Raw genomic sequence first — 72,089 nt, 5'->3', positions numbered from 1 at the left:
TTAAACTGCCCTCACAGATGGAAGTTCATTCCTTTGATCTAAAAAAAAGGAAATGATACATTGTAAAGCAATGTGTTTATAGTTATTTAGCAGCCTTAATAATGTTGATAAACATTTGCAGGAGGCTATTATTTATTTTTGACAGCTGTGTGTGACTGGCAGAGAACAGCTGTTAGAATCCAGGACATTCCCTATTAAGATCATTGGGGGGGGGGGGGCTGAATAAAGATCGCAATTTATTTAACGATTGATTGTGCAGCTCTTCTTCCAATTATGGATTATCCCTTAATCCAAAAACAAAAGTTCTGCCCTTGTTCCAACCATGGGTCATCCTTAATTCAAACCAGGGTCGCTTATTGTTCTAATCATGGGTTACCCCTCGTTACTAACACAATGAACCCCTCGTTCCAATTCCAGACATGGTCATCCCTAATTCCAACCAAGGGTCACTTCTTGTTCCAATTACGGGTGATCCCTCTTTCCAAACACAAGTCATGTTCAACAACATGAGTTCCGCCTTCGTTCCAAAACGCAGGTCACCCCTCGTTCCAATTATGGATTATCCCTCATTTCAAACATGGGTCACCCCTTGGTCCATTTATGGATTATCCCTCATTTCAAACATGGGTCACCCCTTGTTCCAACCATGAGAACATCCCTAACTTCAACCAAGGGTCACTTATTGTTCCAAGTTTGTGTCACTCCTCATTCCAAACACAATTAACCCCTTGTTCCAACCACAGGTCACCCCCCGTTCCAAACTCAGGTCATCCCTAATTCAAACTATGGATTATCCCTCATTTCAAACATGGGTCATCCCTAATTCCAACCAAGGGTCACTCCTCATTCCAAACACAATTAACCCCTCGTTCCAAACATAGGTCATCCCTAATTCCAATTATCCCTCACTCCACACATGGGCCATCTGTAATTCCAAACACAAGTCACCCCTCATTCCAACCATGGATTATCCCTCATTTCCAACAGTTCCGCCCTTGTTTTAACCACTTGCCGACCGCCGCACGGCTATATCCTGTGGCGGTCAGCCCCTCCTCAGCAAAGTAAGTGACGTACCGGTACGTCACTCGCCCACAAGCCTCTAGGGGGCGAGCGCGTCCTGCCGGAGGCACGCTCCCGCCCCCGCTCGTTCCCTGACATCCCCGCGCAAGTGACCGGCAGCTCCGAAGTCCACCGGCCACTTGCGATCTCCCGCTGAAGAGGGAGAAAGGCAGGCGGCTAATGTAAACAAAGCCGCCTGTCATTCTCCCCTGTGTAACTTCAGAGATCATACGGTCCTGCTATGTAGGATCGTATGTCTCTGTGGTTACATCACAAGCCACGCCCCCCACAGTTAGAATCACGCCCCTAGGGATACATTTAAGCCACTGATCACAAATAAAGTTAACCCCTTCCCTGCCAGTGTCATTTTTACAGTAACAGTGCATATTTTTAGCACTAATTACTGTAGTAATGTCACTGGTACCCCCAAAGGTGTCAAAAATGTCAGTCAGGGGTCTGATCTGTACACCCCAATATCGCAGTCCCGCAAAAAAAAAAAAAAAAAATTGTGATTACTCGTTAAAAAAAAAAAAAAACAATAAAAATGACATAAATCTTTCCCGTAGTTAGTAAACGCAATAACTTTTGCGCAAACCAATCAAAATACGCTTATTGTGATTTTTGTTACAAAAAATATGTAGCAGAAAACAAATTGGCCTAAAATGTTAAAAAATTTTGATTTTTACATTTTTTTTGGGGGGGAATTTCATATAAAAAAATGTGAAAAATATTGTTATTTTTTCAGAATTGTCGCTCTTTTTTTGTCTATAGTGCAAAAAGTAAAAATCGCACAGGTGATCAAATACCACCAAAAGAAAGCTCTGTTTGTGGGGAAAAAAAGGACTTCAATTTAATTTGGGTACAGCATCGCACGATGGCGCAATTGTCCGTTAAAGTCATGCCCCATACACACATGCAGATTATCTGCAGACTTTTGTCTGCAGACTTACCTTTTCTATGTAGTGCAAGGGCCTGCCGGATTGCATACAAATTGAAAGTGTTTAGGTTTGACCTCATATTATATGGTTTTGGTAAGTCTGCAGACAAAAGTCTGCAGATAATCTGCACGTGTGTATGGGGCATCAGGCATCAGGCAGTGGAAAAATCACAAAATAGGCCCTGGTCTTTGAGCAGCCGAATCCTTCGGGGCTTAAGTGGTTAAACATGGATCACCTGTTGTTCCAACTATTGGTCATCCCCAATTCCAACCAAGGGTCACTTCTTGTTCCAGTTATGGGTCACCCCTCATTCCAAACACAATTAACTCCTCGTTCCAAACACAAGTCACCCCTCATTCCAACTATAGCTCATCCCTAATTCCAATTATGGATTATCCCTCATTCTAAACACCGGCCACCCCTCATTTCAAACACAGGTCATCCCTAATTCCAACCATGGGTCACTTCTCGTTTCAAACACAATTAACCTCTCGTTCCACTAATAAGCCACCCCTCATTTCAATCAAGAGTCCCCCCTTGTTTTAAACGTGTTACTTCTTATGCCAACCACAGGTCACCCCTAATGCCAACCACAGGTCGTCCCTAATGCCAACCACAGGTCGTCCCTAATGCCAACCACAGGTCACCCCTAATGCCAACCACAGGTCGTCCCTAATGCCAACCACAGGTCACCCCTAATGCCAACCACAGGTCACCCCTAATGCCAACCACAGGTCGTCCCTAATGCCAACCACGGGGTCACCCCTTGTTCCACTAATGAGCCATTCCTCATTTCAAACACAAGTCCCCCCTACATTTCAACCATGGGTCACCCCTTGTTAAAATTATGGGTCACCCCTTCTTCCACTAATGAGCCTTCCCTTATTTCAACCATAGGTCCCCCCTAATGCCAACTACGGGTGCCCCTCGTTCCAAACACAAGAGCCACCCCCCCCCCCCCCCGGTTGCACTGATAGGTGCTCTCATTCCCAAGAAGATTAGGGTGAGGTGTGGAGCTCAGAGCCCGCACCCGGTGTCAGTGATGGCGATCTTTGCTCCGTGCCATACTCACTTGAATCCTGCCGCCATCCCTCCACCGTGTGCCCGGACAGGCTGGGCTCGGGTAGTATGAGGCGGTATCCTGAGTTCCGCACCGATCGGAGGAAGTCACACGTGCTGCCTCACAGCCCGCTCCACGCCGTACTCCCCCTGCTGGACACACGAGGAACGGCGCGACGCCCACACTACACGGTGCCTGGCTGAGCTGCTGCTTGCTGTGCAGAGTCCAGTGCTTGTATGAATGGGATCAGAGAAAACTGGATTATATCAGTGTAATGGCATTCTGTTCTTTCTACCATATCATTTCCTCAGTCTGCAAAGAAAGCTAAGAATTTTTTTTGTAAACAAAAGCAGGTTTTAATACAGCTATGCAAGTTGCACCAAATCAGGATAATTTTTCCTAAATGTTCAGAGAGATAAATGTTCTGGGCGTCTTCCCAATTCCCATTCAGGATTGGCAATACATACAGTCAGGTCCATAAATATTGGGACATGGACACAATTCTAATCTTTTTGGCTCTATGCACCACCACAATGGATTTGAAATGAAATCAAACAAGATGTGCTTTACCTGCAGACTTTCAGCTTTAATTTGAGGGTATTTACATCCAGATCAGGTGTGTGGTGTAGGAATTACAACAGTTTGTATATGTGACTCCCACTTTTAAGGGACCAAAAGTAATGGGACAGATTAACAATCATAAATCAAACTTTCACTTTTTAATACTTGGTTGCAAATCCTTTGCAGTCAATTACAGCCTGAAGTCTGGAACACATAGACATCACCAGACGCTGGGTTTCATCCCTGGTGATGCTCTGCCAGGCCTCTACTGCAACTGTCTTCAGTTCCTGCTTGTTCTTGGGGCATTTTCCATTCAGTTTTGTCTTCAGCAAGTGAAATGCATGCTCAATCGGATTCAGGTCAGGTGATTGACTTAGGCATTGCATAACATTCCACTTCTTTCCCTTAAAAAACTCTTTGGTTGCTTTTGCAGTATGCTTCGGGTCATTGTCCATCTGCACTGTGAAGTGCCGTCCAATGAGTTCTGAAGCATTTGGCTGAATATAAGCAGATAATATTGCCCGAAACACTTCAGAATTCATCCTGCTGCTTTTTTTTAGCAATCACATCATCAATAAATACAAGCGAACCAGTTCCATTGGCAGCCATACATGCCCACGCCATACCACCACCATGCTTCACTGATGAGGTGGTATGCTTTGGATCATGAGCAGTTCCTTTCCTTCTCCATACTCTTCTCTTCCCATCACTCTGGTACAAGTTGATCTTGGTCTCATCTGTCCATAGGATGTTGTTCCAGAACTGTGAAGGCTTTTTTAGATGTTGTTTGGCAAACTCTAATCTGGCCTTCCTGTTTTTGAGGCTCACCAATGGTTTACATCTTGTGGTGAACCCTCTGTATTCACTCTGGTAAAGTCTTCTCTTGATTGTTGACACACATACACCTACCTCCTGGAGAGTGTTCTTGATCTGGCCAACTGTTGTGAAGGGTGTTTTCTTCACCAGGGAAAGAATTCTTTGGTCATCCACCACAGTTGTTTTCTGTGGTCTTCCGGGAGGCACATATACAAACTGTTGTAATTCCTACACCTTTCACCTGATTTGGATGTAAATTCCCTCAAATTAAAGCTGAAAGTCTGCAGGTAAAGCACATCTTCTTTGTTTCATTTCAAATCCATTGTGGCGGTGTATAGAGCCAAAAAGATTAGAATTGTGTCGATGTCCCAATATTTATGGACCTGACTATGTATTGTCAATCCTGAATGGGAATCGGGAAGACGCCCATAACATTTATCTCTCTGAACACTTAGGAAACATTATCCTTATTTGGTGCAACTTGCAAAGCTGTATTGAAACCTGCTTTTGTTTAAAAAAAAAAAAAATCTTAGTTTTCTTTGCAGACTGAGGAAATGATATGTTACACAAAGAACAGAATGCCATTACACTGATATGTAGTCCTGCGCCCAGCGCTGTGTATTACGTATGTAGTCCTGTGCTCAGCGCTCTGTGTTATGCAGTCCTGTACCCAGCGCTCTGTGTATTATGCATTCCTGTGCCCAGCGCTCTGTGTATTATGTAGTCCTGTGTCCAGCGCTCTGTGTATTATGCAGTCCTGTGCCCAGCGCTCTGTGTATTATGCAGTCCTGTGCCCAGTGCTCTGTGTATTATGTAGTCCTGTGTCCAGCGATCTGTGTATTATGCAGTCCTCCGCCATTTGCCAATAAAAAAAACAGTAAAAATATTCCCGGATTTCATTTTAAAAATCTGGTCATCTTAAAGCGGAGTTCCGGGCACAGAAGTCATTTTTTAATAAACATACCCCCGGGACAGTCAGGGCTAGCACATTTCACAATGGCTAGCCTCTGATCTGTCCCGAAAAAAGGGGGTTGTGTACCAGCGCTATGGAGTTTTCAGTACAAAATCAATTAGTGGTGTAAGCTGCCTCCAACCTACCTCTGAGGTAGTAGATTAGGGAAAATGCAAGAAATGTTGGACCCGGCGCTACCACTTTTAAATTAGTATTGTGCAAATATGTGCTTTATGTGCTATAAAAGTGCATGTAGTGCAATCAATACATAGAAAGTGCTACGTGCCGTTAAAAACATCAATAGGTTTAACCTGGGCTGTGCTCAGTGTACCACATTAAAAGTGTCATATATCATACATCTGCATAAAGTGCCAAGTGCTAATAATACCAAGTGCCACGTGTTGTGATCCGTGCTAAAAACAATATATGGCGCCGGCGGATGGTCCACCAAAAAGCACCGCTGCTTACCGCACTCTTAAGCCTTTGACTCGACACTTCTTGGTCAAGTTTGGGGAGTTCACTATCAGCTTGAAAGGTGTTCGCCGGGCCGCTTCTGCGTTCCACCGGCTCAAACCACCATTCCCGGAAGTGACGTATTGACGTAAACAAGCCACGCCCTACGCGGTTCGTCATACGACGTCATCTGGAGCGTCAGATATATATACGGTGGCACAGCAGCTTGCAAAGTAAAAATATATATATTTTTTTTATAATTGCAGTTGCCTGGGTGCCAGTGACTGTCAGGTCCACAGAGTGTACTGTGCCCACTGCAGTGCCACTGCGTGCCCACCCACCACTGATATATACGGTGGCACAGCAGCTTGCAAATTAAAAATATATATATTTTTTTATAATTGCAGTTGTCTGGGCTGCCAGTGACTGTCAGGTCCAAAGAGAGTGTACTGTGCCACTGCCCACCCACCACTGATATATACGGTGGCACAGCAGCTTGCAAAGTAAAAAAAATATATATTTTTTTTATAATTGCAGTTGCCTGGGTGCCAGTGACTGTCAGGTCCACAGAGAGTGTACTGTGCCACTGCCCACCCACCACTGATATATACGGTCGCACAGCAGCTTGCAAATTAAAAATATATATATTTTTTTTATAATTGCAGTTGCCTGGGCTGCCAGTGACTGTCAGGTCCACAGAGAGTGTACTGTGCCACTGCCCACCCACCACTGATATATACGGTCGCACAGCAGCTTGCAAATTAAAAATATATATATTTTTTTTATAATTGCAGTTGCCTGGGCTGCCAGTGACTGTCAGGTCCACAGAGTGTACTGTACCCACTGCCCAACACTCCTATAGGGTGGCACAGCACATTGCACTCATAGTCCAACACATTAAAAAAAAAAAAATGACAGGCAGAGGCAGGCCACCCCGCAAGGGCCGTCGTGGTCGTGGTGCTGTGATTTCCTTAGGCCCTAGAATAATGCCCAGTGTTCAGAGGCCACCACAGACCCTGAACTCAAAAAATTCTGAGGACATAGTTGACTGGCTTACACAGGACACCCAATCGTCTACAGCTTCCGCTCGGAACCTTAATGCACCATCCTCCTCCAGCTAAGCTTCGGGCACCTCTCAATTTACCACTCGCCAGCCCGCCGGCACCACCACCAGCACTAGCACCACAGCCGCTTCACTTGATCCGTCAGAGGAGTTATTTTCACATAAGTTGGAAGAAATAAGTGATGTGCAACTATTAGTGCCAGAGGATGTAGATAACGGGGATATGTCTCAGTCAGGCAGCATTATACACATGGACGTACATTGTGATGATGATGATGTTGTACCTGCTGCTGCTGCCTTTGCTGAGTTGTCAAGTGAAGCGGCTGATGATGACGATGTGTCTGTGGATGTCACCTGGGTGCCTGCTCGAAGAGCAGAAGAAGAGGGGGAAAGTTTAGATGGGGAGACAGAGAGGAGGAGGAGGAGACGAGTTGGAAGCAGGGGGAGGAGGTCATCGCAAGGAGCTAGTGGCGCAGTCAGACAGCATGTAGATTCGGCTCCCGGGGTCAGCCAGACAGCACGCCAATCAACGCAAGCTGTTGCCACCACCAGAATGCCGTCCTTGCAAAGCTCAGCAGTGTGGCATTTTTTTTGTGTGTCTGCCTCTGATATCAGCGATGCCATTTGTAACCTGTGCCAAAAGAAACTGAGTCGTGGGAAGTCCAACACCCACCTAGGTACAACTGCTTTGCGAAGGCACATGATCTCACATCACAAACGCCTATGGGATCAACACATGAGTAAAAGCAGCACACAAACTGAAAGCCACCATCCTCCTCCTGGTCCAGCATCTTCAGCCACGTCAACCACTGCTGTCCTCCATGCCCCCTATCAACAACCCGCCCCTCCGCCTCTCACCTTCAGCAGTTCCTGCTCACCTGCCCACAGTCAGGTGTCTGTCAAGGAAATGTTTGAGCGTAAGAAGCCAATCTCACAGAGTCACCCCCATTGCCCAGCGTCTGACAGCTGGCTTGTCGGAACTCTTAGCCCGCCAGCTTTTACCATACAAGCTGGTGGAGTCTGAGGCCTTCAAAAAATTTGTCGCTATTGGGACACCGCAGTGGAAGGTACCCGGCCGAAATTATTTTTCACAAAAGGCAATCCCCAACCTGTACTCTATTGTGGAAAATGAAATCATGTCACGTCTGGCACACAGTGTTGGGGCAAGGGTCCATCTGACCACTGATAGCTGGTCTGCACACCACGGTCAGGGCAGGTATATCACTTACACTGCGCATTGGGTAAACCTGCTGGCGGCTGCCAAGCATGGAATGCGTGGCTCTGCTGCAGAGGAGTTGGTGACACCGCCACGACTTGCAGGCAGGCCTGCTGCCACCTCCTCTACTCCTCCTACTCCATCCTCTTTGCTAACCTCCTCGGCTGAGTCCTCTTCTGCTGTTGCGTCTTGCTCCACACCAACTGCACCCCCCCAGCTCCCCAGGGGCTATTCCACATGCCGGATACGACAGTGTCACGCTGTCTTGGGGTTGACTTGCCTGAAAGCAGAGAGTCACACCGGACCAGCACTACTGTCCGCCCTGAACGCACAGGTGGATCAGTGGCTGACCCCGCACCAACTGGAGATCGGCAAAGTGGTGTGTGACAACGAAAGCAATTTGTTGGCGGCACTGAATTTGGGCAAGTTGACACATGTGCCGTGCATGGCACATGTGTTGAATCTGATTGTACAACGCTTTGTGCAGAAGTACCCAGGCTTACAGGACGTCCTCAAGCAGGCCAGGAAGGTGTGTGGCTATTTCAGGCGTTCCTACACGGCCATGGCGCACTTTGCAGATATTCAGCGGCGAAACAACATGCCAGTGAGGCGCTTGATTTGCGACAGCCCGACACGTTGGAATTCAACACTGCTAATGTTCGACCGCCTGCTCCAACAAGAAAAAGCGGTCAACGAGTATTTGTATGACCGGGGTGCTAGGACAGCCTCTGCGGAGCTGGGTATTTTTTTGCCACGTTACTGGACGCTCATGCGCAATGCCTGTAGGCTCATGCGTCCTTTTGAGGAGGTGACAAACCTAGTCAGTCGCACCGAAGGCACCATCAGCGACATCATCCCATATGTTTTTTTCCTGGAGCGTGCCCTGCGAAGAGTGCTGGATCAGGCCATAGATGAGCGTGAAGAGGAAGAGGAAGAGTTGTGGTCACCATCACCACCAGAAACAGCCTTACCATCGCTTGCTGGACCTGCGGCAACACTGGAAGAGGAGTCTGAGGAAGAGGAGTCAGAGGAGGAATGTGGCTTTGAGGAGGAGGAACACCAAACCACAGCAGGCATCCCAGGGTGCTCGTTGTCACCTATCTGGTACCCGTGGTGTTGTACGTGGCTGGGGGGAAGAACACACCTTCAATGACATCAGTGAGGACGAGGAATTGGACATGAGTAGCTCGGCATCCAACCTTGTGCAAATGGGGTCTTTCATGCTGTCATGCCTGTTGAGGGACCCTCGTATAAAAAGGCTGAAGGAGAACGACCTGTACTGGGTGGCCACGCTACTAGACCCCTGGTATAAGCAGAAAGTCTCTGATATGTTACCTAATTACCGGCAGGCGCAAAGGAATGCAGCAGCTACAAAATAAGTTGAAAAGTATGCTTTACACAGCATATAAGGGTGATGTCACAGCACAACGGGAATCCAACAGGGGAAGAGGTGAAAGTAATCCTCCTCCTACCACCACAACCACGCCGGCAAGGACAGGACGCTTTACAGACGTCTTGTTGATGGAGGACATGCGGAGCTTTTTTAGTCCTACACATCGCCACAGCCCTTCGGGGTCCACCCTCAGAGAACGACTCGACCGACAGGTAGCAGACTACCTTGCCTTAACTGCAGATATCGACACTCTGAGGAGCGATGAACCCCTTGACTACTGGGTGTGCAGGCTTGACCTGTGGCCTGAGCTATCCCAATTTGCCATTGAACTTGTGGCCTGCCCCGCTTCAAGTGTGCTGTCAGAAAGGACCTTCAGCGCAGCAGGAGGTATTGTCACTGAGAAGAGAAGTCATCTAGGTCAAAAAAGTCTTGATTACCTCACGTTTATTAAGATGAATGAGGCATGGATCCCGAAGGGACTGACAGTGGGGGATGCATTTGACTAAAAAAGGCCTGGTGATGACTGAGATGCCTTGGGCTAAAAATGGTCCACACGCTGCTGTATTTAATCATTCTCTGCATGCCGGATGACTTACGTGACGTCTCCGCCACCAACTACGGTTCAAGCCGCAATGTTTTAGTGCACTTTCTGCCTTGAAAACCTCAATTTTTCAGGCCGCTGCTAAAGCAGTGGCTGCAACAATACCTACTTTTTCATGCATGTGTACATGCCTAATTTTTCTGGCCTCTGGTGCTACACTGTGGCTGCAAAAAAACAAAAAACAAAAAAAAAGGCACATACATGTGTCAATTCCCCTTTGTGATTGTTACCTTGTCGTGGTGAAGGGGCTTGCGTATCACAATGAAGCGATCACCTCTAGGAGTGTGTTGGCACACCCCAGATGATAAGGTCGTTGCTTCATTGTGAACAGACCAAAAGCGATCCGCGGGATAATTTTTCATAGAAAAAACATTCATTTTCTTTCATTCTTTCTGCGGAGCTGGGTATTTTTTGGCCGCGTTACTGAATGCTCATGAACAATGGCTGTAGGCTCATGCGTCCTTTTGCGGAGGTGACAAACCTGGTGGTCAGTCGAACCCAAGGCAATATCATCGACCTCATTCCATATGTGTTTTTTCTGGAGCGTGCCCTGCGAAGAGTACTGGATCAGGCTGTAGATGAGCATGAAGAGGAAGAGTTGTGGTCCCCATCACCACCAGAAGCAGCCTTGTCGTTGTCAATTGCTGGACCTGTGGCAACGCAGAGAGAGGAGTCTGAAGAAGAGGAGTCAGAGGAGGAAGGTGGCTTTGAGGAGGTGGAATACCAGCCACAGCAGGCGTCCCAGGGGGCTTGTTGTCACCTTTCGGGGACCCTTGGTGTTGTACGTGGCTGGGTGGAGGAAGAGACCTTCAATGATGTCAGTGAGGACAAGGAACGGGACATGGCTAGCTTGGTATCCAACCTTGTGCAAATGGGGAGTTTGCGGTTGTGCAAATGGACTGACTGACTGACTGTTAAACGGGGAGTTTGGTCTGTCAGAGTTTGGTCTGTCACTGTGAAGCGGGCGTAACCCTTACACTACTTGACCGATACAACATCATACCTGATCGTATTCACACACTGGATGTTTTAAAGCACGTTATTCCAAACAATTTAGGAATGTTAGGTGATTTCTGCCCTTTATGGATCAAAACCCGACTCTGAGTCAACTACGTAATTTTCCATGGGAGTTTTGCCATGGATCCCCCTCCGGCATGCCACAGTCCAGGTGTTAGTCCCTTTGAAACAACTTTTCCATCACTATTGTGGCCAGAAAGAGTCCCTGTGTGTTTTAAAATTCGCCTGCCTATTGAAGTCTATGGCGGTTCGCCCGGTTCGCCGGTTCGCGAACATTTGCCGATGTTCGCATTCGCCGTTCGCGAACGGCGAAATTTAGGTTCGCGACATCACTAATGTAAATACAGGTGTCCCAATATTTTTGGTAATATAGTCAGTGGTGGGATTCAGCCGGTTCGCACCGGTTCGTGCGAACCTGTTACTAAAAATTTACAAGTTTGCAGAACCGAAGCTGAAAGCTGACTCCGATTATGTCACTGAGTCTGTGTAGTCAGGCTTAGAGTTCAGTGTTCAGCAGACCCGATCCGACTCCGCTCTGCCTGTGGCCGCTTTCTCTCTCTGCTGCGGGGGGCAGACAGGAGTCCACACACACAGCACTGGTTGCTAGAGCCGCTTGGCATCTAGCAACCAGTGACCTCACTTCTTTCTCCTCCACGCCGCAGCGCCGCCTACTCGAATTTGGCCCTGCCTCCACCCAAGTTCATTAAGCGCCAGAGTTGTATAAAGTACTCGAAACCCATACTTGAGTAAAAGTACAAGTGCTCGATCAAAAAGTGACTTGAGTAGAAGTGGAAGTGCTCTATCAAAAAGTGGCTTGAGTAGAAATACTAAAGTATTCAACATTTTTTGTACTTAAGTTTTGCAAGTAGTTTTTTTTTTAATTTTGCTACTCAAGTACTGAAAGTAAAAGTACAAGTACTGTGTTATGTAGTTATTAAAGAAAGAAGTCAAAAGTTTGAACATCATATTGTTTTTTATTATTTCAAATGCAGCATTTATTTATACATACAGTAGCTTTTATTTTCATATGCGCTGATAATACACATGTTTTGAGCTTCATGAAACCTGCCATCTACTGTTCTGGCAGTGGTAATTTTTATAATTGTAACGAGTAACTATGCAGCACAAAAAAAATATCGGAGTAGAAGTATTGAAATCATTGAAAAAATGTAGTGAAGTAAAAGTGGAAGTAGGAGAAGAAAATTCTACTCTAGGAAAGTACAGGCACAGCTGCTGCTATTATTTGAAAAAAAGATTCCTATACCATATGTGTCACACTTCCCAGGTGTCAAGAACAAATCCTCCTAAAGAGCGAACACTGCTAATGTGTTCGCTCTTCAGGAGGATTTGTTCCTGACACCTAGGAAGTGTAACACACATTGTATGGGAGTCATGGTAAATGTATTACAAAGAGTTTTAAATACCTAGGCCCCCTCGACCTTTAAGAAGTGACTGTGCTTAACCACTTCTGGACCGGAAAATTTTCCCCCTTAATGACCAGGCCATATTTTGCGATTCGGCACTGCGTTACTTTAACGGACAGTTGCACAGTTGTGCGACACTGCACCTAAATAAAATTGATGTCCTTTTTTTTCCACAAATAGAGCTTTCTTTTGGTGGTATTTGATCACTTCTGTGATTTTTATTTTTTGTGCTATAAAGAAAAAAAGAGCGACAATTCTGAAAAAAAAAAAAACAATATTTTTCACATTCTGCTATATAACATTCCCTTTAAAATAAATTTAAAAATCAAATTTTTTGATCATTTTAGGCCAATTTGTATTCCGCTTCATATTTTTTTGGTAAAAAAAAATCCCAATAAGTGTATTCTGATTGGTTTGCCCAAAAGTTATCATGTCTGCAAACTAGGGGAAAGATTGATGTAATTTCTATTTTTTTTTTTTTTACTAGTAATGACGGTGATACTGCGACATTGCGGTGGACAGATCGGACCCTTAACTGACATTAGATAAAAAAAATACACAATGCTTGAAAGTCAGAACTGGATACTAAAATGTTTTAATCCCACCACTGAATATAGTGTATATTTCTACATAACAATGCTGCAACAATAGAAATTTATATCATAATAATAAATGAGTAGTAGTAGTATTTACTAAATATTTAAACATCACGCATTGCATTTCCCTTAAAGAGGAAGTAAACCCTCCTCTGACACTTTTACCTATAGGTAAGCCTATGATAAGACTTACCTATAGGTACTGTAAATATCTCCTAAACATGTACCGTTTGGGAGATATTTACCTTATATGCAGCCAGTGACGTCACTGGCGCATGCGCTCTGAAGGAACGGCCGCTCGTGCCGTTCCTTCAGAGCCCCGTGCCGTGACTGTCGGCTCCCGCGCGCGTGCGCGGGAGTGACGTCACCGCGGCTCCGGCCAATCAGATGGCCAGATGCCGCGATCCCGGAAGACGGGCGACTGGACATGTCGCCCGTCATAGAGGTAAGCGGATGGCACGGCGGGGGCTCGTTCTAAGGTAAGTATTTCATAATGCGCTAGTATGCGATGCATACTAGCTCATTATGTGTTTCTCTTACAGGTTCCAAAAAGAAGAGAATTTTTTTTTTTTTTTTCAGGTTTACAACCTCTTTAATACTATCCTAATTCTTCTGCAATCTCACTTGAATGAGTGGCTATAAAAATCTCAGCTTCGAGCCACTGCTATACCTCCTGCGGTCACACGATGGCGCTGCTCGGACAGTGTGAGTGACGAGCAGTACCAAAGGTTCCCTCTTGCCGCCGATTGTGGCAGAGTGAGAGCTGACAGGCTGACTTCCGCATAGGTGTAGGAGTTCTATAGGTTCCGGCAGATGCAGTGGCAGAGTGTGAAGTGTACCGGAAGTTTATTGTGTCCGGCTGACAGCTATCCTCTGTGTGCTGTGCTGGGACAGGGATGGTGTGGACATCATGCTGCTCTGCTGCCTCTGTGATCTCCTCCTGCTGCTGGCTGCTGTGGCGGCTGTAGTGCTGCTGCTGGTGAGTAGAGGGGCTGGTAGTGGAGGGGGGGCTGCCCTGTGTGTATGTATGTGTATATATATATATATCACACACTATGTAGGTAGGGATGAATGTCCTGTGGATGTCACTTCCCCCAGCTGCTCCTGATTGCTGGGGACAGCTCTGTAGATGAGTTGTGATTCCTCCAGCCTGTCTATGGTGACATCCATCTCCCCTCTCACTTCCTCCTTAGAGGACATTGTGTACAGCAGATTGTACAATGCATGCACTGACTTTTCAGGCTGTAGGGCAGCACAGTGACTTATTGATCAGTTCTTCTGTCTTGCAGCACTGGGGTCCCTGATTCTAACTATCTGCATGGAGTTTGCATGATCTCCCTGGGCTTGTGTGGCTTTACTCCAGATACTCTGGTTTCCTTCCACAATCCAAACATGTGCAATTCGATAAATGATCTCCTGTATACATTGATCCTTGTATGTATGTATGTATGTATGTGCAAATTGGCTGTACATGTGTGCTATCACAATCTGTGTGCCAATCTCAAGCTGAGCAACTGGGGAGGAGAGACCTGGCTACCCACCTCTAAAAAACATTCCATGGATAAGGCTTCCAGACATGGTGCCCAGAGAGTCAGATAAGACTGGATGGATATATACATACATGAGTATATTTATTTATTATTACTGGTCTTTTTCTTGTTCAATATTTTTATTGAAGTTTATCATAAGGAACAATAGGAAAAAAAAATATAATCAGTATCTGTCATACATTAGGACATAGGAAACAGAATCACATGAGTGGGTGCAATTGTCAAAACAATCATTACAAATATGTGTGAAAAATGTAATCTCTTCCAAAAGCTCAATATAAGGTAAGGGGTGTTATTATCTAAACCTCATAAATGAACCTAATTCAAAGATATAAAAATTAGAAAGTAAGTTTCAATCTAGCAGTGCTATCATGTAGTTTCTCTGGTAGTGAGGGTAAACCTTCATAGTTGAGATTGACTTGAGACTGAGCTGTAGAAGGATTATTACAGGTCTTTTTTATGGCACTGACTGTTTACACATCACTTTCTGTACATGTTCATTACTTAAGCCTCGTACACACGCAACGATTGTTGGCAGACCGATCGGCCGACTTTTGTCCAGTGTTGTTGTGTTGGTTGAAAAGTGCTCTAGACTGCACACAACAACCAACTTCAGTGTTGTCATGTTCTGGTTTACTTTTCTTTGTATTTTTTCTTCTCTGAGCATGCCCAGTCTTGCTCATCACATTTTTGTCGGCCGAAATCTGTACTAACTGACGGAAAATCGGCCGTTCTGTTGACAGCCAACAAAAATTTTATAGCCTGCACACCAGATTTTGTTCGGCCGAAAAGTCGCAGTCGGTTGTCGGAAGCATCATACTAACAAGCCGCCGATCGGACGTTGGCTGAAAATTCATGGCCAACAATCGGTGCGTGTGTACGAGGCATTAGGCTGGCCACACATGATCCAATTTTCTTCCAATTTTCTTGAAATTTACCTTCAACTATGTAGTACAAAGGCCTGCCTAATTGGATACAAGTGAAAGTGTTGTTTAGCTTTGACCTCATATTATGTGGTTTGTGGTAAATCTAACAGAAAATTGAACATGTATGGCCAGCCTTACACTCAAGGAGCTTACAATCTAGGGTTCCTATTTATTATTATTAATATTATACAGGATTTATACTCTATAGCACTGCATTTCATACAGCGCTTTGCAATGGAAATCCCCTGTCTCACACATGAAAATACACAGTGTACATAAATCAGGAAAGTGGGTGATTTTACACGCACGCCCACAGATGTAAACCTAGCCAAACAGGAGTGTGTGTGTGTGTGTATAAAAAGAATCCTCTATGGCCAGCCTAGCACCCTATATCCTCCCTACCCCCCCAGTCCTTGCTGCACCTATCCCCATGAGTGATGGAGTTTCACCATACAGCCCAGTGCAGTGGTCTTGGGGTATGAAAACCATGCTTTTCTTCCTCTTCTTCTTTTCTTAGGGATACCGGGACAGATCAGAACAGATCTGATTTGTCAGCCCTGGAACATTACCTCACTGACCAATGAAAACCGCTCTGATCTGACCTGGAATCCCTAGAGCAGGAATTCCCAAACTACGGCCCTGCAGTTATTCAGGAACTACAATTCCCATCATGCCTAGTCATGTGTCATGAATGTCAGAGTTTTACAATGCCTCATGGGATGTGTAGTTCTGCAACAGCTGTAGGGCCGTAGTTTGGGAATCCCTGCCCTAGAGAAAAGAAGGGCTATACTGTTTTTAAACCCCAGAGCCACTGCACTGGGCTGTGTGGATGGTGAAACTATATGACCCATGGAAGTTGGTGCAGGAGGAGGGGGGGGGGGATTGGGGAGGGTGTAGGGTGGTATTCACCTTTTCATTTTTTTCTGAAAAGGTAAACTAACCCTAAAGTAAAGGTGTGGAGTGCAGATAGTGCTATAGTATCATATTAGTCATTTAAAGGGTTGTTAAGCAACACAAGCTTCACAAAATACAGAAATGACAAATGATTTTGATATGTCTAATATTTGTAGTGCACAGTTTCACTACTTGACATGGTTTGTGTGTGTGTGTGTGTGTGTGTGTGTGTGTAGTTTTTATAGATGTTAGAATGTGGGGGTTAACAGCTTTTCTCAGCAATGGTAGTTCGCAATTTCAGCCTTACACCTGGCCTTAGTATCCTGGTATTGGGCAGAGGTATATGTATTGTCTGTTTACTGAGAACAGTCACCATGAGCTGCCAAAGTGGTTTAATAAATGGAAACCACATACACTGCTAAAAAAAGGAGCACTTTTTAATCAGAGTATAGCATCAAGTCAATTTAAACTCCTGGGATATTGATGAAGTTAAGTAGCAGAGGGGGTTGTTAATCAGTTTCAGCTGGTTTGGTGTTAATGAAATTTAACAGATGCACTACATGGGCAACAACGAGTCGACCTCCAAAACAGAATGTTTTTACAGGTGGAGGCCACTGACATTTTTTTCCCCTACTCATCTTTTCGTTTTTCACATGTTTTGCACTTGGCTAGAGTCAGTGTCACTACTGGTAGTATGAGGCGATACCTGGACCCTATAGAGCAGCGGTCTTCAAACTATGGCCCTCCAGTTGTTTAGGAACTACAATTCCCATCATGCCGAGTCATGTCTGTGAATGTCAGAGTTTTACAAGGCCTCATGGGACGTGTAGTTCCGCAACAGCTGGAGGGCCGTAGTTTGAGGATCCCTGCTATAGAGGTTGCACAGGCAGTCCAACTCCTCCAGGATGGCACATCAATACATGCCATTGTCAGAAGGTTTGCTGTGTCTCCCACCACAGTCTCAGAGAGCATGGAGGAGATTCCAGGAGACAGGCAGTTACTCTAGGAGAGCTGGACAGGGCCGTAGAACCTTAACCCATCAGCAGGACCGGTATCTGCTCCTTTGTTCATGGAGGAACAGGATGAGCACTGCCAGAGCTCTACAAAAGGACCTCAAGCAGGCCACTGGTGTGAATGTCCCTGACCAAGCAATCAGAAACAGACTTCATGAAGAGGTGCTCACTGCCTGGCACCCTGAAGCTTGATTGGCGTTTTGCCATTGAAAACCAAAATTGGCAGGTCTGAGTATTGGCAGCTCTGGGTACCATTTTGAGTTTCTGCAATGAAATTTCAGCAAAATGGACTAGCCTGCTGCATCATTTTTTCACTTTGATTTTCGGGGGATCTTTGAATTCAGCCCTCTGTAGGGTAATAATTTTAATTTCCATCAAACGTTGTGGCATCCTTTCATTCCTAACACATTACCCAGTCCATATCAGTATAGATATCCAGCATGATATTTTTCCCCATTTGAGATGTGATGTGTTTTCAGAGTGTTCCTTTAATTTTTCTGAGCAGTGTATATTAAACACACTGTTTAACGTACATTTTACCTTCTATTTCTGTATGTGGATGCTGGCACTGTAATTATTTAAAATAAAAAATCAATAGTTTTAAATTGGCATACAAATATATAATTGAAATTAAATCTTTATTGTTTTGAGGAAATAACATGGTGTGGGCTGATTTCTGCCAGTCACAGGCTGTGTCACGCCCTTCCAGCCTGTGTCTTGGCATAAGAGGGAGATGAAGCCTCCATTAATCTACATGTAATATTCCACCCCATTTAGCTGGTTGGTGTGCGAGGAGGAGGAGGAGGAGGAGGAGGAGGAGGAGGAAGGAAGGAAGTAGGCTGTCATTTAACACTGTGTATGCGACCACATGTGTTACTCTATAGTCACATGGGCTGCTCAGGTGTGATAGGGAGGAAATACTCAGCATAGAATCCCGCTGAAAACTGAGCATGTGCAGAGTTTCCACCACAGCTGCAAAATCCCTAGCTGAATTGGGGACATGGACAGAAGGTGGAGATGGAGAACAACCAAAACAAATCTCATAGTGACTGATTATGAACAGCATATAATACACCATTTATTGATTGTTTTTTTTTTTATGATGTGGGTTTAATGATGTTAGTGCCCAACAATTTAGTATTTCCACTAAAGGATGCTGGGCCCCTAGGCCACCCTCATTTTTTTTTTTTTTAACCTGCCAGTTCTAACAATTTACCAAAAAAAAAAACAATAAACCTGTAAAATCTTGAGTTATGGGCACTTGGAGCTTCAGTTTTCATTGTGAGCTGATGTACTAGGTCTGTATATTCCTAATAATGGCAGCGTGCGGGTTGGAGGGAGTTCACGGGTAAGGAAACTATATTTTTAAGCCCTTGTTCACACCAGGTCGACTTGTCATACGATTAGAAATGTCCAATTCGCATGACAAGTCGCACCCTATTGTTGGCAATAGAACTGATTAATTGATGCCAAAGAAATTCCTGCACTATTTTTCAGCTAGCTCTGGTCGTTTCTTAGTTTTGTTACATCCACTGGAGGAGTCCTGAGTTCCCAATTCCTTCTAAAGGCTTTGGCCAGCTGTAAGAGAATGATGGTTTTGCTGCAGGTGATTGAGAGCTAACCTGGCATAGTCTCTTAAAGTATAACTAAAGGCAAAGCTCTTTTTTTTGGATAGAGTGGAGGTGGATTAAAACACCACCTGTTCTTTTTTTTTTTTTTGCCTTCTGTGCCTCTGTTAACCACTTGCCGACCGGTCACGTTGACTGTACTGCGGCAAAGTGGCTCGATATCGTCCAGCGACATAGACCTACGTCGCTGGACTCCTCCCCTTGTGGGCGGCACGCACGCGCCGCTGGAGGCTCGCTCCCGCTGTTTTCAGTCACAGCGGGAGTCGGGCCAGGGGAGGAGAGGCGGTGATCACCGCCGCTCTTCCCCGATCGTCGGGGATCGAGTGTGGAGATCCGCCCGCTTGTGTAAACAAAGTGGGTGGATCTCCTAAGTGACAGGCAGGGTCAGATTGCAGGGTTCAGCATAGCTGACAGGCAAAAAATTTGGGGGAGCATACCCATGTATTTCTAAAGCTGCTGCAGCTGTGAACCAAAAGACATGTATATTAAAAAAGAATAGCGCGCAAATGCAAAAGAAATTACTACCAAATCTGAAGACAATCCATAAATAAAAAGCATAGCTGAACCTGCGATCTGTGCCTGTGTCACACAGTCCCCTACCCCCACACACGTTAGTAAGCACCAGTCATACATTAACCCATTGATCACCAATAGAACTTAACCCCTTCCCTGCCAGTGTTATTTTTACAGTAACAGTGCATATTTATAGCACTGATTACTGTAGTAATGTCACTGGTACCCCCAAAAGTGTCAAAAATGTCAGTCAAGGGTCCGATCTGTCCACTGCAATGTTGCAGTCCCGCAAAAAAAAAATCGCAGATCGCCGCCATTACTAGATAAAATAAAAATGACATAAATTTCCTGTAGTTAGTAGCTGCAATAACTTTTGCGCAAACCAATCAAAATACGCTTATTGCGATTTTTTTTTTTTTTTTTTTTTTTTTGTCAAACATATGTAGCAGAAAACAAATTGGCCTAAAATGTTAAAAATTTTTGATTTTTGACATTTTTTGGGGGGGGGGGGGTAATTTTCATATAAAAAAAATGTGAAAAATATTGTTATTTTTTTCAAAATTGTTGCTCTTTTTTTGTTATAGTGCAAAGAGTAAAAATTGCACAGGTGATCAAATGCCACCAAAAGAAAGCCCTATTTGTGGGGGAAAAAAGGACATAAATTTAATTTGGGTACAGCATCGCACGACCGCGCAATTGTCCATTAAAGTAATGCCCCGTACACACGTGCAGATTATCTGAAGACTTTTGACTGTAGACTTACCAAAACCATATAATATGAGGTCAAACCTAAACGCTTTCAATTTGTATGTAACCCGGCAGGCCCTTGCACTACATAGAAAAGGTAAATCTGAAGACAAAAGTCTTCAGATAATCTGCATGTGTGTACGGGGCATAACACAGTGCCGAATCGCAAAATATGGCCTGGTCAGGAATGGGGTAAAATCTTCCGGTCTTAAAACGGTTAAAAATACGCTCCTTGAGAATTTTTTTGTCAGTGACATGTAGCATAATACATTTTGGCCTAAATATATGACAAAAATTGAATATATTGGATATTTTTTAACTGTCAAGTAGAAAAATATTGTTGTTTTTTTTTTAAAATTGTTGCGTTTTTTTATCGCAAAAAATGAAAAGCGCAGAGGTGATCAAATACCACCAAAAGAAAGCTCTGCTTGTGGGGAAAAAAAGGACAAAAATTTTGTTTGGGTACAGCGTTGCATGAGCGCGCAATTGTCAGTTAAAGTCGCACAGCGCCGAATCGCAAAAAGTGGCCTGGACGTAAGACAGCAAAATCCTCCAGTGGTAGAGTGGTTAAGGAGATTCACCCTCTCTATTTGTCCTATTTACCATTATCATTGAAGGTAAGAGACCATCCCAAATTTTGGGCTGTCCCCAGAAAAGTAATGGAAGGGAAATCTTCCAATGAGGACACTAGTTCTGGTGACCTGAGGGTCCCCAAGGAATTCTCTTAATTTGCAGGGAGTTCCTCTCACTTTTCTGTTTGGCTTCAGGACAGGAAGTGAAGGTAAATCTCTGCAATGGAACACAGAGGGCAAAAAAAAAAAAAATCTGACAGGGGTTATGACCCTCCCTTATCGATCCAAAATGGATAGTTCTATTTTAGGCTGAGTCTCATACTGAATTTAGAAAGGCATTGGGTGACGCATTTAAAATAAAATTTTGAGGTGTGTAAGGGCTCACACTTGGACATTACTAGTAGGGGTGCAGTCATATCTTCATCAGTCTGTCATTTTTTTGCAATAAATAGAACAGAGAATGGCTAACACTTGACAGACTTGTTCTGCAGGACACAAAGCTGTGAAGGTTTGAATACAGGGTGGGACCGGCTATTTATTACCTTTTTTAAATGACTAGGTTCTCATATTTGTCCCACAGCAAATCCCGTGATGGAAGTGTGTGAGAGCGGAAGTCCACTGTAGAATGGCACATTCCCTCCACACAATGGATAACTGGAGGGATACATTAGTGTACCTTCCATTGATGGACAGTATAATAACATGTGACCATTCTTTCATTCCCAGGTTGCACTTGTAGCACATGTAACTGCCACGAAAATGCCAAATCTGCAGCGACATGACGCAGAAAAGTTCTTCATTGGAAACAAAGGAGAAAAGGAACCTTTTCCCAGCATCCATGACCCTCCGGAGAAAGACTTGTCTGTGGTTGTTCCTGCATATAATGAAGAAACTCGATGTAAGTTGCATGAAATCTAAACAGGTGAACTGATCCTGTAGTTTAAAATATAATGAATCAGGAGCTTAAAGTGGATGCAAACCCTCATATACCCAATGAAGTGTACCGCTTCAGATGATACACAGAGATGAAACCAATCTCCCTACATAAGTTTTACATTTTATATGTGCTATATTCTTTAGAAAGTGCAAATCTTGTTAGAATTTTATTCTTCCTGTTTTAGCTGTGGGAGTGGATACACTGTCTAAAAGCTGATTGGAGGAAAGGCATACCCCCTCCCTATAGGCAGAAAAACGAAGATACTTGCAGAGCTGTATTGTGATTAGACCAGCTCTCTGCTAATCTATTTTATAGCCCTCACCCCAACACAAGTTGTCAGCTTCCTTTATCTCCAGTGTCAGAGAACTTGTCAGAAGTTATCATTCCGATAACAGAGGAACGGAGCAGTGGAAAACAGGACTTAGTGCTTTGGAGAGAGATAAGTAAACCCTACAGATATGTGCCCAGGTCAGATTTCATGAATCGGGTTTACATCCACTTTAATGTTGCTGACTTATTGCCCATTTAACAGACAGTAGACACAGAAAGATGAAATGGCTTTAGGCCCCACTCATACTGTCACGTTGTGGGAACGTGTGTTCAGTGTGCCACACCGCAGTGCACCAAGAGGCAATCCGCTTGCAGTGATGTGCTCTTAAAAAAAAAAAAGTGCAGGACCGATATCTGGACTGCCTAGCTGCGTGACATTCCTTTAATTTGGTTTGGGCTGCCTAATGCATTGTGTTTTTAACACACTGCAAAGCAACATGTGAACCTAGCCCATGTGAACCTAGCCCTAAAGGATAAGTTCACTTTTTAGAAAAAATAACAAATGCACATTTTTTTTGCAGGTAAAAAATTTGCATTTATTTATGTATTTTTGGAGCCTGTAAAGCATTGCACCATCGATCAGCAGATCACTGGTGCCATGCAAGTATTCTGCAGATCTGTCAGAGACTGGTTGCCTGTACATCCCGTATGGGCAGGCAGATACAATCTGACAGGAAGAATCGATGAACTACCATGGTGCTTCACAGTGCTGTGGTAGTTTATTGAGAACTACAAGCCGAGAACCGCAAAGCATGTCAGGTCTTGTAGTTCCTTCACACACACAGCTGTGTGAATAAATGAAGCGGCCGTATGGGGCGGAGCCCCACACATCAGCGCTGGTTTTAAGAAGTTACAGCTAGTATGGGGAACTTCTCCCCCTACTGTTGTCACAGGGGGTGCAGGGATCGGGCAGCGCCTGCAGCATCAGGAACATGTTACATGTTCCACACTAAAGATGGGTGAAACATGTAACCTGTTCCCAAAGGTGAACTTATCCTTTGAAGGCAAGTTGTCTGGATAGAAACATGGAAGCTTCAGGTGTTGATTAAATAAATAACCGTGTAGAACAGTAGTGATCTTTTTGAGGCAAACCGTCTCTCCTTAAAACCTAGGAAGGGGAAAGAAGGGGCTAAGTAGAATATATAAATCCTGTATTATAAAATAAATGAGCACAGCCATGATTCAGTCATACATTTTGGCTTAAAAGAGATGGATGGGATTATTTTCTTATTTTTTTTCTTCATTCATACTTGTCTAGGTGGATCCCAGCAGCATCTGTCCCCTAGCTCCTCTACACTGAAAACCGAGTGATCAAACGCCACCGATCACTCGGTTCCGACAGCTTCCCATACAGAGAGCTGCTGCCTGTCAGTCAGCAGCTCTCTGCCCCCTCCTCACTCATTGGAGCGCTGGGCTGTGAAGGGGGAGGAGCGGCTGGCTCAGAGTCTGTGGCTCGCTGAGAGGCTGAGCCGGGTGTCAGTCCTGGCACCTGGCAGATCCCAACTCCATGGTCGCGATGATGCTTGGACCAACCTCTGTGACTTCAGCCCGCTCTCTGCTGAAAACGGGCCACAGGAGTGCAGAACGTACTGCGCTCCTTTAAACCTAAATAAGCTTTGGCTGTAAATCTCCTTTAAGCTATTGATCTCTGTAAACAGGCTTTTTACACACTGGTAAGTAGAACCAAAAAAGCCTAAAAAATGGAGCTCAGAGCACCGCCTGCTGCAAATATAACTATATTATATGCAATATTTCATACATACCTACCTAATAGAACTTTTTTTTTTGCTCACTATTATACATGAGAAAAAAGCTTTACATACCCTTTAAAGAGTTAAATTCCCTGTTTTAAACCACTATGAAATCCTACAACTATTTAGAAGCAGCAATGTGTAATGCAAACAGTTTTGGCCTAAGGTGCCTTTCAATGCATTTAAATCCAGTTACTCTATTAACCCAAACAGACTAAAGCCTGGTAAACACTGTTTTTTTCTTTTTTTTTTTGTTTATATGATTAACCCAGCAGGCTGAATGAGAACAAAACTGACAGATCGCTCTACTAACATCGCCTGTGTTAGTTTAGTCTCAATCTACCCCGCTGTGCTATTGTGTTCTGACAGGGGGACTGCTCCCCTGCCAGGACTCATTGGCAGCCATTGGCTGCCAGTGCTGATCGAATGCTGGTTTTCCAGCATGCCCCTTCGACAGAAGCTGGCTTTTCTGTGGGACAGGGAGCTTTACACACAGGTCAAAAGTAGGGATAGACCGATATGGTTATAGAATCAGCTTCTAGGTTTTATTGGCAAATTTTAACTGAATAAACTAAAGTTAGAAGCTGATTACTATGCACAGCTGCACCGGATTCTGAGTGCTCCAGTGTTCGTAAATCTCCCCCATTGTGTTGTGTGATGCCTATAGTAATACTTGCTATAATTTACTCTGACATTGTGCCTAGAAAATGTTTTGATGTAAATTGTCTATTTCTTTCTTTCAGTACCTATTATGATGGATGAGGCATTGGAATATCTTGAAAAGAGACAGGCATGTATAAAAATACTAATTTTAATTTCATGATGTCTAGCAATGAGGTTTACACCAATAAAAAAATCTTAATGTGTATTTAAACGTAAAATAATATAATGCACCTTACCAGTCCTTAATGTGATCGCTGCATTTGTTTCATTTTTTTTCTTCATTTCTCCATTTACTTTCACCTGCTAATCCTGCAAAAAAAAATGTTCCAGTTCCTTCATGTCTACAATCATTTGTCCACTGTATCTATGGGGGCAACCTTTAAATCTCACACAGGCCAGACTTCAAACATTCCTGCCTGTATTCATCTCCATTACATGGTGGATTGATGGGACTAGTAGTTTACACAAGAAAGAGGAGGATGTTTATTCTGTCTTTTCAGCCCACAAAGTGACGTGGACACTGCATTTCTGGTGAGATAAACCGGTATTTTCTTTACTTTCTTAAAAATGTTCTTAGCTTGGAACAAAAATCAAATGCAGTCACCACATCCAAGGACTTGTAAACTGCAGTATATTACACTTTTTTATTTTTAGGTTCAGATGAAATCTAAAGCTGAACTCCAGGCAAATGGCTCCCTTTACTCCAATTGAATCCTTTTTTGAAAAGTTGTTAAACGTATAATGCTCCTAGCACAGTTACCTGAAAGCTGATTTTGTATTGGGTTCCTATTATCTCCTGCATAGCAGGACAAAGAGGGGGAGAGTGATTTGGTTGTATTGCAGTACATTGTGCTGAGTGCAAATAAATCTCATTACCAATTGAATGTAAACCTCATACCAAAGTGCAGTGTGCAAAAAATAGAGGAAACATGACCCAAAAATTATAATCGCTGTACACAAACATTATAAGACCATAAGGGGAATTTTCAACTATAGCAGGAAGGTAACCAGATGAAAGTACGTCTGTGCCAGGGGAGGACTGGGCCAGATGGCAGTTGGCAATTTCCCCCTGGGCCGCTCTGATGCCCCATAAAAAGGCTGCACCGCTTCTGCCACAGACATGCCTAAAGGATTCCTGGTAAAGAGAAGTAAAAAGTCCCCGCTGCTGACCTACTGAGTGCGGGTTGAAGACAACGACAGAGCTCAGGCTTCCCCCTCCAGCATGGATGGTGTAAACTGTGTCTGTCTGAGCAGAAGCCGGTTTCATGCACCACTGGAGACTCTTCTCTGGCCAGCCTCAACCGAGCTGTCCTTGCTACCCAGGTCGGGAACCCAGGTTCGGCCAGTGAGTAGAGAGTATGTGGCTCTGGGCTTCAGCCTGGAATGGGGGTCAGGAGGAGGCTGGGAAGAAGAAGAGCGGGAGGGAGGCCAAGTCACTGCACCATGGGCCTCTGCTTTGCACTTTCCCCCTGGGCTAAAAGTGGCCAGTCAGCCCCTGGTCTGTGCCGTGACGATAGTAAGGCAATATTCAGCTTCCCTTTATCTCCAAAGTAACACCTTTTGACTCACATTCAGGGCTTACTAGACAGAATGCGGCCCTCTATAACAGAGTGGTCTCAAAGACCTAAAAAAAAAAAAAAAAAAAAAGTCTCCATAAGAGGAATGTGATCTCTCCAAACTCCTCCTGTTCCTTGGAGCCAGCGCAAGTTGTCACAACACTCCTCCACAGCTCACTGGGATCTCCCACACTGCCTAGATTCAGCTCAGTAAGATCAGTATTGCATCCACTTATGTACAATAAAAAAATAAGAGAGACACCTCCCATAGTGTAAAACCGCTAATAAAACCAAATTTGTCGATTCCTTTACAGTAGCTTGCGAGCAGTACAGCATATGAAAACCTCAGAAAACTGGATTTTCCAGGATTAAAGATGACCGCCACTCATCTGCACATGAGTGGTAGTGTGTATCCTACCTCCAGCCTATGTGTTGTGTCACATATGACGTCATCAGGGGCTTGCCCATGTCGACCCAATTTTAACTTATGAATAGCCGTTCCCATTTGCAAAAGTCGATAGTTAAAAATGTCAAAACTTTTTTCGATTATAGATTATTTTTATTTATTATTTTTTCTGGAGGGGGGATGTTTCGTTCACCCCACTAGGTTGAACGGAACAACATTTTTCTGTGTGTACCCAGCATAAGTGACTGGTAGAATTGTAGCCAAGGGGCAGCATAAAGGCCAGACAACTATCATTTGAGACTGAGCAATAGCAGCCTCCATATTTCCTTTATGAAAGGTTTACTTTATGTGCTAATATATATACTGTATATTGTGTGAGTGTTCAAAGAAATTAAATGAACACTCTGAAAGCACATCAGACCTCAATAGTGAAAAATCTCATGCTGGATATCTATCCTGATATGGACTGGGTAATGTGTTGGGAATGAAAGGATGCCACATTGTTTAATGGAAATGAAAATGATCAACCTACAGGGGGCTGAATTCAAAGACACCCCGAAAATCAAAGTGAAAAAATGATGCAGCAGGCATTTTGCTGGCATTTCATTGCAGCAACTCAAAATGGTACTCAGTAGTTTGTATGACAGCCCCCCCCCCCCCCCCCCACACACACACACGTGCTTGTATGCATAGATTCTCTATGGGGATTAGGTCAGGTGAGTTTTCTGGCCAATCAAGCACAGTGATACCCTGATCATTAAACCAGGTATTGGTACTTTTGGCAGTGTGGACAGGTGCTAAGTCCTGCTGGAAAATGAAATCAGCATCTCCATAAAGCTGGTGAGCAGAGGGAAGCATAAAGTGCTCTAGAATTTCCTGGTAGAGGGTTGTGCTGACTTTGGACCTGATAAAACACAGTGGACCAACACCAGCAGATGACTTTGCTCCCCAAATCATCACTGGTTGTGGAAAAGTTTGTATTTCATTTGGAATTCAAGGTCCCAGAGTGTGGAGGAAGAGTGAAGAGGCACAGAATCCAAGTTGCATGAGGTCCAGTGTGAAGTTTTCACAGTGATGATTTGGGGAGCCATGCCATCTGCTGGTGTTGGTCCAATTTGTTTTATCAAGTCCAAAGTCCGCGCAGAAAACCTGTTAGAATCTGCAAAAGACTTGAGACTGGGGCGGAGGTTCACTTTCCAGAAGGACAATGACCTTAAACATACAGCCAGAGCTGCAACCAAATGGTTGGATCAAAGCATATTCATGTGTTTGGCCCAGACCTAAATCTTGTTGAGAATCTGTGGCAAGACTTCAAAATTGCTGTTCACAAACACTCTTTATCAAATCTGACAGAGCTGGAGCTATATTGCAAAGACAATAATGTCACTCTCTAGATGTGCAAAGCTGGTAGAGACATCCCCAAATAGACTTGCAGCTGTAATTGCAGTGAAAGGGGGTTCTACAATGTATTGACTTGAGGGGCTGAATACAAATGCACGCCACACTTTTTAGATCTTTATTTGTAAAACATTTTGAAAACTATTTATCAAAAGTATGAATGCTTTTTCAAGGCACTGTAGATTTTCCTACAAAACTATTTAATAATTTTGGGTATTTTTCTATGCAGAAGCAACGTCCGTCTTTCAAATATGAGATCATCGTTGTAGATGATGGAAGTTCTGATAAAACAACACGGGTAACTAAAAAAATCAAAATATGAACAATTGTAGGGCTATTCATATGCTTGGATTGTAAAGGGAAACTTGTATGGGTTTTATACAAAGTAAGATGTATCTCAGTTTATTTGCAACATTTCCCATTGTAATATTCACAAAATGATGCGAAGAACGGTCATTAGTGTAAAGTCTACAGTCCTTTTTATGATGTAGATATGTAAAACAAGAAAAAACAAGGGATGGAAAGACCATTGCATATTAATTCAAAAACATCTACTCACTCCTGAATTCCAAAAATAACAGAGTGGTACTCACATGGCAAAGAAGCATAAACGAAAAAAAAAAAAGGGGACCAGAAGAAAGAACTGCCCTTAAAGCGCCATAATGTCTAGAGTAACTGAGGTATGAATTAGCATTTAAAAAAAAAAACACCAACAATTTGCTAATAAAGTAAATTAAGTTTATTGAATCAAAAGGAACAAAATGGTATTAAAAACAAAGAAGACCTTCCACCTTACCACCAAATTTGTTGGTAAGGTGGAAGGTCTTCTTTGTTTTTAATACCATTTTATTGAATCAAAAGGAACAAACTTAATTTACTTTTATTAGCAAGTTGTTGGTGTGTTTTTTTTTTTTTTTTTTTTTTATGCGAATTCATTACCTTGGTTACTGTAGACATTAGAACTTCCCTTAAAGTGCCATAATGTCTACAGTAACCAAGGTATGAATTAGCATAAAAAAAAAACACACCAACAACTTGCTAATAAAAGTAAATTAAGTTTGTTCCTTTTTGATTCAATAAAATGGTATTAAAAACAAAGAAGACCTTCCACCTTACCAACAAATTTGGTGGTAAGGTGGAAGGTCTTCTTTGTTTTTAATACCATTTTGTTCCTTTTGATTCAATAAACTTAATTTACTTCATTAGCAAATTGTTGGTGTGTTTTTTTTTTTTTTTTTTTTTTTTTTTTTTAAAATGCTAATTCATACCTCAGTTACTCTAGACATTATGGCGCTTTAAGGGCAGTTCTTTCTTCTGGTCCCTTTTTTTTTTTTTTTTTTTTTTCACGCTCTATGTAAAACAAGCAACCTGTTTGAAAGCAGGAACCTGTGGATACCTGCATGTAGCTGTTAGAAATTCTTTCTAGTTGCATGCTGGGAGACCTTCAAATGTACAGTATACACAAATTTTCCATTTTGGAAGGTTGAAGCCTAAACATACCTGTTACAGCCCACAATGGAATGTGGTAGCCATCAAGAGCAACCTGCCCTACAGTCTGTTATACGACAGTCTTTCTGTAAGATTGGACGCTATGGTAAGGGCTAACGGAAGAGGAGTTCCCGGCGCTACTGCAAAATACAATAAATATTTTTTTCATACATTTAGCACATTAATAGGCTATACGTAATGATTTTTTTTTTTTATCCTGTACAATATAAGAGTGAAGGACACTTCCTTGTTTCCCTGTCAGCAGTACCAAGCATGCTTCTATGCATTCACCTGTACACCCTCTGAGGATGCCCGACTTCCCTCTCCACTCTGCCACTTCTCAGCTTTTCTTTTTTCCCCGCATGGTCCCTTTCCCTGCTGTGTCCTCTATTATTTCTCATCCATCCATTCAGGCCCTTCTCTTTGGACATCTGATTGTCATCTTTCCTTTAGCGTCTCAGCACTTCTGCTGAAAGAACAAACTTTGCAAAAAGGACTACACTCCAAATGACTATGAATAAAGAACTGCGACCTGCACTAATGACCCTGATGGAACAAATTATACTGTAGCCTCTTGATGTAATTCTAGTTCTTTTGCTAATTTTACTGAAACTGAGTCACGGATACTTGTGCTCACATTTGGAGTAAAGTGTGTCCATTTACAGCAATTTGCAGTAATTGGCTCTTCTCACAGTTATAAGACCCTGGTCTGCACTCTGAGGTTGCCCAAAATAGCTGACCCTGATTGTAAATTGGCCATTTTATATTCTAATGTGACTGGCACCAAACTACTTTTGTACTGAACTATGTACTCCTAATAGGAACTGTTTGATCTCACAAAATATTTCATCATAAATTGCAAATAGTAGGATCATATGGGTTAGGCCCCTTTCACACACGCGGACTGTTTAATCCGTTCAATCACGGGGTTGTTTTTTTTTTTTTTTTTTTTTTTATCAATTTGACATCAGTTTTCTACATCTACTAGCTAGAGTCCTTTAAAGCAGAATTCTAGCCTGTATTAAAAAAATTATGTTAAGTCGACGTAAGGTTTAGTCAGACTATACAGGCCAGAAAGGACTACTCACAAGTAATGTATTAAAAAACAAACCTTTATTTCACATGTATTTAAAAAAGAAAGATGGCTGCCAACATGCATCTTCTCAGATTATTGTATATGTTCCCATAGATAGAAGTAGTGGCTACAAGGTAGGTACTATAAATTAGTTCCTCAGAGGCCAACGCATTTTGCTACCACTTTTTTTCTTCCTCGGGGCTTGGGGAACCAAAATAGCAGTACTTTCTGCCATAAAAGAGTTAATCATTAGTTTCTAAATACATCATATCATTTTTAAACCGAATCCATATAATCACAGCTTTGTATTTGAGTATATATGCGACACCCACCTCCGAGCCAAGCAACATCAATGCTGGCTACCCACAAATAGTGCTGGGGTGTATAGGAAGAGGCTGACCGGAGAGATCCTATCACATAAAAAATTATATATCCTATTTCTATATATATCTATATCCACTGTTCCTCATCTCAAGAATAGCCTACACATTTAACTCTTATTGGTAGCTAACTGGAGTCCACTCCTCTTTCACATTGTATATTCAGAGAAACCAGAAGGTAGGCATCATATATCCCACATTAGTACCATAGGGGCATGGATTCCCTGTAAAAGGTTATTCGATGTCAGTAATCATTATAAGCCCATATAGTTTTATATATGGCTTAATGACCGATCTCTCCGTAGCTTATTATGCTTCCAAATATTTATCCCTTATAGGGAAAAAAAAGATTGTCCCTCCACTTTAAACTTTCTTAATGGTAGTTGTCCCCTTAATGTAAGCGTGTGTATCCTATGAATGCTCCATCCATGATCCGGGTGGGAAGGCTATATATAAAGATTAGAAACAATGCTCAACAATACATGAAGAGTAGATGGGGAAAGTAGAGGGAGATTATTATTTATAAATTTTTTGACTCCGCTAGCACTCTTTATATGTACATAGACACATTGTAGGGTGTCATACAATTCTCCTTGGATCCTCTCTGGACCAGAAACAAACACTGTAACATCAAGCGATAATGTGACATCGTAAATATGTGCAATAGGTTGGATACAATACTTTACGAATTAAAGTAAAAAGAATTATATATAACACTATACGATCATGGTAATTATGCCATAGGGCCGGAAGCTGGCTGTGATGGTCTGTCCGTGGTGATGCTATGCATGGGAATGTTCCTCTCCACCCGACAGCCCAGTGTGCATGACACGGTCGTGCCGACGTGACTCAATCGCGCCAGCGCGTTGGAAGGATGCGGCGGCCGTCCCAGCCGAGACGCTGCCAGAAGTTGGTGCCAGTACGCCATTTCCGGGTGGAGGGGGTGTAATTTGGGGGACTGACAGGGCATTCCTGCGCCAGTTGACCGGAGAGATCACAGCAAAGCAGAGACACACAGGTAATGAGCAGATCTATATTTATCTCTATTTTACTTTCCTTATCTACCCTTCATGTATTGTTGAACGTTGTTTCTAATCTTTTATAGCCTTCCCATCCGTGTCCTGGACAGAGGATTGATAGGATACACACTCTTACATTAAGGGGACAACTACTATTAAAGTTTTTAAAGTGAAGGGACAATATTTTTCTCCCCCCCCCCCCCAGGGGATAAACCTATTTGGGAGCATATTAAGGTATGGAGATATCAGTCATTAAGCCGTATATAAAACTATATGGGCTTATAATGATTACTGACATCGAATAACCTTTTACAGGGAATCCATGCCCTACGGTACTAATGTGGGATATATGATGCCTACCTTCTGACTCCTCTGAATATACAATGTGAAAGAGGAGTGGACTCCAGTTAGCTACCAAACAAGTAAGAGTTAAATGTGTAGGCTATTGAGATGAGGAACAGTGGATATAGAAATAGGATATTTAATTTTTTATGTGATAGGATCTCTCCGATCAGGCTCTTCCTATACACCTCAGTGCCCTTTGTGGGTAGCCGTCACTGATGTTGGCTGGCTCTGAGGTAGGTGTTGCATATATACTCAATACAAAGCTGTGGTTGAATTAGGTTTAAAAATTATATGATGTATTTGGAAACTAATGATTTACTCTTTTGTTGTAAAAAGTAATATTTCAGTTCCTCAAGCCCTGAGGAAGCAAATAGTTGTAGCGAAACGCGTTGGCCTCTGAGGAACCAATTTATAGTATTTACCTTATAGCCACAACTTATATCTGTGGGAACATTTGCAATATATGAGAAGATGCATGTTGGCATCTATCTTTCTTTCTTTTTAATTCATGTGAAATAAATGTTTTTTATTCATTACTTGTGAGTACTCCTGTCTGGCCTGTATAGTCCAACTACACCTTACGTTGTCTTTACATATACAAAATACAGATGATGGCTGAGTGACTGCCTTAGACTCTGGGATATATTAAAATAATTAAGTTAGCAGCTACAAATACTGTAGCTGCTGACTTTTAATATAAGGACACTTACCTGTCCATGGAGCCCGCGATGTCGGCCCCCGAAGCCGACCCGTCCATCAGCTCGGGGTGCAGGTGCCAGCATCCCTACTAAGAGAAACGGGAAGCCTTTTTCCTACTGGGCATGGGCGAGTCAGGCTGTGCTTTCTGAATGGTCCTGCTGTCTTCTGTGACCTGTGCCTCTCCCAGAAGGCAGCGGGGGGAAGGAGGGGCCGCAAAGGACGTAGGTCGCCATGGCGCCCTTACACCGAAGTGGTACCTGTGTTTGACCAGTATCCCCCCCCCCCCCCGCCAAATGTGGCACTGGAGGGGGGGAGGAATCAGATAAGCAGAGCTTTCGGATGGAACTCCGCTTTAACCACTTGAGTCCTGGAGCCATTTTTTCATGTAAAAAAGGGCTTTGACACGTTCCAAAAAACGGATGTTGACGAAAACGGTTGTAAACGGATGATCATTCGTTTCTCCATAGAGATGCATTGATGTCCGTTTTTCATCCACCAACGGATTGATGAGAAAGGACAAACTGTCTGCATGTGTGATAGGGGCCTAATTCATTTTCTAAACAATACAGTAAGTCTAGCTGACCTAGCCGTGAGGAACAAATCTTACTGCTTTTTCCTTAAGGCTGGGTTTACACTTGTGCGATCAGACATCGCATTTGATTCGCCCCGCATTGCTGTGCAGATCACATGCGATGTCTATGCAATGCGAATGGCTAAATTCGCAACGCATTCGGACCAAAATGGTGCAGAGCCCTTTTTTTTTTTTTTTTTTTGGTCCGCACTGGAATCTGATCGCATGGTTGTAAACACCCATGCAGCCCCATTCCTGTCCGATTTTTCACAGTTCGCACTGCAATCTGCGAACTGATTTAGGGGTGTCCATAACTTTCTATTTACACCCTCAGCATTTCGCAGAGAGCAGTGTGAACTGCCTGCTAGTTGGATGTGATACGGGATCCCGCACAGGAATCGCACTGGTTCCAGCATCACAGCCTTAAACTCTTAATTGGTTTGGTTTGGGACAGGAGCGGATTCACACAATTCCTATATGTACCTGTCTGAATAGAAATGAAAAATGTATTTGATCAAACTCTCCAGGATTTTTATTTTCTTTTTGTTTTTTCATTTAGGTTGCCTTGAACTACTCCAAAAGGTATGGAAGCGATAAGGTTCGGGTGCTAACACTAGTAAAGAATCGTGGCAAAGGTGGAGCTGTGCGGATGGTGAGCAAATCTTAACATTGTTCATTATGTAACAAACCGTTCTAATTCTCAGTTGTAAAAAGCACCCAATAAAATTTCACTATGCTGACAGATGCTGAGTGGTTACATCATAGGAAGACACCAGTCTATCCAGTTGAACCTGTACTGGTTGCTGTGAGTTACTGAACCTAAAGTGTGTCTAAATCAAAAAAATAAAACAATTTTTTTAAACTTATCAGTCTTTAAAAGTGGTGACTAAATTAGCTTGCTTTTTTTAATTTATTTACTGGTTATTCTGCCAGCAATACACTTCGTGGCTATTTATTAAAAAAAAAAATTTTGTTGGACTAATGTCGCAAGCATCCAGTCATAATGAATTTTGCCCGTATTGGGGTTTATTTACTAAAGACAAATCCACTGTGCACTGCAATTCCACTTTCGAGTGTAGTCGCTGTAAATATGAGGGGAAGCTCTGCTGATTTCTATCATCCAATCACGTGCAAGCAAAACTTTTTTTTTTTTTTTTTTTCTCTCTTGCATGTCCCCCTCAGATCCTAAAGTGACTGCACTTGCAAGTGCACAGTGGATTTGCCTTTAGTAAATAAACCCCTTTTGTCTAGTAGGAATATTTCCTATGATCACCAGCTCCATCTAGTTGCCATAATGTAGTATTTTCCAAAATGGGATGAAGATTGGAGGAAATCCTATTAGACAAAATATGGGCAAAATTAATTACGGCTGAATGAATGCTTTAAGTGATTTCAGTGATTTATATTTTATTTATTTTAAATAAGATATAGACCTCCTTCCTTTCTCATGGTGACAGCGCTCACTCTTTTGTATATATGAAGTGTCATCACCCTAGAACAGAAAGTGTCATAGAAGAACCTCCCCTTCTCCTTCCTATAGCATAGATGGATGTGTTCTTTAGTTCAGAGGTGAACTGGACAGGCTGAAAATAAATAACATTTTTTTGAGAAACCAATACAGAGTGCACAGAAATTGGAGTTTTGTGGATTTATCGCAGGTTTTTTTTCCCCACTTATTCCCACTTATTAAAACCAATATAAAAAGCACTTTAAAGCAGAGCTTCACCCAAAAGGGGAAGCTCTGCTTGTCTGCCTCCTCCCTCCCCCCTCCACTGCCACGTTTGTCATCTTTTTTAAGGAGGGGGAACAGGTATCTGTGTTGTGTGGTGGGTTTTTTTTTTTTTCTGGAAGTTTAGCCCCCCCTTACCCCCTCAGCCTTCTGGGTTATTTCACAGGTCCCAGAAGACTGTGGCTCATTCACAAAGTGCAGTGTGCTTCGCACAGCAGGAAACAGGCTGTGAAGCCGCAAGGCTTCACTTAGTTAAGATGGCAGCGCCAGCACTCAATAGCAGATTAAAGAATTGGCTCAGGTGAGGACAGTGCTGGATCCCTGGATAAGTAAGTGCCCTAATATTAAGTCAGCAGGTACAGTATTTGCAGCTGCTGACTTTGATTTTTTTCAAAAGGAGCCTCTTTAATGATCTATCCAATGGACCAAAGGGGCGCAAATAATATAATTTTATTGTTGGGGTTTACATGCACTTTAAATTCAAACCTATACAACACAAATTCAAACACAATACAACATCTGAGCACCACAAACCAAAACCGCTATTTAATTTTTACTATTGGAAAAAAAAAAAACCTCTATCCATCCTTGTCTCCATGCTTTATTTTGCAGAGAAATCGCTTTGAAAAACGCCCTGTAGCATTTCTAGACATGGCCGTCCTTAATAAGGGCAGATAATTAGTGTACCATTTTACCTCCTGTAATCCATCTGCCCTTGTCCCTGCCATGCTTGGGCATGCAGGCATTAGGTTGTGCTTAGCTGAGAAAACCCGTCCTTCCCTCCTGAAGACTCCTGGGATGTATGACATCATTTGCCTAGGCAAGAAACCAGAGTGTTATTGAATTGTACTAAAAAAAAAAAAAAAAAAGATTTAAAACCTGTAAATATGTTATGTTATATTTTCTAAGTCGGGGGGGGGGGTGCTTGGCTGGCCCTAACAAAACAGCATACCGGTATGACCTTTACTTTCCCCACCTGGAGAGAGCCTAGCATACCCCTGGTCCCCTGCAGCGCTTCCACCATGGAGGAGGAAACTCTACAAACTGAGGCCATGGTGGAAGGGGCTGGACTTTAAAGTGTGACTGCAGTGTTTCCTGGGAAATTGGGTGGAGCTATGATCTCTCCAGGTGCTGTCCTGAAAGACTCCGAGAAATACCTTTATTCCTACATAAACCTGCAAAGCATTGCACCCACGATCAGTGGATTGCAGGTGCAATATTAGGCTTCTGCACACTCTGCCTGTAACTTTTTTATTTGAGAAATCTGGAGGAAGAGTAAATGGGCTGATCACTGCGGTCTTACTTCTTCGAGAACTACAAGCCAACAGCTGCGGTGATGGACAGGACTTGTACTTTACTATTTACAGTTCTCTGTGAATGAATGACGTGACTGTATGGGTGAAACCCTGCACAGCCACACCGATTTGACAGTGACAGCGGCTACAGGGGAGATGACACCCCCCCCCCCCTTCGGCTACAGGGCAGTTGACCTTAGCAGCCCCCCCCCCCCCCCCCCCCCGCTGTCGGTTGGTGCTGTGCTAAATCTTATTACTTAGCCTTTAAAGGAGAGAAAGTGCTTTAATTAAAAAAACATGCTAAGCTCTGACTGTATATACAGTACTATAATGCCTACAGCTGCTTACTCCCCTCATGCAGGCAGCGTTCAGCCGCCATTCTCCCCACTGACACACCTGCATAGCAATCATAGACTTATACATGGCTGTGTCCCAAACATCTCCAGGCCAGTATTGTATGAAATACATTGAGATGCTGTAAACATAACCATGCTGACTTCCTGAAGCAAGTAAGCAACTGGGGTGGGGGTTATGCAAGAGCTAGGATTAGTGGGTTAGTGTACTTTTATATTTAAAAAAAAAAAAAAAAAAAAAAAATCCTTTTTTATGGAAATTTTTTGATGTTCGAGAGGAATGTTTTCAGAAGTCATCATTGCTGCAGTAGCATGCGTGACCAGTAGGTGGCACTGTAGTACAACTTGAAGGCTGACCAGACCATGTCAAACTTTTGTTTACAGGTTTAAATGAGCATTTTTTGCTATAAATGTACTTGGAACCCTCCAAACATTTTATTTATTTATTTATTTATTTATTTATATATATATATATATCTAATAATATGGAAGAGAAAGGAACACTTATTTTTTTCTTAGTCAGAGTGTAGCATGAAGTCAATTGCACTCCTGGGATATTGACCTGGTCAGTTAAGTAGCAGTGGAGGATGTTAATCAGTTTCAGCTGCTTTGGTGTTAATGAAATTGACAACAGGTGCACTAGATGGGCAACGATGAGACAACCACCAAAACAGGAATGGTTTTACAGGTGAAGGGCACTAGCATTTTTTTTTTCTCTGCTCCTCTTTTCTGACTGTTTTTTTCACTAATTGGCATTTGGCTTGGGTCAGCGTCACTACTGGAAACATGAGGCGAAACCTGGACCCTATAGAGGTTGCACAGGCAGTCCAGCTCCTCCAGGATGGCACATCAATACGTACCATTACCAGAAGGTTTGCTGTGTCTCCCAGCACAGTCTCGGGAGCATAGAGGAGATTCCAGGAGACAGGCAGTTGCTCTAGGAGAGCTTGAGAGGGCAGTAGAAGGTCCTTAAGCCCTCAGCAGGACCGGTATCTGCTCCTTTGTGCAAGGAGAAACAGGATGAGCAATGCCAGAGCCCTACAAAATGACCTCTAGCAGGCCACTGATGTGACTGTCTCTGACCAAGCAATCAGAAACAGACTTCATGAAGGTGGTCTGAGGGCCTAACGTCCTCTAATGGGACCTGTGCTCACTGCCCGACACCGTAGGGCTCGATTGCCATTAAACACCAGAACGGGTAGGTCCGCCACTGGCACCCTGTGCTTTTCACAGATGAGAGCAGGTTCACCCTCAGCACATGTGACAGATGTAAAAGGGTCTGGAGAAGCCACGGAGAACATTATGCTGCCTGTAACATTGTTCAGCATGACCAGTTTGGCGGTGGGTCAGTGATGGTCTGGGGAGGCATATCTATGGAGGGATGCACAGACCTCTACAGGCTAGACATGGGCACCCTGACTGCCATTAGGTTTTGGGATGAAATCCTTGGACCCTACACTAGTGCAGTGGGTCCTGGGTTCCTCTTGGTGCACGACAATGCCGGCCTCATGTGGCGAGATATGCAGCTAGTTCCTGGAGGATGAAGAAATTGATGCCATTCAATGGCCCCCACGCTCGCCTCACCTAAATCCAATAGAACACCTCTGGAACATTATCTTTCGGTCTATCCGACCCCACCCAGCTGCACCTCAGTCTGTTCAGGAGCTTAGTGATGAATTGGTCCAGATCTGGGAGGAAATACCCCAAGGCACATCTGTTGTCTCATTAAAAGCATGCCCTCATGCTGTCAGGCATGTATACAAGCATGTGGGGGCTATACAAACTACTGAGTACCATTTTGAGTTGCTGCAATGAAATTTCAGCAAAATGGACTAGCCTGTTGTATCATTATTTCACTTTGATTTTCGGGGTGTCTCTGAATTCAGCCCTCTGCAGGTTGATCATCTTCATTTCCATGAAACGCTGTGGCATCCTTTCATTCCTAACACATTACCCAGTCCATATCCGTATAGAGCAGCATGAGATGTTTGTGTGTGTGTGTGTGTGTATGTGTGTGTGTATATATATATATATTAGCAGTGACCCTAGAGAATAAAATGGCACACTGCGGAGCGGTCTTTTAAACACATTTTTTTTGCAAGAAATACACTTTTTAATAAATTAAAAAAAAAAAAAAAAATGTATTGTTAGCCCAGTTTTCTTTTTTTTTTTTTGTTGTATAATGTGAAAGATGTTACGTTGAGCAAATGGATACCTAACATTTCATGCTTGCGCACGCTGTAAAATGGCGATAAACGACAGTACTTACAAATCTCCCAAGGGGACGCTTTAAACATCTTTAGAGGTTACTTGTTTAGAGTTAGTGGAGGTCTAGTGCTGGAATTATTGTTATTATTATTAATCTAATGATTGCGACGATACCTCTCGTGTGGTTTGAACGTTGTTTACATATACGGGCGCGACTTGCATATGCGTTCGCTTCTGTGCGCGAGCATGGAGGGATGGCAACTCTCCCTCTAAAATTGGTCCCGTGACGATTCTGCCGCCGGGACCACTTTCGAAAAATGCAGAATTCCCCCACAGTAAAAAATGTTACCGGACTTATGGCAGCTAGCGCCTACCATAGCCCCGTTATTAAACTTCCAAAGAAATGATGTATATGTACTGTGGGCAGTCAGCAAGTGGTTAAGGTGATTTCTCACTTTGGGTCCTTTCACACGAGCGGTCCGCTAGGCAGATTCTGCTTTGCTCAGTGGGGGAATCAATCCGCTGATCCCCAGTGAACAGGTGGATGACAGGTCTTTCTCTGCTCACTGTGCTGAGACGGACCTGTCAGAGTCCCGCTCTCCTCTTAAGAGGAGATCAGATGAAAACTGACCGCCTGTCCGAAAATAGGGTCACCATCTGTCTGGATTTTGCGGACAGGATCGAATTGGACAGTGGCGGGTGTTGGCGTACATGTAACGACTGACATCCGCCACTCCTTAGGGGTGAATGGAGGGGTCCGATCAGGTCCGTCTGAAAAACTGGCAGGCGGACCTGATCAGAAAGGCTGCATGAAAAGGGCCCTTTGAGGAATAAAACTGATCGGGGCTTCCAACTCCCTAAAAAAAAAAAAAAAAAAAAAAAAAAAAAAAAAAAAAAAAAAATCCCCTTATGGCAGGGAGCAGAGTCAGGAAAGTTGTAAGATGGCAGATAGTGGTATCCGATACCAGTGTTCATCTAGAATTGAAGTTTGCCTGTTTTCAGTACACTTTGGGCTCACATCATTAACCACTTCAGCTCTGGAAGGTTCTACCCCCTTAATGACCAGGCCATTTTTGTTATATGGCACTGCGACGCTTTAACTGATAATTGTGCGACCTTGTAACCAAATAAAATTGATGTCCTTTTTTTCCAAAAAATAGAGCTTTCTTTTGGTGGTATTTGATCACCTTTGTGGCTTTTATTTTTTGCACTATAAACAAAAAAATAAGTTTTGAAAATAAAAAAAAATATATTTTTTACTTTCTGCTAGAAAACGCATCCAATAAAATTTTTAAAAAAAATCGTATTTCTTTATCAGTTTATGCCAATTTTGTATTCTGCTACATATTTTTGGTAGAAAAAAAAATCACAAAAAGCATATTGATTGGTTTGTGCAAAAGGTATAGCTTCTATAAACTATGGGATAGATTTATGGACTTTTTATTAATAATGGGGGCAATCCAGTGATTTTTAGTCGGACTGCGACAGGCAAATCTGAAACTAAGCGACACTTTTTGGGGACCAGTGACACCAATACAGTGATCAGTGCTAAAAATATGCACTATTACTGTAAAATGACATTGGCAGGAAGGGGGTTAGGCATCAGGGGCGATCAAAGGGTTAAGTTTGCTCCTAGGGAGTGCTTTCTAACTGAGGGGGGGTGGACATACTCTAGAAAGAGAGAGATCTGTGTTCCTTATTAGTAGGAACACAAGATCTCTCTCTCTTCCTGTCTTAAAGAACAGCGATCTGCCTTGTTTAAGTAGGCAGACTGCCTTTCCGTCATTCCAAACGATTGCGGGTTGCCGGCGGCCAAATGGTTAAATTAAAGAATCTTGTGTTAAAGCTTTTTGAATTGTGCATTTTGTCAGCGCTTCCCTCCTGATTGAGAATTACAGTGATACTGATAAGCCACTTACTCTTTTTATAAGGCATATTTCAGTTTCAGTAGGATTCAAAGCTTGGTGTCTGCCAGCATAGAAGCTCCTGATCGGTTTTTACAATGTAAAACTGAGCAATGCCAGGACTAAAAATCTGAACAGTGTGTGTATTGGAAGCTCCCACAGTTGTATATGAAGACTAAAAGAGCTCCAGTGACATGTAGGATCATATATAATGACTTGGATCCACCTGGTAGATGAACTACTGTGATGTAGAAGCAAAATGATCACAGTTTGTCACTTCTTGTACACCAGGGATAATGTGAATATAGAAGTGTCACAGTGAGTAGAGGTGATGATGTAGAAATCTTTCTTCTTTTTTTTTTTTTTTCTTTCTTTCTTCTTTTTTTCTTCTTTTTTTTTTCTTTCTTTCTTCTTTTTTTTTTTTTTCTTTCTTTCTTCTTTTTTTCTTCCCACATAACTGGCATCAGTCCAAGTGGCCTCTGCATGCTTTTGTCAGATCCAGTGGTCACTGAATATGAAGACCATTGACACCTTGTAGTTTCAGTAGGAGTATTATGTCCTATAACCATGACCTACCATTTTAGCTACCGAGTTTCATTTGTTTTCTATCTTTTTAGGGAACTCTGGTGTCACGAGGCAGGACTGTGTTAATGGCCGATGCTGATGGTGCCACCAAGTTTGAAGATCTAAAAAATGTCGAAGATGGGCTTGAGAGTCTAAAACCTTGGCCAGTGAGTGTTTTCTTTATTATTGGGGTTTTAGGTTTTGGCGTGGAAGATCTTTTAAGAAGAAATAAAGTTGGCCATATACAGTTCAGATCTCGCCCGGTTCAGCAGGAACCAGCTGAGGTATAAACCATTAACCTCCCTGGTGGTATGATTGTTTCCGATTTTAGGTGCTGAAAGCGGTACCATTATTTTGCATGTAATTCTTAAGGATGAGCAGCCCAAACCAACTATTTACATATGATTTTTTTTTACTGTGTGTTCTTCTTTATAACATCTCGTGTATGATAAAGTTTGAAACACAAAATCATAAAATAATAAATAACCTATAAATAAGTTAAAGTGTGTGTGTGTATATATAATACAGTAAAACTGCAGTAAAGGGCACTGGGGGGCAAACTAATGTCAATTTTATTTTGTAATGAAATCAGTGTGTTTGCCTGTTTTACTTTTGAATTTGCCGCCGGTTCCACCCCCCTGCGAGCGTCAAGTCGCAGGAGACGGAAGCCGGGGCTCACAGCATCCGGCGGAAGATCCGGCCTCCGTATGATGCAGGGACACATCGCTGGATCCCGAAGACAAGGTAAGTACCCTCTACCAGGATCCAGCGATGCTCCCTGGCGGTACCCCAAGTGTGGCTCGGGGTACCGCTAATGGCAGTGAAATTCCACCCTGAGCCACACTCAGGAATACCACTAAGGAGGTTAATGGGCAGGCTGAATGTTCGCAAGTTGTTCGATTGATCAGCTTGGGTACAACCATTCTGTCAGATTTTATATGCGATTATTACTAGCAGCTGTTATGTGTTCTCCTGGTGGGGGTAGCTGCCACAGGAGGGACAGCTAGCCAAGGAGTGGGGGGGAGAAGATCCCCCGCTAGCTGTCACAGCAGGGGGTGCAGGGGCTGGTGTACAGTCAGTGTTAGTGAGCCAATCCCTCCTGTGTAGCCATTGTGTATCAATCGAGCGATTTTTTTTTTTTTTTTTTTTTTTTTTTTTTTTTTTTTTTTTTTTTTTTTTTTCCCATGGTTGCAGGAAAGGAAATTGCTCCATCTTTAACCAGCTTTAAGGCAAAAAAAAAAAAAAAAAAAAATATATATATATATTTTTTTTTTTTTTTTTTTTTGCTAGATTAGGTTAATGTTGTAACCCCTGTTGGTTTATTTTTGCCATCTGTGTCCTATTGGGGAGATTTCCCTTCACTTCCTGTCCCATAGCCAAAAAACAGCAAGTGACAGGAAATCCCTCTAAAGTGAGGGAATCTCTGGTGCTCCCCAGAAATTGTGTCCCCATTGGAAGATATCCCCACTATTCCTGTTCTGAGGACACCCTAACGTTTTTGGGATTGTCTTTTGCTTTCAATGATAATGGTGAACAGGACTAATAGAGAAAGCAAATCTCCCTAACTGGTGCATAGACAGCGATCACAACTGTCATAGGTTCTAATCCCTCTCCACTTTATCCAAAACTAAAAAAAAAAAAAAAAAAAAATTTTTTTTTTTTTAGTTGTACCTTTAAACTATTCGGCATTTTTATACATTATAGATGCGCTGTTTTTAAGCTAAAGTTGCAGACTTTACAATCACTAGAACATGTTTCTGTTTTTTCAAACTAGGATAACTTGGCCATATCGTGTGGGTCACGAGCGCACCTAGAGCAGGAGTCTATAGCCCAGGTAAAACATTTTACAAAATTGAACCCTTTCTTAACTGTATTTATGAAAGAAAGTAAATGGTAAAAAAAAAAAAAAAAAAAGTTGCAAAAAAAGGCTATTGTGCTTGCATTGTCCAATGTTTTGTGGAGTGAAGAAAAGCCTCAGCTCTGCCAGGTATGTACATTTCAATGGTTTTAGCAAATGTTCATTGAAGATTATTGCCTGCTGCTTTACTTTAGACAATGGACGTTTCAGAAGCACCCTAAGATAATCACACCATCTTCAATGTTCTAAAAATGGTGACATTTTCTACTTTTACATCCATGTGGATGGGTAATATCCTTGACCAAAATGTAAAGCTAAGATTGGTGTGAAGAATGCCTGACCTTTTGCCTCTAGTTCTTAGCAGACTTTACAGAAAAGCCGTAACCGACCTCTCTTTGTTTTGTTCTCTACACAGACAGTGTGCATAGATCACGCCTTCAGTGCTTCCATTAGTGCAAGGAAACATTTTAATTCTTCGGCAATATTTGAAACGCAAAGCTGATTGCAGATTTCATTTTAATTGCCTTGAAGTGCAAAATACGAATGTAAACCTGCTCCCCCATTTCCCCTGTGAAAGCCTTTACCCTAAATCTTAAAATGGGGGGGGGGGGGGGGAGTAAACCTGTGCTTTTGCGCATGCAGAACAAAGCAGCAGGCTCCATTAACTGCAACTCTTCCCAGCTTCATGTACTCGCCTTCCTTTTTGCTCCCATTCTATTCTGTTTGAGACAGAGGAAGCACTGTGGATAGTCCAAGTTAGGATACCCAGGGCTGAGAGCTTATTCTCCACACCCAAGTTATGATACCCAGGGCTGAAGGCTTATTCTCCACACCCAAGTTATGATACTCAGGGCCGAGGGCTTATTCTCCACACCCAAGTTATGATACTCAGGGCCGAGGGCTTCTTCTCCACACCCAAGTTATGATACTCAGGGCCGAGGGCTTCTTCTCCACACCCAAGTTATGATACCCAGGGCTGAAGGCTTATTCTCCACACCCAAGTTATGATACTCAGGGCCTAGGGCTTATTCTCCACACCCAAGTTATGATACCCAGGGCTGAAGGCTTATTCTCCACACCCAAGTTATGATACTCAGGGCTGAGGGCTTATTCTCCACACCCAAGTTATGATACTCAGGGCTGAGGGCTTCTTCTCCACACCCAAGTTATGATACTCAGGGCTGAGGGCTTATTCTCCACACCCAAGTTATGATACTCAGGGCTGAGGGCTTATTCTCCACACCCAAGTTATGATACTCAGGGCTGAGGGCTTCTTCTCCACACCCAAGTTATGATACTCAGGGCTGAGGGCTTCTTCTCCACACCCAAGTTATGATACTCAGGGCTGAGGGCTTCTTCTCCACACCCAAGTTATGATACTCAGGGCCGAGGGCTTATTCTCCACACCCAAGTTATGATACTCAGGGCCGAGGGCTTATTCTCCACACCCAAGTTATGATACTCAGGGCTGAGGGCTTATTCTCCACACCCAAGTTATGATACTCAGGGCCGAGGGCTTATTCTCCACACCCAAGTTATGATACACAGGGCTGAGGGCTTCTTCTCCATACCCAAGTTATGATACACAGGGCTGAGGGCTTCTTCTCCATACCCAAGTTATGATACTCAGGGTTGAGGGCTTATTCTCCACACCCAAGTTATGATACTCAGGGCTGAGGGCTTATTCTCCACACCCAAGTTATGATATTTAGGGCCGAGGGCTTCTTCTCCACACCCAAGTTATGATACTCACGGCTGAGGGCTTATTCTCCACACCCAAGTTATGATGCTGAGGGCTTATTCTCCACATCCAAGTTATGATACTCAGGGCTGAGGGCTTATTCTCCACACCCAAGTTATGATACTCAGGGCTGAGGGCTTATTCTCCACACCCAAGTGATGGTGATGGTTGCTGGAGTGGCCAAGCACCAAACATTAGGGAAAACAATTCATGGTGCTACCTATACTTGAAAGTACCTAACCACCCCCTCTGCCTAAAATGTTGCCACAACCCCCACAACTTGGCTTCAAATCCCTGACACTAATGGTAATCTAATATAATCCCTGAATTTAGAACGTCCTGTGCTGCGTTTGTTTTCATGCCACATTCAACATTGTGCCCCCTGTAAAAAAAAAAAAAAAAAAAAAAAAAGGGGGGGGGGGTGGCGTATTGAAAATGTTGCTCAGATCAGCCTTTTTCAACCAAGGGTGCCTAGAGGTTTCTTCAGGGTGCCTTGGCAAAATGCCTAAAAATTGCCCAAAAATGTATAGAAGTCAGTAGGATTAAGCCTGCATTTTAGCTACATAAACCACAGCTTTTTATTGTGCACCTTTTTCAGCCTTCCAGCCACCGGCGTCCTAACAACCAGCGATGTCATCAGTGTTGATAAGAAGGGTGTTGATCATCTGCATTGCATCCTTGTTTGACCCTCTGTGATGAGGAGAAACATTGGAATACTAGTCAGTACTAGTGTACAAAAGTGTATTTCCTTTAAAGAATAGATCACCTCTAATGTTGGGTGTCCTATGTGTGTCGATGCTGCTACATTATGCAAAACTTTTGGAATAGTTTTTTACATTTTAGAATGGGGTGCCTTCATTTTAAAGGGTGCCTTGACTGAAAAAAGGATGAATACTGGCTTAGAGAGACCTGTTTGAATTCAGCTGTCATTTGCAGTAAAGATTGGAAAATGATCGCAGCCATCTGATTTGGCTGACTCAAATTTATTTTTATTTTTTTTTTAAAACCTCATTCTGCGTCAAGCCTACTTAAACACACATGTGCTGACATGCATTTGCATGCTGTGTTGCATTTTTAAGATGCGCTGCAATACTTTTTTTTTTATTTTTTTTATTTAACTTTACTAAGCTTTATTTCTAAAACATCAACTGACTGTTTTGGCTTTTGCATTTATGCATATTGTTGTGGTGTAGTTATATGCATTTACAACTGAAATGAAGTAGGGCTGTGCATCTGGTGTAAATGAACCCTAAGAACATATTCCCACTTAATGCATTTTCCCCAGACAGCAATACCCCAGGACAGGAGAGAATACTTTAATTAGACATGTTCAATACAGGGAGTTTGGTTTACATTGCATGGGGAAAATGTTCTGCATGTATTATGTGCTTACCTGCATTTGCCATTTTAATTTAATTAAAGTAGAAGTTCAGGCAAAAACGAACTCTAAATCTACTGGCAGCCACATTCTCAGACTAATCTATCCAACCCTGTAAAACAAAAATTTCTATACATACCTGTTTTGCAGCCATTCCAGTCAGGTCCCACGTTGCCTAATTTCTTCTACTATTGTTTTTTCAGCGTTCTGTGTTCAGAACCTTCCTTATGTATGGTTTTCATTTCCTCGTCTGGTTTTTTTGTGTACGCGGTGTCAAAGATACACAATGTGGCTTCAAATTGTTTACAAGAGAAGCTGCAAGACGCACATTTACAGCTCTTCATGTTGATCGATGGTGAGTTTGCACTTTAACATGATTATAATATTACTGTGATTAAAACTAAACTACCCAATAGATTTAAAGAATTGATAATGGTACATTGTGTGTGTTTTTTTTTTTTTTAATGTATTTATTTCAGAATGTTTTCTGTAGTGTACTTACCCATAGTGGGCCCTCTACTTCTATGCAAGCATGTTTGTAATAGCTCATAATTATATCTTCCTCCTCCTGAGCTCTTTTGATGTGAGGTCTGAACCTCCTGAACATGCGAACCGCAGAGTTCCCTTTATTCCATAGTAAAGCTAAAACTTTGCTATTAGAGTACTGCTGGCACAACAGGACAGAGCTCTGTATTGTTTACATTGACAGCGCTCTGTCCTGTCTTCCTCCTCACCAGTCAGGAGGGGGGGGTCAGCGGACATCCATTTGCCGGCACTGGCTGATTGGCTTGTGCTGTAACTAAGCACAGCACATCCGGGGCACGCGTACCCTCTACCGGGAAGTGCAGTATTGTGTGTATTGTATGTGTGTGTGTGTGTGTGTGTGTGTGTGTGTGATTCTGTACACAGCGACCACCCTGTAGCTGTAAATCTACAGGAGGCAGTTGCTAAGTGGTTAAGGCTGATTTTTATTTGTCAGATCACTGTCCGCTGACCTACTATGCTGCTGACTTGTAGTTTATCCTAGGCAAACAAATTTTTTGTACTGCACTAACAGATGCGCTGCGCTTCGGCAGTGAAACAAGACCTTCCCATCCCACTCCCGTAAAAAAATCAAGTTGGGTTGAGCATTGCTCAACCATCCATGGGAAGTTTTGTATTTTATGAATGAATACAGAGCTTCATCAGATTGCCTAATGCGGAGATCGAGGTGTCATTAGTCCACCCCCAGCCAATCGGAGGAAGTTTTGTATTCATTCATTGAATACAAAGATCCCTGTGAATGGCTGAGTAGTGCTGAGCCTGACTCTGGTTTGTTCTGGGAGTAGGACGGGAAGATCTTCCCCGGCTGTCGTAACAAAGTGCTGTATACTGTATGTAGCTTGGGCTACAGATAATACAGCTCACCCAGCAAGTGTTCCTGCTGTGCAGTAAATAGATTGTTTTGGCCAGCTTGGTCCAAACAGACTATTTTAAAGGGATGTTAAATGTGAAGTTCAGTTTTAGTCAGTAAGATAACCTTGTCAAGTTGCTATTATTTCTCCTAGTGGTAAGGCAATACAAGCACCAAAATCTCCCTACAATGCTGCACACCCCCCCCCCCCCCCCAAGATCAGGGAACAGCTAAATGCATTCACATTTAGCTGTTCTCTGATGGAAATGGCCAGCTTTAAATGCGTACTGCTTTTTTGAAAATGCTAGTGTAAGGCTGTATTTGCCTTCAGTACTTGAATCACTAATCCAGAGCAAGCATGCAGAAGTCAGAGCTACTTATATGGGTATACTTGTTCAGGTCAGTGCCTCAGAAATGTTTGAAGCAAATAGATCAGCATGACAGCCAAGCAACAAGTATTTACTGAGCAGGTCAGCAGTGGTAGCTTTGATATACGAGCTTATGTTTTCCAATAAATAATATTCATGATTACACAACTACAAGTATTAAAGAATTACCAATCCTCAATATATCCAGCGACAGTTGTGCTCATAAGTTTTTACACGCCCCCTTGCAGAATGTGTAACATGCAGACCATTTTTTGTTAAGGAAAAAAAGTGACTGATCAGAGCAAACAATTTATTGTTTTAACTACTTGCCATCTGCGCTATAGCTGAAGTACGGCTACAGCGCGGACTTGAATTTCCGGGAGGCCGTCTTTAAATGGCCTCCCAGAGACGGGCTCCCCGCGTGCTCCCGCGTGCTCCCGCGAGCGCGCATCGGGGAAAATCTGTGTTGGCCGTGTCCCTTGGACACAGCCAATCACAGATCGTGGTAAATGGCCAATCACAGCAGCCATTTACCACGTGATCGGCCCATGCAATGAGAGATGATCTCATATGTAAACATATGAGATCATCTCTCATCGCCAGCGCTCCTTCCTCACACGGAGATTGCAGTGTGAGGAAGGAGGAGAGCCGATAAGCCGTCGGGGACACAGTGGAATATAATCAGGGCACTGATCACCAGTGCCCTGATTACTACAGAGGTAAATAAAATAAAATGTGCCCCCCATCAGTGCCCACAATCAGTGCCCATAGTGCTGCCCATCAGTGCCTGCTCATCTAGGCACTGACTGGCAGCACTATGGGCACTGGGTGTGGGCACTGATGGTGCTGCCCATCAGTGCCACCCGTCGGTGTCCATTAGTGCCACCTCTCAGTGCCCAGCAGTGCCACCTCTCAGTGCCCAGCAGTGCCACCTATCAGTGCGGCATATTAGTACCTCCTCATCAGTGCCCATAAGTGCCACCTCATCAGTGCCCATCAGTTCAGCCTATCAGTGCCCATCAGTGCTGCCTCATCAGCGCACATCAATGAAGGAGAAAAATTTATTTATTTTCAAAATTTACTCGCAGAAAATAAGAAACTTTTTTTTTTTCAAAATTTTCTGTCTTTTTTGTCTTTTTTTTTTTTTTTTTGTAAAAAAATAAAAAACCCAGAGATGATTAAATACCACCAAAAGAAAGCTCTATTTGTGTGAAAATGTCATTGTCATTCAAAGCATGAGAGCACTGAAAGCTGAAAATTGGCCTGGATGGGAAGGGGGTGAAAGTGCCCGGTAGGCAAGTGGTTAATGTGAATCCCATTAAAATATCAGGCATCCCATCATGATGCAGTCATTAAACTAACCCTAACAATAGGAAAAGAATACATCTATACATCCATCAGGAAGGGGTTAAAACGGGTTGACATTTGCAGAGGCACATTAATAGGGACGTGTACCTGTCATGTACACATAAGGGAGGGGTATGCATGGGACACCTTTGCTATGATTATGGTTTTACAAGCTGACTTTAGGTCCAATTCCTGATGGGAGAATTTTTTTTTTTTTTTTTTTTTGAGCGATTGTCCCTCTACATTTGCTTGTGTTTTTGTTTATGAATTAATGATAATCTGCTCACTTTGTCTGTCTGAAAATTGTAGTGTGTGTAGTTGCTGGTAATGGGGGTGGTAGCCTCAGGGGATTTATAAGCATGCTCTTTAGGTGCACAGTGATGCAGTCAGGATGACAGGACACCCTGATGTAGTTGAAGATTTATTTTTATCTTTACGAGCAGATTGTTAACATTCCCCTTCTCTGGGATTAGCATCTGGTGGTATTTTCTAAATATTAACAATGTTTCTGTCTCCAGCAGTTGACTTGCTATCTTTAACTAAACACTGCTGTCTCGATATTGTGCGTTTCTCAGACACCCTCAATCACACATAAGTGTTACCCTTTTCTCTCTTTGTACTTCTCATGGCAGTCACATTAACGTAGAAGTACAGCTTTTTTACTTGGAGAATAGGTGGTTACCCACACCTCCCTTTGCCGATTCTCCCCCGGGGCTGAGCTGTGGGGGGGGGGGGGGGGGTTAAAGGAGCATGGTTAAATAAATCTGGAGACTACTTGCTGTATACATGACGCACGCATGCCACTGTCCTTGTACCCACACAGTATGCTTTGATTTATGTGAAAGTCTAACAGAGGTATACAACATTCAGCACAATTACTTAGAGAGAAAATAAACTCCATTACATGTGAAGAACATCACAAAATAGTCAGTGACTACTTGGCAACCATTAAGGCCTCATGCATGCTGTGCTTAAAACAAAACATAAAAATGCTGCTTTTTACAGGTGTTTGCCATCCTTCCCTTTTTTACTTTTATTTTGTATGTTACCCTATGCATCCATGTACACCATAGTCCTTTACAGGCATAGTAGAAGAGAAGCGATTTTACAGGGACGTGTTCAGACTGCTGAAGGTGCCCAAAATGCTTGATGTGTTTAGGTCAGTGAGCATTAATGTATTCCATTGCCTGGAATAATTTAATGTTGTTGTAAAGGCGCAAGTTTTTTTTTTTTTTACCTTCGTGCATTCTATGCACGAAGGTAAAAAACCTTCTGTGTGCAGCAGCTCCCCCAATACTTACCTGAGCCCCCTCCTGATCCAGCGATGTCCAGGAGAGTCTTGCCTCTCTGTGGGCTCACACTCCTGATTGGCTTTTTGCAGTAGAGGGAGCCATTGTCAGTCAAAGCCAGTAAGACAATTGGGAAAGGGAGGGGGTGGGGCCGAGCCGTGGCTCTGTGTGTGTGAATAGACACCCAGAGCAGCGACTCAGCTCGGGTAACCCCATAGCAAGCTGCATGCTGTGGGGGTACCCAGTAGAATGGAGGAGCCAGGAGCACCAGTGAGGGATCCAAGAAGAGGGTCGGGGCTGCTCTGTGTAAAACTACTGCACAGAGCAGGTAAGCATAACATGTTTGTTTTTTTGTTTTTTGTTTTTGTTTTTTTAAATAAAAAAAAAAACAAGACTATAATATCACTTTAACATTCTGGCCAGTGGAATCCATTAACGCTCAAACACTTGAAAAGCCTAGACGCATGTGCAATACACAGCCTTAGACGTGTATTTTAAAGAAGCTTTTCTCCTGTCAGGAGTTCTGGCGTTCCGAGAAAAAAAAAAAACACCCTGCGTGCAAGAGGCCTATAATATTGAGTCAATAAAAACTTTGGTTAGAAATAATGCAAAACCTAGCATTAGAGTACTGTGGTTTTGTGATATACAGCCCAGCATGCAGTGGTCAGGAGTATGAACTGTACAACAAAGTGTAAATAGTGCAGGGCTCAGGTGTATGTAATGCTCAGAGTATGTGATGCAGAGCTCAGGAGTGGGTAACAGGTCAGTAAAATGTGCCACCCTTACCCTTTGGAACAGCGTGTTTTGCTCAAACCCAACTCTCCCTGCCTTTTTCCCAAATCCACCTCTACCCACACCCCACCCTAGTACAGAGAGAGGACCTTCTGTGGAAGAGCAGCTGGTACTAGACAGAAGTCCTTAGTGTTGGCTGGGGGCAGAGCCACTGCCGTGAGGCTGGTGTGGTTGACTTCCTCCTCTGTGGTATATGGATGGGACAGTGAGGGTTCTGTGTCTGAGCTGCCCCAGAGGCACACTTTCACTTGTAAACACAGAAGCCGGTGTTCTGCGTAAAACTCCAGCTTGCCAAAATCTCCAACCACATCCGGTCTGCTGTCTCTACAGCAGGAATAATTGGAGATTTCGATGAGTTGCTGTTTTTTACAGACCACCGGCAGCCAATACACTCCGGTACATGAGTAGTTGCCTCTTTTCACAGAACATCAGGTAAGGAGGAAAAAAGTTGTCGCTGCCTTGGAGGTGGCCATGTTGTTGGTTAGTAGCGGCCATTACTATGTCCAATTATTATAGCGTGTACCGGAGTGTATTGGCTGCCAGTGGTCTGTAAATACAGCAACTCGTCAATCTCTAATTATTCCTGCTGTAGAGTCACCGAAAGTGATGTGGTTGGAGATTTTGGCGAGTTGGAGTTTTCGGCAGAACACCGGCAGAGAAAGTAAGTACCAACTTCTGTGATTACAAATAAGTCAGCGAGCACAAGGCTAGTGCCAGGGGTGGTGGTACAGAGTACTGCTGAATAACGCTCTGGGTATAAGTAACCATAAACTGGAAATGAGGTATAATATCAAATCCAGAGGGAATGGGTGCATGGCTCAATTTGCCTGTTTATTGGTACATTTTACGATGTCATTAATACCAATGCTAATTTACAGTTGGATGAACTGTATGGGCTTCAGGTATCAAAACCAGTCGGATTCCTTCTGCCATCCTAGTACAGGTCGGAAAATGAAAAGAATTCTGTTTTAGGAAACACACACTGCATTTATTTGAGACACCATGCATAAATATCATAAGCAGCTTTCTTTATAGGCGTAATCTACATGCCTAAGAAGTATCTCCCTACCTGAGAGCAACCTTGTTTCTCCACCATTATATATGGAGAAAAAAGGTAACTTGTTGTCTTGGCCAGCTCGTCCTCAATTGCCCCCAAGGGAACTGGTAGTCCCATATTGCTGTTATTTTATTGTGGTGGTTTAATATGGGGGGGGTTACTTTTAATTAATTTTTACATTTTTATTTTGATGTTTTTCACTGAACTTCGGCTTTAAGGCCACGTTCACATGTTAGCGTAGCTTCTTTGGGGTGTCATGCGACCCGCGATTTTGTTTGCGCGATGTTACCGCGATTCGGCAGGCAGAAATCGCTGCAACATTGCACAGCGTTTGGGGTGCCATTGCAAATCAACGGCAAAGCACAGGCGTCCCGCGATTTGCAATGATTTCCGGATCGCGGGCAGAATTGCGGTGATTCTGCCCGCGGTCCGCTACGCTAACATGTGAACGTAGCCTAAAGATTGTTGCATTATCCCAAGTCAGAAGAGACTATGTGCCTCAGAATAAAGGATTAGAGGCAACCAGGATCTGATGTAATAATAGACCCCATAAATAAGCAAGTTTTATCCTTTTTCTTTTATGGTTAATATCAGTATGATCAAATTTACTGATACTATCCATTTTAAGGATTAGCCAACTTTTGCATTTTCAGATGGACAGATATTTTTTTTTTTTTTTTTTTTTTATAATCTAAAAAATAGTGTGTATATTTTTTATATTTAAATCTCATTCCAGACCAGCTCTTTTGATTGATGTGATTTAAAAAATCACTACTGTGCCTTAACCTTCTTATCTGAGTAATTAACCTTTCTCTTCATAATAAGAGGATTCCGCACAGATTAACAGCCTCATCTCCTAAATGGTCTCTGCACAGAACTGTAATGACAGCTGAATTAGCCTTCATAGTTAGATCAATATATTGTATCTTCTGCTTCTGCAGGGCGTTTGATGTGGAGCTCCTATATATAGCCCAGTGCCTGAAGATCCCCATTGCAGAGGTTGCAGTGAACTGGACAGAAATTGAAGGTAAGGTGAAAATGTACCATATAGTCTGCTAATCTGTACTGTCCGATTCCATGTGTAAGATGTGAGAAGAGTGATGTTTAGGAAGAGGACAATATTGAGAGCAGCAAACCCCATGAGCCCTGATTCACACTGCATGCATGAAATGCACAAGATTCGCTGCATTTTCCCCGCAAGACACTGCAAGGCAATCGCATGGCATCCACGCAATCTGCTGCGGGTGTCATTGTTAGATTAACAACACCCCGAAACAGATCGCAAAAATCGCGAAATGCAGTGTGATTGCCAGAATCGCATGGGTGTTCAGGTGCAGGGAAAAAAGGGTCCTGTACCATTTTGGTGCGGATGCGATCCGATTTGAGCCATACAGATTGACTGATAGTATGACTCCAATTGGACTGCACTGAAATCGCATGTGATGTGCACAGGAACGTGGTGTGATTCCTATGCGAATCACATGTGGTGTTTTGCACGCACCAGTGTAAACCTAGGCTGACGTTTTCTTCTGTACCGGGAGAGATTTGAATTCAAATATGTCAAGAGAGAATATGCAGGAGAAAAAATGGAAAAAAGGGAGATGGGTAAACCTACTAAAATAGAAGAAGGCTTCCTGTTATGGCATAAGGTTTCATAACGTGATCTTTGAGGCCTGTTTCATACGGTCTTTGGCTTGTATAAAAATACAGGGGTTGATTTACTAAGATTTAGAGTGCAAAATCTGGTGCAGCTGTGCATGGTAGCCAATCAGCTCTTCAGCTTGTTCAATTAAAACGAAGTTCCGGGCAAAAAATTTTTTTTAAGCTAAAAATACCCCGGGAACAGTCAGGGCATTTAAGCAATGATAGCCTCTGAACTGTCCCTGTTTCACTTGCCTGTAAGAAGAAATACTTACCTTGAAAATGTCTTGTCCAGCGCTGCCATCTCAGGTGTGGGCAGCTGAAGCCGGAGCGCCCCTCTTCGTGTCCTTTTCCGTGACGTCGGAGTCCCAGAATGCCCTGCTTGTCACTTCCGGTGCCGGCGCGTCATCCCTGAACAGCTTCTGGGCATGCCCAGAAGCTGTTCAGCAGGGAATGACGTGCCTGCTCTGGAAGTGATGAGTGACACCGATGCAGGCGCATTGACTCCTGGGATTGATGACGCTCATCTCCCAGGAATCAATGCAAGGAGGAAGTGACGTCGTAGGCCGTGTCCGCAGAGGGAGGAAGCAAGGTAAGTATATTTTCATTAAAAACAAGGTAAGTGAAACAAAAAAAAATAATTTTAATTATCCAATTCTTTTTCAGGTTTTTTAAAGCGAGCAGACGGTGCAAAGATAATTTTTAGAGTGGAACTCCGCTTTAAGCTTTGACAAAAAAAAAACTAGAATCTTATTTCTATGCAGAAAAATGTCAGCCACTGCACATCGTACAAGCAAAGAGTATAATAGGTGATAATGGCCCCAGTCTAAATCCGTCCAGGCCATGCCCCCCCCCCCCCCAACATGTTTTTGACCCATCCACCTCCATGACTAAGCCCCATGGATGGAGGGGTGAAACATGTCAGGGGGGGGGGGGCTGGAGAGAGTTATGGGCCATACACACTATAAGATTTTCTGAAGACTTTTTCTCCTTCAGATTTACCTTTTTCTATGTAGTGCAAGGGCCTGCCAGATTGCATACAAATTGAAAGTGTTTAGGTTTGACCTCATATTATATGGTTTTGGTAAATCTAAAGGAAAAAGTCTTCAGAAAATCTTATAGTGTGTATGGCCCATTAGGCTGGGGCTGTTATATTAGGCTTGTATGGTGTGTTGTGGCTGACCTTTTTTCTCTCCTTGTTCTGCAGATTACATGTTACATGGGGTCATGGTGGACTCCTAGCCTGACCCCCCCCCCCCCCCCTCAGTGGAATATACTGAGTGTGGGGGGGGGGCAGAGGTGCCAGAGTGGAGGCCCTAAAGATGGTTTAGGTTCCTCATGAGTAAGCTCCGGTGGGTGGAGTGAAACATGTTGGGGGTGTGGCCTGGCAGAGGTCCAGGCTGAGACTGCCATTCACTATTATACAGCAGGTCTTGCCTTGATGTGCATTTCCCGAGACACCCAGTCACTCTCTACCATTGTCTGGAGCATGGGCAAGCTCCCTTCTTGGGCAGCACTCACAGCAGTGGGCACAGGACTTCATTCCTATACAGCCTGAGCGACACACACACACACACACACACACCCTAGGTTACCTGGGACCAGCCACCGACCTCAGGCTTTGCCCAACTGCAGCACAACACCGTGGATTAGGAAAAATGATCTGTTACAGCCAGAACCAGCAACCTTTTGATTAAAAACATTGGCAAAACAAATCCAACCTAGACTGGGACTTGTAAGTGGGCATGAGATGGTTGCTCATACTGTTGCTCCCAAAACAAAAATCCATTATGCTGAAGCTGAAACCGATGCAAGAGGTACTTTACAGCACGTATCAAGGCATTCTGGGGTCATTCGCTATGTCTTTTTTTTTTTTTGCCAAGGTTTTTAATGAAAGATTGCTGGTCCCAGACCTGGATGTGTAACTGATCAATTTTCTAATCGTAGGAAGGAATCCATGGTAACTCCTCCTCCACACAGTTCTGCTTTTAAATATGGCTCTGTAAGAAGAACCAAAGAGTTTTTAGTATATGTAGTATATATAGATCTTCAACAGTCATGTACACATGGAAACATTGAAACAATATTAATAGCTGTATGGATACTCCTCCCCCTCAGCATACCAGAACGGTCAATGCTTGGAGTAAACACAATTAATACATCGCTCACAATGATCTTCCAGCAGGGCAAGCCCAGGCTACAAAGTGCTTTTGCACATCATCTATTTTAAGAGGTATCAACGATTCAGAAATGTATTGTTCTAATAAAATAATATTTATCAGAAATTACAGCAGAAGAAGTTTGTTTAGTCTTAGAGGAGTTATTTAAAATGGTTGTAAACCCTTACATATACCCAGTGAAGTGACTGGTCTCAGTTGATATACAGAGATGAAATGCATCCTCCTACAGAAGTTGTACCGGTTTGTCTAGTGTCTTCTCTTCTCTACATCTGTTCAAAGTCCAAAATTTATAAAGCTTGTCTGAGCTGTCAGAAAACTGGGGACAGGAGCTGAAATTACACTCTGCAGAGCTCGGTGAGGAGAGCTCCAAAAGCGGATTAGAGGGAAGGGATGCCCACCTCCCTCCTTCATGCAGCTCACAGTAACAGACTGAGGCTGTCAATCACAGGCTGTGTGCTGGAGCTCCCTCCCCTGTCACCTTTTTTTTCTCTTGGTGTCAGGAAAACTTGTCAGAAGAAACTCATGCTGATAACTGAGGAACTAGACAGCAGAGAACTTACACTTAGGGGTTGATTTACTAAAGCTGGTGCACTCAGAATCTGGTGCAGCCATGCATGGTAGCCAATCGGCTTCTAATTTTGACTTGTTCATTGAAGCTTTGGCAATAAAACCTGCAAGCGGATTGGTTTCTATGCAGAGTTGCACCAGATTTTGCGCACTCCAGCTTTAGTAAATAACCCCCTTAGTGCTCTTAATTGAGACAAGTACACACTATAGAGGAATATGCTTTGTTCATATTTCATGTCTGAGGTTTACAACCACTTTTGATCTTTTTAGATCAATGCATTGGTGTAGAACATTTGATATTGAAATATCTTGCTCTGATTGGTCATTATTTAGTATCTGTACTTTGAATTTGACAGCTTTTGTGTTTTTTTTTTTCTTTTTTTTTTTTTTTTCCAGGATCCAAGCTGGTGCCTTTCTGGAGCTGGCTGCAAATGGGTCAAGACCTCCTTTTTATAAGACTACGCTATCTAACTGGTGCCTGGAGGATAGACACTACTGGAAAATTAAATTAGGTTGTTTTATCACAGTATACTTGGAAACATCAAAGCCATCAGGTGTGGAGCATCATGGGTAACTTTGGCACACGAGTTCCTGCAGTAAAGTGCTGGAGTCTTTCCACTGATGCAGAAATATGTGTAATGGTACATTGGAAGAGTGTTCTGTTTCATACAATTCCTGGTGGAAATAAATGTGAAGATTCTGGTTCTCTGTAATGCATACAGGCACTGCTTGTACAGATACCTGTAAACAGGTTACACGATGGATGCTGTTTATTTCTTACCTGTACATTTATATTATTAAATGTACTACAAAATCCAGTGTGCAGACCACTTTATCCATATGGAATCGGCAGTGTTGTGTTAAGATATTTCATAGTTGGGATACTGTGCCTAAAATCTACTATACTGTAACTGATTCCTTGCAGGTTTCTTGGTGCGTTTATTCATTTTTTTTAATAGACCTTGCAAGTTTTTCTGGGTTTGTTTATTCAATTCTTTTCTATTTCATTATTTTTCTTTTTCTTATTCTTTTGCTCCATATGTCTAGTTTTTACTTTTTATATACTTTTTAAATTCCTGTTTATATGCATAGTCCAGTTTCTTTCGATCGTTTTGGGCAGAAGTCTTTTACAAAAGAAAAAAAAATAAAGTTTACATGAAAAAAAATAAAATGCCACACCTTTTTGTTTTCCCTGGAACTGGAGGAATACATTTTACTGAAGGAGAGGAATATTTCATTAAACCCAAATTGGAACTTTCAGGCTAGAATGCCCCACACTCTGTATTGTGTCAAATATCTTGTATGTTCTGTATATGGATGATGAATTGTTCTGTATATATGGTAAAATATACATATATAATAAATAGACTTTCTCTTTTACATATTTTTTGCAGTCCAACTTTCACTTCTGCAGCCGTTAAAGCTTTTCATGCCTAATAGAAGTTCCCAATCATGGCATGTGCTCATAATTGTGTTTAGACATCCCCTGCACTGCATGACTTTATTTAGGAGTAGAACATACAACCAGAAGCTTTAGGCATCATGCACATGGACGTGTTAAAATACTCCCACATAAGCTGAATTTAAGCCAGGAGATGGCAGAAGAATCCAGTGTAAAAAATGCTTGTTGTGACGTGTAATTACGCACGTTTACAGGTGTATGGCATTGAGCGTAAACTCATTCTACTGGCTAGAATAAGTAAACTGGCCACTAGGCTACATTTTACGTGCATATGTGTGCATTCCTGTGCCTTTTAGGCAAGTAAATTATGAGCATAAGCTATTCTAAGAATTCAGCTTTTTTTTTTCCCTCTTATGTCTCCTAAATGCTGCTTTTAAAATCCTGATCTAGACGCCTGATGTGCGTGGCCACATGGGCTAACATAGAACTGTGTTTTAAGGGCTTACAGCATAATTTTTCCCTTTTTTATAAAGTATTTTTTTTTTTTTTGTATGCCCATGCGCATAAGGCCTTTAAAGTCTCGTTTTTAAACTTAAAAAAATAAATAAAAATAAGAAATGTTATACTTTTCACCTCTGTGCAATTGGTTTTCCACAGAGCAGCCCAGATCCGCCTGTTCTTGGGTCCCTCGTTCCTGCGTCTGGCCCCTCCCTCCTATCAAGTGCCCCCACAGCAAACCGCTTTCTATGTGGGCACCCAAGCTGCAGCTCCGTGTGTCCATTCAGACACGGAGCTGCCATTCAGCCCCGCCTCCTCTCTCTCCTGATTGGCTCCCGTGGCTGTCAAAGTCAGTGAGCCAATCAGGAGGGAGAGTCCAAGCATGGTCGAGGGACTAAAGGACATCACTGGACAGAGATGGGGGGGTCAGGTAAGTATTAGGGGGTGCTGGGGAGGGGCTGCTACACACAGAAGATTTTTTTATCTTAAAGAGGAAGTAAACTTCCATCTTTAAGTTTTACCTATAGTGAAGCCTATATTAGGGCTTACCTATATGTGGTATATATATCTCATAAACATGCACCGTTTAGGAGATATTTGCTGAGCTAGCAGCCAGTTACATCACTAGTGCATGCGCTCTGAAGGAGCAGCCACCCGTGCCATGCCATTTCTTCACAGCAGTGTGTCATGACTGGCGGCACATGCGCAGGAGTGAGGCCATCATGGCTTCGGCCAGTCACAGAGCCGGAACTGCAAACCCAGAAGGAAGACCGCATAGAGATGAACGCTTCCTCCAGCAATGGCATTGCTGAAACACTTTGTTTTCAGGTAAGTTTAACATAATGTGCTAGTATGCGATGCACACTAGCACATTATTCCTTTGCCTTGCAGGTATGAAAAAAATAAATAAAAAAACGCTTTTAATGCATAGAATGCATTAAGATGAAAAACCTTGCTGACTTTACAACTCCTTTAAAGAGACCTTTCACAGGTAAAGTATGTGGACCTCTACTAAAAAATGTTTGTAGTCTGTTATGCCACACCTTTTATTGTGTCAGTATTTTCTGAGTCACTGCCGTCTTTAACATATGCGGTTCAGGATTTGCGTGCTTGTTCCAGGTCAATGACTCAGAAAGTGTTGAAGGTAAAGCTAGTTAGGCAACTGGCAGGTCACAAACTGTAGATTTATTTTGAGGTTTAAAGTAGGAAAGAGATCATTTGCTTAGAGTAAAGCCCCGTACACACGTACCGATGGTCGGCATACAAATGTTCCTCTTTTCTCCCCGGGATGTCGGTGTCTGCTGAAAAGTGCAAAGACAGCACAAGGACAGCACAAGAATTTTGTCCGCCGACTGCAGAAGTGATGTCATGTAATGGTTAACTTTCCCTGTGTTTTCTATTTTCTGAGCATGCCCAGTCTTGCAAATCTGCGGTCTGTCGGCCGAATTGTGTACTGACAGGCGAACAATCGTCCGTTCTGGTGTCGGCATACAAAAATTTTCATGTTTGCAAGAAAGACTTTTGTCCGCGGATTGTGCGCAGACATCTGTCGGAGGCACCATACTAACACGCGTACAATCGGCAGATCCTTCGTCCACCGACGTTTGTATGCCGACGATCGGTACGTGTGTACGGGCCTTTAGGGAGGTTCAAAGGCTGGTGTAAATGGAGTAGTGTCTAATCTGCCAGAATTCATGAAGGACAAAACGGGATCCTTTTAATGGGTACCTTACCCAGCAGCACATGCTCACTTTACTTTTTGGTTCTTTCGGTGTCTCAAAGTGGTTCTAAAGATAAAAGTTTTTTTACCTTAATGTATTCTATACGTTAACCTCTTGGCTCCAGGAGTATGCATATATAGGGTCGCTCGGTGGGTGGGTCTTAATTCTGAGTGGCCACATATATGTGGCCCTGCTAAAACAACTTACCATGCTGAGAGCATGCTCCCAGCATGGTAGCCGGCAGGGATAGGTAAACTTCCAATGCTTTACTGATCATGTGACCGCTTTGACATCCAGTCCCAGTGCTCACATAACCTGAATGCCTGCCTCCGCCTCCCAGCTTTTAGAACTCTTAAAGCAATGGTCCTCAACCCTGGTCTTCAGGGCCCACTAACAGGCCAGGTTTGCAAGATAACTGAAATACATCCCAGGTGATATAATTTGCTGCTCAGTGATTGCAGTAATCTAGTCTGCATCTCCCCAAGGTAATACTTAAAATCTGGCCTGTTAGTGGGCCCTGAGGACCGCTGCCCTAAAGGACTGGGCGGCAGAGGGTGTGAAGGGGCCAAGGTAAAAATAACCTTCTGTGGTGCAGCTCATTGGCTTGCATAGCAGGGGGAGTCATTAGCTCCCGCGGCTGTCAATCACAGCCAGTGAGCCAATGAGAAGAGTGCGGGGCCGAGCTGTGCTCTCTGTGTAAATGTGCGATTTCCATTCACAGGAATAGAAGAGGATAGGGGCTGCTCTGTGCAAAACAACTGCACAGAGCAGGCAAGTATAACATGTTTTATTTATTTTGTTTTTATACTACAACCTGTAGCATCACTTTATTGTGGATCTGATCTCTAAAAGGGACGGTTTGCTATGTTCTATGTGTAGCACTGTCCCCGTAGGGCTTGCTGTGTGTTGACTTCTTGTGTCTCCCTCTGATTACCCGCAAACAGTCAGAAAGGGGGATTTTTCACACATTCATCCTTACTCCTGTTTGCTCATTACTCAATAAACAGTCCAGGGGATTTGGTTTTTATATTTGTGGAACTTGGATGGGAGAAGGGACTAGTAGGATACTCCCAACTGAACTATTCACAGTAGATGGACAACTCTCACTTGGCCCCACCAGGTCATTTGTGGAAGCAGACACGCTGCTTTACCCATACTGCCACTTTAATGAAAGAATTAGGTCTTACTCCCTTCAGCAGTAGACTTGATGCAACCTACTTACTCTTCAGGACACACTCTAGCATCTCCTTGACTGACATCCGTCCACTGACTCTTCTAGCTGAAGGGATGGCCCTCTCAGGACAGGCCCCATGACTCAGATCTGTACTCACAGTAGGCAGATTCAGATCCTTTCCAGTGTCTCCCTTCCAGTCAGCTCTGAAGGACATCTGGGTTCAGCTCCTCTCTGACTCAGACCTTCAGGTCGACCACCTGAGGCCACATGACAACTCCTACAGAGGAGGGGCAGCCACCCCCTCCCTCCGGGACCCTGCTCAATAGTTAAAAGACCCTGAGCACATGTGCCCCTGGCATTTATAGAGTATCCCAGCATGCACGGAGGCACTTTTCTCTGCCAATGTAACCATGCCTGTGCCCTCACTTGTCAAATTTCCTCCCACTGTTCAATATTCCCTATTGGACCAGCGTGAAACATTTCAGACAAGCTGAGTTGCACCTGAGCACCATGAGCAGACCCTATCAATGGATCCTGCTCTCTAGTAGGCAGAGAGCAAATTAAAAATGTACCTGGCAATCTCTTTGGTAAGCAGAAAGACCCAAAAAATTATATTCTCTCTTCTAGCACCCACCTAGGTAGGAGGGTGCTACATATGGAAAAATGGTAATTGTGTGTAGGCAGTACTCTGGAAAAATGTTACCTTTTAAACTAGGATTCCTGTAGCAAGATAGCTCTGCACTTCTGCGCCTTGAGCCTCATAACTGTATATTTGAGAGCACAGTTTAAAGCATTGCTCTCTGCCTGCTAGTCTCACAACATTTGGACTGAGATTTGATGAAGTCACTACTGTGTTGCTCACTGGTCTCCTTACTGAAGAGGAAGCTGTACCTGCAGTTCAAGGATTTCCCTACTTTTTGCTTTAGGTATTATTTGGACCTATGTTTCTACCACCTCGCCTGCAATACCTTGACCATTACCCAACCTCTCACTGGGGGGGGAGGGGGGTGGAACTCTGCTCTTCTACCAAGATGATTGCCACCACATGGAAACAAAGCATGGTAGGTCAGTAATGGGGAAAAGATAATCTCTAGAGGGCCTACCGGCAATACTGGTGACTAGTCATCGGTGTCTGTTTTCCTATTTTGGGCACAGCTTCCACAATTTAGCTACTTAGGGTAATGTACACTTTACACTGTGCGTTCTCTGTATTTTAGTTCATGCTTTTAATTCTTAGAAACTACTGTATACAGATAATAAGAAAGCACTGGAAAATCTGTATTGCCATAAAAAAATATTGTAAAATAGGAAAATTATTTCTGTTGAAAAAGAAAATTCAGAAACATGTTTGTTGTAATTGCCATTAGCAGCTAGTGTATAGAAACATGGCTACAGTTTGCTGCCTCCCATCCTAATTAAATGCATCCAGCCTCAGGAGCTTGCTGCAATTAGCATTAGGGGGATATTGACTCCTTAACATTAGCTGATTATAACTGCCATAACTCTTCTAAGACTTTTATAGAAGAACAAAACTCCTTCAATGATCACTTGCTGCACAATCACAATTTGTTCAAGTGTTCATACCAGGTCCATGGCTGCAGCTGTCAACCAAAACCTCGGTATTAAAATTTTCAGCCAGGGATTCCCTACCCCTGAGTGGTTGACTAGCCACTGGATCACTTTTACAAGCTGTGGGATGGGTCATCCCCCCCCCTCCTGCCAGTGCCTCTTTGGGCTGTTCTGTGGGATTGGGAAGACCAGCACTGAAGCTGGCGGTTCTCCTGGCTGATCATAGAGCTGATCGGGGACCAGAACATCTCCAATCACCTCTACGGTCTAGGACCGTGGTCTCCAAACTGTGGCTCTTTGCTTACCTTTATCAGGCCCTAGGGACACATTTCCCCCAACTGATACCAATGATGGTGCGTCATTCCTCCCACTGAAACCATTGTTGGGGTCTTGCACCAACAATGAGGTACTGTTCCTCCCACTGAAACCATTTGTCTATTCCCACTGACCCCAGGGCATTTTCTTTTCCCACTGACCACAGTCCAGCCCCTTTAAAACCTGAAAGACTGTAAACTGGCCCTTTTGTTTAAGGATCCCCTGGTCTAGGAGAACAAAAGTGACGGGTATCTCGTCCCTTCCGGTTAGGGCAAATGTGAACAGAGCCATTTATTTTTTTCTTCTTTAGGGAACGCATGAGGTGAATGATGTTGTGGTTTTTTTTTTTTTAATCTCATGCTGTCAAGGGTAGAGTCAAGATCTGAGCTTATAGACATCAGATGTCTCCAATCTTCTTATAGCCTAGGCCATCTTTATGTAGAGCAACAACCCTTTTCTTTCAGATCCTCAGAGAGTTCTTTGCAATGAGGTGCCATGTTGAACTTCCAATGACCAGTATGAGAGAGTGAGAGCGATAACACCAAATTTAACACACCTGCTCCCCATTCACACCTAAAACCTTGTAACACTAACAATTTACATGACACTGGGGAGGGAAAATTGCTAATTGGGCCCAATTTGGACATTTTGACTTAGGGGTGTACTAACTTTTCTTACCAGCGGTTTAGGCATTAATGGCTGTGTGAGTTATTTTGAGGGAACAGCAAATTTACACTGTTTTATACAAGCTGTACACTCACTACTTTACATTGTAGCAAAGTGTCATTTCTTCAGTGTTGTCACATGAAAAGATCTTTACAATCTTTACAAAAATGTGAGGGGTGTACTCACTTTTGTGAGATACTGTATACACACTGCTCAGCTCAACAACAACAACAAAAAATAAAGAAACACTTTGAAAACACATTAGATCCCAATGGGAAAATATATAATGCTGGACATCTATACTGATATGGACTGGGTATTCTGTTAGGAACGAAAGGATGTCACATTGTTTAATGGATATGGAAATATCAACCTACAGAGGGCTGAATTTAAAAACACCCTGAAAATCAAAGTGAAAAAGTTATGCAGCAGACTAGTCCGTTTTGCTGAAATTGCATTGCAGCAACTCAAAATGGTACTCAGTAGTTTGTATGGCCCCCACGTGCTTGTGTGCATGCCTGACAACGTTGGGGCATGCTCCTTTTGAGACGACAGATGGTGTCCTGGGGTATTTCCTCCCAGATCTGGACCAGGGCATCACTGAGCTCCAGAACAGACTGAGGTGCAACTTGATGGCGTCAGGTAGGCCAAAACATAATGTTCCAGAGGTGTTCTATTGGATTTAGTTTAGGCGAGCATGGGGGCCATTCAATGGTATCAATTCCTTCATCTTCCAGGAATTAGCTGCATATCTCGCCACATGAGACCTGGCATTGTCGTGCACCAAGAGGAACCCAGGACCCACTGCACCAGCGTAGGGTCTGACAATGGGTCCAAAGATTTCATCCCAATATCTAATGGCAGTCAGGGTGCCATTGTCTAGCCTGTAGAGGTTTGTGCATCACTACATGGATATGCCTCTCCAGGCCATCACTGACCCACCACCAAACCAGTCAAGCTGAACAATGTTGCAGGCAGCATAACATTCTTCACGGCTTCTCCAGACCTTTTTTTTACGTCTGTCACATGTGCTCAGGGTGAACCTGCTCTCATCTGTAAAGAGCACAGTGTGCCAGTGGTGGACCTGCCAATTCTGGTGCTCAATGGCAAATGCCAATCGAGCTCCAAGGTGCCAGGCAGTGAGCACAGGGCCCACTAGAGGATGTTGGGCACTCAGGTCACCCTTATGAAGTCTGATTTTGATTGTTTGACATTCACACCAGTGGCCTGCTGGAGGTCATTTTGTAGGGCTCTGGCAGTGCTCATTCTGTTCCTCCTTGCATAAAGGAACAGATACTGGTCCTGCTGATGGGTTAGGGACCTTCTTTGGCCCTGTCCAGCTCTCCTAGAGTAACTGCCTGTCTCCTGGAATCTCCTATATGCTCTTAAAACTGTGGTGGGAGACACAGCAAATCTTCAGGCAATGACACATATTGATGTGCCATCCTGGAGGAGTTGGAATGGTCTTCCAACCTCTTTAGGGTCCAGGTATCCCCTCATGCTACCAGTAGTGACACTGACCCTAGCCAAATGCAAAACTAGTGAAAAACAGTCAGAAAAGATGAATAGGGAAAAAAATGTCAGTGGCCTCCACTTGTAAAACCATTCTGTTTTGGAGGTTGTCTCATTTTTGCCCATCTAGTGCCCCTCTTGGTAATTTCATTAACACCAAAATAGCTGAAACTGATAAACAACCCCCTCTGCTACTTAACTGACCAGATCAATATCCTAGGAGTTTGACTTGATGCCATACTCTTATTAAAACGTGTTCTTTTATTATTTTTTTTGAGCAGTGTATTTATTTAATCCCCTGCACATTTTGTAAGTTTGCCCACTTACAAAGAAATCAACCAAAAATCCAGAAAATAAAACAAATGATACAAATGTTATAAGTTGAGTTGCAGGTCAGCGAGTAAAATAAGTTGCCTGTACCTTTAGCAGAGAAACAGCCCCAAAGCATGTTCCATCTCCGTACTTGACTGTAGGGATAATGTTCTTAGGGTCATAGTCGGCATTTTTCTTCTTCCAAGTCGAGTTAATGCCAAAGAGCTCAATTTTGGTCTCCTCTGACCACAGCACTTTCTCCCAATCCTTCCCTGAATCATTTAGACAGGGCCGGCGTTAGGGGGGGGGCAAACTGGGCAACTGCCCAGGGCCCCGGATGTCCAGGGGCCCCGGGCCCCGTGCAGGGCCGGACTTGCCAATCGGCAAGGTGTCCGCACACGGACACTGGTGTCCGTGAGCGGTCCTTGCAGTGTCCGCCGCGCCGCAAGTGTCACTCTGCCGGGTCTGCCCATCTGCCGAGAGGAATCTGTTCAATCCCCGATGCGATGCGAACGCTCGGGGGCGGAGCCTCAGGCCTCCCTCGGATTGTCCGCTCCCGCTTGGCTCTACCTCTTGGCACCGCCCACAAAGTCGAGTGGTGAGGGAGACTGGAGAGAGACCTGCGTGCGCGGCTGCGCAGTGATCTCTCTCTCTCTGTGATTGACTCTGGGCTGGCTCGGCTAGGGGAGGGACTGTCTGACTGACCAGGAGAACTTCTGACCTGGAGAAGAAAAGCAGCATGGATGGTAACGGTAGGTTGTGTGGACTCACTGAACTGGAGGTCTGGGAAGGGAACCCTGCTTGGCCTGCTCTAAGGGGGATCTATGGGGGACCTGGGATGGCTGACCTGCCTGCTCTAAAGGTGGATTTATAAATATGGGGGACCCTCACCCTGGCCTAGGCCTGCTCTAAGGGGGATCTATGGTGGACCTGGGATGGCTGACCTGCCTGCCCTTGCCTGCTCTAAAGAGGGATTTATAAATATGGGGGACCCTCACCCTGGCCTAGGCCTGCTCTAAAGGGGGATCTATCTAGGGGGTCCTCCTAGATCCCCCTTTAGAGCAGGGTGAGGGTCCCCCATATTTATAAATCCCCCTTTAGAGCAGGCAGGTCAGCCATCCCAGGCCCCCCCCCTAGATCCCCCTTTAGAGCAGGCCTAGGCCTGGGTGAGGGTCCCCCATATTTATAAATCCACCTTTAGAGCAGGCAGGTCAGCCATCCCAGGTCCCCCACAGATCCCCCTTTAGAGCAGGCCAGGGGGAGGGTCCCCCATATTTATACATCCCCCTTAAGAGCAGGCAAGGGAGTCCCTTGCCTGCTCTAAAGGGGGATGTATAAATATGGGAGACCCTCACCCTGGCCTATGCCTGCTCTAAAGGGGGATTTATGGGGGACCTGCCTGCACTAAAGGGGGATCTATGAGGGATGGTGGACCTGCCTGCCCTTGTCTTCTCTAAAAGGGGATCTATGGGGGGGCCTGCCTGCCCTTGTCTTCTCTAAAAGGGGATCTATGGGGGGGCCTGCCTGCCCTTGCCTGCTCTAAAGGGGGATGTATAATTATGGGGCACCCTCACTCTGGCCTGCTCTAAAGGGGATCTATGGGGGGACCTGCCTCCCTTACCTGCTCTAAAGAGGGATGTATAAATATGGGGGACCCTCACCCTGGTAAGGCCTGCTCTAAAGGGGGATCTGTGGGGGACCGGCCTGTATGGTGCACGCTGTGGTCACTCTGCATTGAAAGGGGGCACGCTGTGGTCAGTCTGCATTGAAAGGGGGCACGCTGTGGTCAGTCTGCATTGAAAGGGGGCACGCTGTGGTCTCTCTGCATTGAAAGGGGGCACGCTGTGGTCTCTCTGCATTGAAAGGGGGCACGCTGCGGTCTCTCTGCATTGAAAGGGGGCACGCTGTGGTCTCTCTGCATTGAAAGGGGGCACGCTGTGGTCTCTCTGCATTGAAAGGGGGCACGCTGTGGTCAGTCTGCATTGAAAGGGGGCACGCTGTGGTCACTCTGCATTGAAAGGGGGCACGCTGTGGTCAGTCTGCATTGAAAGGGGGCACGCTGTGGTCAGTCTGCATTGAAAGGGGGCACGCTGTGGTCAGTCTGCATTGAAAGGGGGCACGCTGTGGTCAGTCTGCATTGAAAGGGGGCACGCTGTGGTCTCTCTGCATTGAAAGGGGGCACGCTGTGGTCAGTCTGCATTGAAAGGGGGCACGCTGTGGTCAGTCTGCATTGAAAGGGGGCACGCTGTGGTCTCTCTGCATTAAAAGGGGGCACGCTGTGGTCTCTCTGCATTGAAAGGGGGCACGCTGTGGTCTCTCTGCATTGAAAGGGGGCACGCTGTGGTCAGTCTGCATTGAAAGGGGGCACGCTGTGGTCAGTCTGCATTGAAAGGGGGCACGCTGTGGTCAGTCTGCATTGAAAGGGGGCACGCTGTGGTCTCTCTGCATTGAAAGGGGGCACGCTGTGGTCAGTCTGCATTGAAAGGGGGCACGCTGTGGTCAGTCTGCATTGAAAGGGGGCACGATGTGGTCTCTCTGCATTGAAAGGGGGCACGCTGTGGTCTCTCTGCATTGAAAGGGGCACGCTGTGGTCTCTCTGCATTGAAAGGGGGCACGCTGTGGTCAGTCTGCATTGAAAGGGGGCACGCTGTGGTCTCTCTGCATTGAAAGGGGGCACGCTGTGGTCAGTCTGCATTGAAAGGGGGCACGCTGTGGTCAGTCTGCATTGAAAGGGGGCACGCTGTGGTCTCTCTGCATTGAAAGGGGGCACGCTGTGGTCAGTCTGCATTGAAAGGGGGCACGCTGTGGTCTCTCTTCATTGAAAGGGGGCACGCTGTGGTCAGTCTGCATTGAAAGGGGGCACGCTGTGGTCAGTCTGCATTGAAAGGGGGCACGCTGTGGTCTCTCTGCATTGAAAGGGGGCACGCTGTGGTCTCTCTGCATTGAAAGGGGGCACGCTGTGGTCTCTCTGCATTGAAAGGGGGCACGCTGTGGTCAGTCTGCATTGAAAGGGGGCACGCTGTGGTCAGTCTGCATTGAAAGGGGGCACGCTGTGGTCAGTCTGCATTGAAAGGGGGCACGCTGTGGTCAGTCTGCATTGAAAGGGGGCACGCTGTGGTCTCTCTGCATTGAAAGGGGGCACGCTGTGGTCAGTCTGCATTGAAAGGGGGCACGCTGTGGTCAGTCTGCATTGAAAGGGGGCACGCTGTGGTCTCTCTGCATTGAAAGGGGGCACGCTGTGGTCTCTCTGCATTGAAAGGGGGCACGCTGTGGTCTCTCTGCATTGAAAGGGGGCACGCTGTGGTCAGTCTGCATTGAAAGGGGGCACGCTGTGGTCAGTCTGCATTGAAAGGGGGCACGCTGTGGTCAGTCTGCATTGAAAGGGGGCACGCTGTGGTCTCTCTGCATTGAAAGGGGGCACGCTGTGGTCAGTCTGCATTGAAAGGGGGCACGCTGTGGTCAGTCTGCATTGAAAGGGGGCACGATGTGGTCTCTCTGCATTGAAAGGGGGCACGCTGTGGTCTCTCTGCATTGAAAGGGGCACGCTGTGGTCTCTCTGCATTGAAAGGGGGCACGCTGTGGTCAGTCTGCATTGAAAGGGGGCACGCTGTGGTCTCTCTGCATTGAAAGGGGGCACGCTGTGGTCAGTCTGCATTGAAAGGGGGCACGCTGTGGTCAGTCTGCATTGAAAGGGGGCACGCTGTGGTCTCTCTGCATTGAAAGGGGGCACGCTGTGGTCAGTCTGCATTGAAAGGGGGCACGCTGTGGTCTCTCTTCATTGAAAGGGGGCACGCTGTGGTCAGTCTGCATTGAAAGGGGGCACGCTGTGGTCAGTCTGCATTGAAAGGGGGCACGCTGTGGTCTCTCTGCATTGAAAGGGGGCACGCTGTGGTCTCTCTGCATTGAAAGGGGGCACGCTGTGGTCTCTCTGCATTGAAAGGGGGCACGCTGTGGTCTCTCTGCATTGCAAGGGGGCACGTTGTGGTCAGTCTGCATTGCAAGGGGGCACGCTGTGGTCAGTCTGCATTGAAAGGGGGCACGCTGTGGTCAGTCTGCATTGAAAGGGGGCACGCTGTGGTCAGTCTGCATTGAAAGGGGGCACGCTGTGGTCAGTCTGCATTGAAAGGGGGCACGCTGTGGTCAGTGTGCATTGACGGGGCACGCACTGCATGATTTTACCTTTTATGAACAAGAAATCAACGTTGTGCTGGTATGACGACGCAATGCTATGGGGCTGGTATGTAATTTTTTCCAGGGCTGGTTTTCATACCCAGTCTGGCCCTGGCCCCGTGTCACTGTCAGCAGCGGGCTCCATTTTACAAAGGGGCCCGTCACTGTCAGGAGCCGGCTTCATCTTCCAAAGGGCCCCCAGCCGCCCCCTGTCAGTGTCACGCTGAGCCGGCGGGCGGATACAATGCACTGCGCAGCGCTGTGCTGCCTGTGGCCTTAAAGCCTTGTCTACACTGGATTTTTTCTCGATGAAAAATTCATAGTTGCATTGATTTTGTTATATTTTATTTATTCTATTTAATGTTATTTAATGAAAGCATATTTTCATGTAGTTGTATGTTTTATTTGGCTAAATTGATTAAATGCGCCTATATTTTTGGTAGAATATAAAAAAATTCGGGGCCCCACTTTTAGGTTTGCCCAGGGCCACACTTTGTCTAAAACCGGCCCTGCATTTAGATGTTCATTGGCAAACTTCAGACGGGCCTGTACAAGTGCCTTTTTGAGGAGGGAGACCTTGCAGGCACTGTAGGATTTCATGGCAGCGTATTGTGTTACCAATAGTTTGTTTGGTGACTGTGGTCCGAACTGCCTTAAGATCATTCACAAGCTCCTCCTGTGTAGTTCTGGGATTTTCCCTCACTTTTATCATGATCATCCTTAAACCATTATGTGAAATCTTGCATGGAGCTCCATACCAAGGACGATTGATGGTTATTTTGTATTTCTTCCATTTGCGAATAACCTCTCCAACAGTTGTCTCTTTCTCACCAAGCTTCTTGCTGAGGGTCTTGTAGCCCATTCCAGCATTGTGCAAGTCTACAATCTTGTCCCTGGCGTTTTTTGACATTTGTATGGTCTTGCCCATGGTGGTCGGTTTGAACGGAAGAAAGCGATTCTGTGGACACTTTTTTTTTTTTTTTTTAATGCACCTAACGAGTTGTCATTAGGAGAACCTTCTTCAATTGACAGGACTAATCTGTGTATCACATGAGCACATACAGTCTGTGGGAGCCAGAACTAATGCTGGTAGGGGATTAACTGGTTGCCGACCGCCGCAAGTACATATACTGCGGCGGTCAGCCTCGGCCAGGCAAAGTGACGTATGGGTACGTCACTCGCCTGTCACTTGCTTGTGAGCCAATAGCAGGCGAGCGCGCACCCGCAGAGGCGCGTGCCCGCCCCGGCTCGTTCCCTGGGAAGTCCGTGCGTTTGACCGGCGGACATCCGCCGGTCAATCGCGATTGTCCGCCGTGAAGGGAGAAAGTCAGGCGGCTAATGTAAACAAGCCGCCTGTCATTCTTCCCTGTGTAGGAATAGTGATCATACGGTTCTACTATGTAGGACCGTTGATCACTGTTCCTACACCAGTAGCCATGTCCAATCACAGTTAGAAGCACGCCCCTAGGGACACAC

The 72,089-nt window shown here is 44.1% G+C and overlaps 2 protein-coding genes across 2 annotated transcripts in view; one reads left to right on the top strand and one right to left on the bottom strand.

Annotated features, from left to right (window-relative positions):
- EXOSC8 (exosome component 8) overlaps window positions 1-3,181 on the bottom strand; it is a 72,706-nt gene extending 69,525 nt beyond the window's left edge. Inside the window, exon 1 of the mRNA XM_082246894.1 lies at window positions 3,070-3,181. Coding sequence (XP_082103020.1) covers window positions 3,070-3,086 — 17 coding nt within the window. The 5' untranslated portion in view covers window positions 3,087-3,181. The remainder of the gene's footprint in view (window positions 1-3,069) is intronic.
- Window positions 3,182-13,905: 10,724 nt separating this feature from the next.
- On the top strand, window positions 13,906-57,960 carry ALG5 (ALG5 dolichyl-phosphate beta-glucosyltransferase). The gene is made up of 10 exons (XM_082247388.1): window positions 13,906-14,128; window positions 21,719-21,890; window positions 24,754-24,800; window positions 28,263-28,331; window positions 34,170-34,262; window positions 41,717-41,830; window positions 43,438-43,497; window positions 46,844-46,995; window positions 53,828-53,913; window positions 57,671-57,960. Exons 1-10 carry the CDS (start codon window positions 14,060-14,062, stop codon window positions 57,784-57,786), a joined length of 978 nt encoding a protein of 325 aa, XP_082103514.1. The 5' UTR covers window positions 13,906-14,059; the 3' UTR covers window positions 57,787-57,960.
- Window positions 57,961-72,089: the final 14,129 nt, after the last annotated feature.

This window comes from Pelophylax lessonae, assembly GCF_965119305.1.
Source record: "Pelophylax lessonae genome assembly, chromosome: 2".
Taxonomy (NCBI): Eukaryota; Metazoa; Chordata; class Amphibia; order Anura; family Ranidae; genus Pelophylax; species Pelophylax lessonae.
The sequence above is the reverse complement of the archived record's forward strand: the minus strand, read 5'-3'. Positions and strand labels throughout refer to the sequence as shown.

Coding starts and splice junctions, on each gene's coding strand:
- ALG5 (XM_082247388.1), top strand. CDS start 14,060: ATGCTGCTCTGCTGCCTCTGTGATCTCCTCCTGCTGCTGGCTGCTGTG. Junction 34,263..41,716: donor AAGGTGGAGCTGTGCGGATG/GTGAGCAAATCT, acceptor CTATCTTTTTAG/GGAACTCTGGTGTCACGAGG. Junction 41,831..43,437: donor AGAGTCTAAAACCTTGGCCA/GTGAGTGTTTTC, acceptor TTTTCAAACTAG/GATAACTTGGCCATATCGTG.